Genomic DNA, 72089 nt, shown 5'->3' on the forward strand with positions numbered 1-72089 from the left:
AATGATATGTAAATAAAAAACAAAATATGTATATACCTTATAGAAATTTGTCGTTTATCTCGTTGTCCTTGCTTGTTAACAAGAGCTTTAAAACTTGACATATGAGAATAGAGTCTTCTAATACCTTGTCCTTTGATTGAAATCATCCAATAATCTCCAAGCTTTATCTCCTCTTACTCATATTGTGATTCTTCTCTCTTTCTAAGATCTATGGCAAAATAACCTTCTCTAACAGGACTACGGTCTACTATTCTTTCTCTACAAGAAAAGCTATGGAGTTTTGGTCTCTTCCTCCGAAAGACTATAGCAATCTAAGCTTCTTTTCTGAGATATTAGATAAGAATGAAGGGATATATACATCTCAAACTCTAGGATTACCTTGAGGCTACTTGCTGCCTTCTCACAGTTTTTTCTATGTAGAGACCCTGACAGAAACAGCAAACTGTTTCGGCCATAACTCTCTGATAAAAACTCAGAATATGGTCATATAACCAGTCAAAAGAACGGGAAGGCATCTGGTCTACAAGCCAAAGTGGGCAGAATAGACAAAAACGTCTGTATATAGCCGCAAACGCACCATCTTTAGAAACGCGTTGTTTTTCCACATTTTTAATATGCATGGACTCTAAATGTGTAAAAGTACTCTAAATATGACCTCTTATCACCTAAAATCGAAATTCTATTTTTGGGGACACTTATCTCTTAATAGAACTATTCTTATGTTCTTATTTCTTTTAGGATTTTTGGAGCTAATATTTTTATTCTAACACTTTTCTAATGTTTCTAGCCTTATTGTCTCACTCTTTCTAATTACACTCTCTTCCCTTATTGAATTCTATATTAAAAGAGACACATACATACATGGCTTGGGAGGGACGTTACAGAAGCTTTGGTGCAGAAATTAAAAATAAAGCATGCTATGTCAACTCCCTATTATCCCCAATGTAATGGTTTAGTAGGAAAATCTAATGAACTGCTTTGTGGATCTTTGTATAAGCTAGTGGTGGATACTATGAAGAGAAAGTGGGATGTGCATTTGCCAGAGATCCTATGGGCCTATAGGACAACTCACAAACTCTCTCTTGGTTTCATACCTTTTCAGTTAGTTTATGGAATGGAGGCTATTTTGCCAATAGAATTGGAAATCACAAGCCTTTGCACATCTTTTGCATGCTTGAATAATGAAGAAGAAACACATGTCCAAGGCTTAGTACAACTGGAGACCTTGGAGGAGGATGAGAGGCGACTTTAAGCACTTCAAAATTTGGAGGCTACACAACAACGACGCAAGGCAAGGCATGAAACTCTCACGAAGAAGAAGAAAAAGCCAGAACTCAAGCAAGGAAGCTTAGTCCATTAGGAATTTTTTGGACCCAAAGAGGGCCTCTTGGATTAACTTTTGATTACGAATGGACCAATAGGAAGAGGGTTGGGTGCACATTTTTGACTTCTTTGACCCTAGGGGGCCTAGGCTTTGGTTTGCTAATGGGGCCTAATTACTACTCTTGTCCCCCTACCTCTTGGGCCCAAACTTAGAGGTCCCCCCACCTAGAATCGTGCAGATGAAAAACCCTAAAAATTGAAAATTTACAGTTTTTTCCCAAAAGCGTGTTTTCCCTCTCAAACTTCCCCCCAACATACTCTAGGTTTGGAAAGCTCATTTTGAACCTCTTTCTTACTCTTCTAAGCTCTCCATTGCTGGAGAAACTCCATACCTCTCAAGCTCTCCCTCCTTGTCAAGCTCCCTCTCCCTCTTTCTTCCTTTTCTAAGCTCTCCATTGCTACAGAAACTCCATCCCTCTCAAGCTCTCCCTCCTTCTCAAGCTCCCTCCCTCCCTCTCAATCTCCCTCTCTCTCTCTCTCTCTCTCAAGCTCCCTCCCTCTCCATTGCTGTAGACACTCTATCCCTCTTTAGTCTACTCTAAGTTCAGGAAGCCTATTCTTAAACTCTAACCCTCTTTTAAGCTTTCCATTGCTGCACTGAAAACCCTGAACTTTCTCTCCTCTCCACACTCTTCTGTTGTAAAACAAGCTTTTCTTTTCCCTTCTTCTCTTTTCTTACCACCATGGCCTCTTCCAGTAATGTGAGAAGACCTAGGGAGAAGGTGGAAGAGCTTGTGCTGCATAACATAAGAGATGAAAATGGAGTTTGGGCTCCAACAAGATTCAGGGTTGGGGCTTGGGTCTACATGCAGCCAAGCTCTAAGGGACCGCATCGAGTGCATCAACTAGGAAATATGCTACATCATTGGAAGGGGCGGCTACAAGGCTTCAAGCATACTAAGAAGGAAGGACTGGTTGCCAGAGTGCAACATGTGTATACCCTTGGAGACCTGTACATTCAAGGCTAACGACCAAGGTTTCCTTCAAATTGTCAGTGTAACATAAACACCGCTTTAACAACATGCTAATATTGGATTTTTGTTTCAAATTTTTTGATAATTCTCCATTTTCTTATGTCTCTCTGCAGATATTTTCCCCTCTAATTATGTTGAGGAACAACCACTCCAAAGCCTCACTGGAGTTTTCTATGCTATGCATGCATCCATTGGAGAGGCAATGTTTGTATCTCAAAGCCCAAGTGATCTTGTACAGAACAATATCTTTTTCTTTTCTCACTCATATTTTGTAGATAAAAAACCAGGTTTATTTGGCAAGCTAGAAAAGATCCCCAACCCCCCTCTTATAACAATCCTCCCCGAATAGCCCAAACCTGATGCTTGGACCATCTTATACTTAAAGTTTAAGATGGTAAGTGATATCAAGACATCACTCAAGTTTTCAAAGGCATCTAGGTCACTAGGGCTAAATTGGTTTTGTCCTTTACATGTTTTTGTGCACATGTTCAATTCCATGCCAATTCCATGAGCGAGTGGCAGCAAGCAAGCATTGGAGCCTAGCAGACCTGCATCAACACTTTAGCATCATGGGCTATGACAATGTGAAAGAGTCAAGTTTCAAGTTGATGAGAAGAAGAAAGGTATATCTGATTCCACTACATGTCTAGAGTTAACCCTTACACTTTCTGGTTATTGTGCCACTTTCTATATTTTTACAGATTGGAAAAGTGTAAGGAGGAGACAACCATGGTCTCAGAATCATGGCAAATGGGGGACCTTGAATTTTCAGCAGTGCATAGCCCTACCAACACATAGTAGGCATGTGGAAGAGCTTGAAGATGAACTGAGTATATGGGAAAATAGCCTCTGTTTTGATGCACGTGAGGGGCAAGAGTTTCAGGATCAAGGTGGTGAAGGCAATGACAAGCTTTCAAGTCAACAAGGAGATGGACTCGATCAACATGAAGTAAATATCACAAGAGGGGCAAAAAATGAAGACATTATAACAATTTTAGATTAGATGACATGCTTGTAATTTTGTAGCGAGCTCTTTTTTAACCAATCTTTATTTAATTAAAATCTTAATATTTTTACAAACTGTAATTTTTTTATCTAGCGGTCTAGTGTGAAAAGGCCAAACTTTAAATTTTAACTATAAATAGCCAAAGGTGCCTTCTTTCTCATTTTCACGCAATAGAAACCAAGCACGAGCTCACACTATCTCTTTGCATTCACATGGCTACCCACTTTGACAACTTCTGTGAGTTCCTCTCCACCACCCCGTGGGGCGGGCAAGAGCGAGCTCTTTGTCATGTTCTCTTGTGAAGTTGACTTTGAAAAGTCGCTCGCCCTGAAGACATTGAGCAAGAGGTAATAATCGACCTTTTACAACCTAGAAACATTTGTAATTATGTATAGAAAAATATTTTGATTTTTCCTTTGATTGCAGAGGGTGGTTGAAATTGACGCATTTGCCGGTGGGGCAGCAGAGACCAGGCCACGGTCCATGGACATGATGATGCGTTGGCATACTATCTTGGTCAACTTCCTGTGGATGGCATCGCCATTATCCCACAAGGACTACACCCCTCAATAATCTGTCTTCACTCTCTTCTTTTTGAAAGCCCTCTCTAAGGTGCTCTGTGTAGCCTCTATGGCACAGAGCACCAAATGTATAGTTCTGATTAAAAAATCCCTTGCCTTCGATGTTTTTGGTTCTGGATTTAGGGGTAAGCTTCTTGCCCTCGTATAGGTATATCCAAAGCATAGGCATAGAGGATCCTTAAGAAATAGCCCAATCACTCCTTGAGCACACTCTGTCCAATAACAAGAGAAGGAAGCTCAATATTGTAAGAAAGCTTTTGTACAGATGATGTATCACTTCTTATTATGAATACAATATAATTTTTACAAACTTATTTTCATCAAGTATATCATTGTTTTTTCTAGTTTGTACCATCAATGTTTTTGTGAATGCATCAAAAATGACCCTAGGAGCGTGGGGGAGTAGTGCTAGAACAATGTGAATTCTGAGCCTGCACCGCTGCTGTAGAGCCCAAATTCGCACTGTTTTGGCATAGCTTCCCTAGCCTTTCACAAGAAATTTTGATGCATTGGATGACAAATAATATATTTTTATACATGATTAAAGGTATTTTTATCTTATAAATTACTATTTCTCATAATCAATGTACTCAACTTGATTATAAATGCATCAAAAATGATTCTGAGTGGCTAGGGGAGCAGTGCCAGAAGAATGCGAATTTTGAGCCTGCATCGCTGCTGTAGAGCCCAAATTTGCAGTGTTCTGGCATAGCTTCCCCATCCCTCTAGGACGATTCTGATGCATTAGATGACAAATAATGTATTTTTATACATGATTAAAGATATTTTTATTTTATAAATTACTATTTTTATAATTAATGTACTCAACTTCATTGCATCAAAAATGATCCTGAGTGGCTGGGAAAGCAGTGCCAGAACAGTGCGAATTTTGAGCCTGCACCGCCGCTGCATAGCCTAAATTCGCACTGTTCTAGCATAGCTTCCCCAGTTCAGGAGCAATTCTGATGCATTGGATGACAAACAATAGTTTTACACATGATTAAAGCTGTTTTTATCTTATAAACTATTGTTTCTCACAACAATTAGTGTACTCAACTTTATTATAAATGCATCAAAAATGAGTGGTCTTGAGTGGTTGGGGGAGCAGTGCCAGAACAGTGCGAATTTTGAACCTGCACCGCCACTGCAGAGCCTAAATTCGCACTATTCTGGCATAGCGTCCCCAGTCCTCCAGGAGCAATTCTGATGCATTGGATGACAAACAATGTAATTTTACACATGATTAAAGCTATTTTTATCTTATAAACTATTGTTTCTCACAATTAGTATACTCAACTTCATTATAAATGCATCAGAAATGATCTTGAGTGGCTGGGGAAGTAGTGCCAGAACAGTGCGAATTTTGTGCCTGCACCGTCGCTGTGTAGAGCCTAAATTCGCACTGTTTTGGCATAGCTTCCCCAATCCTCCAGGAGCAAATCTGATGCATTGGATGATAAACACTATATTTTTACACATGATTAAAGGTGTTTTTATCTTATAAACTACTATTTCTCACAATTAGTGTGCTCAACTTCATTATAAATGCATCAGAAATGATTGTGAGTGGCTGGGGGAGCAGTGCCAGAACAGTGCGAATTTTGAGCTTGCACCGCCACCACTGCAGAGGCTAAATTCACACTATTCTGGCATAGCTTCCCCAGTCCTCCAGGAGCAATTTTGATGCATTGGATGATAAATACTATATTTTTACACATGATTAAAGGTGTTTTTATCTTATAAACTACTATTTCTCACAATTAGTGTGCTCAACTTCATTAAATGCATCAGAAATGATCCTAAGTGGCTGGGGGAGCAGTGCGAATTCGGAGCCTGCACCGCCCGCTGTAGAGCCTAAATTCGCACTGTTCTGGCATAGCTTCCCTAGTCCTCCAAGAGCAATTCTAATGCATTGGATGATAAACACTATATTTTTATACATGATTAAAGGTGTTTTTATCTTATAAACTACTGTTTCTCACAATTAGTGTGCTCAACTTCATTATAAATGCATCAAAAATGATCTTGAGTGGCTGGGGGAGAAGTGCCAGAAGAGTGCGAATTTTGAGCCTACATCGCCGTTGTTGGCAGAGGCCAAATTCACACTGTTCTGGCACAGCTTCCTCAGTCCTCCATCCTCAGTCCTCCAGGAGCATTTCTGATGCCTTAGGTGTGACAAATTGGCACATGATAGACACTCCATGTTAAACAAACATGATGACACCAAGACATTATAAGAGAAACTTAAAATTTTAATTATCATAAGGTTACAAATGAAAGCCAGATAGGCTTGTTACAAAGGGGGGTTTGAAACAAAAGAGTTGATTCAAAAAAAAGGTTAGCATCTAAGATCTCTAGATCGTGTCTCGCTCGCCTCGAATGCGCAGAGCTTGTTGCATGTCCTTCGCAGATATGGTATCCTCTTTGCATGTATTGCAAGGAGGTTGCTGTCTTCAAAAAGCCCAACAAGGTAAGCCTCAGAGGCTTCTTGCAATGCTTCAAGGGCAATCCCCTGTACACGGAACTCTGTTCTATATCATTGGAGAATCTCCTTCACTGTGCAAGCGAAAGGGGCTCTTCTTATCCAGTAACTCAGTGTTCCTCTGATAAAACTTGATTTTTTGTAGAGCCCTATGCCCTTGGCGCATCCTTCTCCTTGGAGCTCTCTGTGTTGTGTTAGTGCTTTGGCGAGGTTGGGACTTCCTTGGCTTGAAGAGCTTGACCTTTCTACGCTTGCGTGCACTTGTAGGAACCTCCTCTTGGTCTCTCTCATAGTGTGAATCCTCCTCCTCCTGTTGTGGTACCTATGTATCAAGTTCCTCTCGGGTAGGTAGGGGACCGTGTCCTAGTAGTAGGGTCTTGCCACCTATGGTGCTGCGCAATGTAGGAATGTTTTCACCAACCCAGTCGAACTGCTCATCATCGGCCTCTCTGTCGACGATCTCTAGGGTGGCTACATTGTGGGGTCTTCTTCACACGCTTGCTCCCACTAGAAGGGCCTGTATGTGTGTGCACTGGTGTTGCTGTGGGAGGATGGTTGGACTCTGGTGATCCCATTGGGTGTGTCCTAGAATCCAAGGGGTCACTCTCTTCCGTGGTATCGCCAGTATGTGGTCGTTGGGTGCCTTGCACTGTGTTTTGTGAAGGTATGGTAACACGTGCGGTGTTCTTGGTGCGTGCCATATCCATGTACGACTATGCTAACGTGGTGATGTGCTGGTGTCCTTACGTGGGTGTCTACGTAGATCTTGAGTTCAAGCTCTCTAAAAAAGTGAAATGAAAATGAAGTGAGAGAAGGAACTATTAATAGTTTTTTTTAAGGGCAAAAAAAACCTGACTAAATTTATTTTCTTAGCCTTATTACATCTAGATTTATGCTGGTGCGTGCAGCACAACTCCACGCCTCCCTTGTCTCCTCATTCGTGCACGCCAAGCACCATGCCTATGGGGAGTAGCCGAGCATGACTTTTTGCGGCCTTGCGTGCCTCTTGCACAAGCTTAGATTGTTGGGCCCGCTCCCTAACCAATACCCTTCCAAAGGTTGTGCGATAAAACCAATTGAACATCTCTTGTAGATAGTTTGTACGTGTTCCTCCTGCAGAAGCTCCACCTCCATGTCTTGTATTTTTGAAATAAACCCCTCTTGCTTTATAATGTGATTTCTCCATCCCTTGGGTACTCCACATGGAGAATATGGGTTTGCCAAGCTCCACTTGTAGTCAATCTTGTGCAGTATCCTAACAAGCCAAGCTCTCCTTCACCAACAAATTGCATAAAAGATGATAAATTGCGAAAAGGAGGGTTTGCTCTTAATGGAGGGTCAACTGGATAGAGATGCCCATCAACCCAAAGATCTACATTTTTTTACTTAGCTATCCTATGAGCTTGGACAGATTGTGCATTAGTAGGATGGGTTTTTTTAGAGCTGCCATACTCTTCAGGAATACAAATGTGTAAATCAACCTTTCATTTTCTAGCTTTGCAAGGGGCTACACACACAGCTTGCAAAGGCTCCATAGCTAAGCAGAGGAAGAAGCCAAAGCAGAGAGATCCTCATAGGAAGAGAGAGAGAGAGAGAGAGAGAGAGAGGAGAGAGAGAGAGAGAGAGAGAGAGTGAGAGAGAGAGAGAGAGAGAGAGAGAGGACGAGAGAGAGTGTTAAAACTTTGCTGTTGCTCTGTAGGTTTAACACAAATCCATTTTTCTAAGTAGAAAATGATATTTTTGATATACAAATATACTAACATGGAGTTTTTCATCAATAAATTAAATTTATGAGAAAAATTAAAAAATAATAATTTTTGGGGTCCCCACAATTTCGGGATCTCATGGATGTAGTGGTTCATGAGACAGTTAGTTATGTTTATGGGATTGTGGGGACCTGATAGTTAGTTATGGATGTACTGGCTCTTGACAGGCTTTTGACGTGACCTTGAATTACAAGCTTTTTGGAGGGAAAAAATTATTTTCATCATACATATTGGTTGGGTGGTGTTTTTTCCACCTCAAAATGTGAAAAAAATAAAAATATTTTTTTTAGAACTTTTTGGGACCCACCTAAATATGAGAATGTTTTGCTGATGTGTGGAAGGGAGATATGGTGGGAGTTAATGAGAAAGAAGATTTCAAACTAACAAGAAAGATTCAATTTGTAGAGAGTGAAGATAAAAAATTCAAAAAGTAAGAGAGAAAGTATGAGAAAAGTCAAAAAGTAAGAGAGAGAGTATGAGAATATTCCCTTTAAAAAGTGAAACTAGGGGGGTATGGCTGATGTGGCAAGGTAAAAAATAGGGGTCATCATAGCCCTTGTCTCCCTTAAGCCTAGCTTTTTAAGCTCTAATCCCTTAAAATTAGGAATCCTTAGGAGGCCCTTTTTGGGTCCAAAAAATTCCTAATGCATGAGGTATGATGTGGTCGTGTAAAGAAACGCCTAGATAAGAAGCTTCTTCGACGCTGGGAAGGCCCCTTAGGATAAAGCAAAAGTTCAAAAATAGCACCTACTATCGTCTAGAGGATGCAAGTGGCCAGGAGGTTCCTGGACGTGCCAATGAGTACTGGCTAAAGATATTTTACCCTTGAGCACCATGGCCATTAGACCCCCAAGATAAGCATGGAGGACCTGTTGGGGGGGAAAGATATGACATGAAAAATTGATATCTTTCATTTTCAATTTTGTGCATATTTTGATGGTTTCTCAATGGAAATAAGGTGGAAGCTTGTCCAAGAAGATTATGGCGCAAACAATGGAATAACGGCGTGGTGATGCGGCTGCTTGGAGGCTACCCTGATAACAGCATTCTATCTTCAAATATAATGGTTTTACTTGATTTAGGGTGCACACATTGTAAATGCCACAAGTATGCTTGATAAATACTTTGGTACGGTAGATAGGTAGTGATGTGGAAAATAAAAGTGGGCCTTTATGCTCACATGGATTTTAATTTTATTATTAATATAGTATTCACCATAAGGCTACAAGTTGGGGAGTGTGGAAGGCATGTGGAGAAGTGTGTGTATAGGTGCATAATTGGGAAAGATTCTTTTAGAATGCCTACATGGAAGAGGAGAATTCTGCCATGTGTAAGTGGGATCTCCACCTTCATGCCACTTAGACTTGGCTATTATCTCATCACACTTTCAAAGTAAAAAAGTCTTCAATTTAATAATCAATAGAAGACTTAGCCTAAGAGGACAATTGATGGTGACATCTACCCTTATTTCACTGAAGGGTTGAAGATTTTTATGTTGTAATTTGTAACAATGGAAGAGAGGGTGATTCTCCACCTATAAAAGGAGCCCTCCTCTCCCTTTCAAATCAATGAATGAAGCCTCCTCAATTGAGCATTTTGTGTCATTGCCATTCTCTTATCTTCAAACCCTTATTCAAACACTCTCTTTACATGTGAATGTCTCATTTAGCATTAGCTCCTCATGCTTAACCCAATTTTGGACCTCTTTGATGATTCATGATAAGTGGGATAAGGAGTTATTATCTTGGCGGGCCTGTGACTTCTCAAGGTAGCCCTTGCCTTATTGCCGCCCTCCTTTGGAGGTACCAATGGTTTTAGCGATAATGAGCATGTGGAAAGACTTTGGGGACCATAGGTAAATCGTTACGATTGTCCCGCTGAACAATGTTAACCCTTACCCTCTAGCTTGAATCATGAAGGAGATGAGAGGCAAGAGGCTATGTGAAAATTGAGGTTTCATGCAAAGAGAGGGAAGTGCAGTTTTTGTGGTCCAATACCCAAATTTCAACCGGTAATTACTCATCACTCGGGTATTGGTTTCTAAAATTGATCATATGGCTAGGAAGCTCTTTATATTCTCTTTCCACTCATATAACTAATTTCTTAATCCTTTACTTCATTGATGATCAGAATTTCTCCCAAAATTACTAACTTTTAGGCAGTTTTATAGTCTTGTAGTAAAATGCTCATAAAACTTTTCGCTCGGTTGCCTGTTTTCAAAAGTTTTTATATAGGCGCGAAGCTCTCTTTAAGCTCTACATACCTAAATAATCCTCTTTTGCATAGTTTATATGGATTTAAAACTGCAATTCTCTGTGTATCTCTGTTTTTATAGACTTTTGGCCATAATTTATTTCTTCTTAATAATGATTAATTCCTCTTAATCTCTTATCAAAAGGCCAATCCCATGTGTCTTATCCTCTTGTAAGTGATTTCTATATTCTTTTACTTTAATATGTTTCATCCAAGTCGCCCAATTCAAACGGATGAACCTTACCAACATTCCCCGTATGTTTCCGTTCACATAATCCAGAGTCGAAAGATTTTCTTCCAAAATTGCTCTCTTGTTTGGAACTGCAAGACTGGCAGAAATTCTTGCTTCTCTTGAGCCTTTCATCTTTCCTTCCATGAATTATGATCTCACCTTTGATGTGTTTATCTTTATCTTAACCTAGAGAGAGAAAGGGAGGTGAGAAGGCTGTGACGTTTCATACAAGTGCGTTTTGATTCTAAGAAGTGACCGAAGTCCAAACCCCAACTTTGTGTCACAATACCACCACCTACCACTTGGATACTAGTCATTAAGTATTATGTGCTAGTCTACTCATTCAAGTACTCTGACTCTTCTAAAGAGGATGTCCCACAAAAGGTGACAATAAATACAAAAACACACCAAAAATAAAATAAAGAGTACTACTAGGGCCATACAAGCAAACAAACTCATAAGAGCCCATAAGACTACCTGGATACTTAATCGCTCTAGTACTCCACACTAACTTCTTTATATCTTACTAACTTCCCACCCCCTCTTATTTTCAGAGAGTCAGGAGAACCAAACAAGTGGGACACTTCCCAATGTGCCTTGACAACCTCTTACCAATCATGAGAACACACGATCGTGTTTAGGAAGGAGAGTATGTTATATATTGGTTAACACATTCCTATGACAACTATGTCTGCACACTTATGTAATGGGCACCCGAACTAAATCCCATAGTTTGATAAGGGAAACGCCCTAAAGATGCTCCCAAGTATTGAGCTTCAAAAAGGATAGACTCTTGATCAGTTGGCCAAACCATAGAGAAAAGCCTTGTAATTATGTTTTGGTCACCTTGAATCACTTACTCCTGGGGCGCGGCCTAGTGGGAAAAGGCTTGGAACTATAAAAGTTGATTTCTCTTGTTTGCAACTCATTCTCCCATTTGTGCAATAGAAGTGGAGTGTTCTCTCTCTCCCTCTCTCTTGCAACTCTAATCTAGCATGTGTGGTGTGCTTGGGGTTAGGGCTAGGGAGTGATTAGCGCTAATCACTTGTTCTCTCATGCTTCCATCTTGCTTCTTCTCTCCCTCTTCCTTGAGTGATTAGGCTATGATAGTGATCGTATTACGCGGTGGAGATCCCACACGATCTTCGCGAGAGAGGTTGCACCACTTGTTGGATTAGCAAACGGCCTCAATGTGACAATGAGTCCGGGAGGATGGCAGTGTGATGAGTGGCTACGGTGGAGCTCTTGAGCATTGCTCAAGCTTTATGGATGGGTAACTTTGCACGACACGTTAGGGTGAGCTTAACATCTTTGATCGTTGTTGGGAAATGAAATTTTTCTTTGAGCAGCAATGACAAAATGCCCCGACATCTCGAAGGCCTGAATGCTGCTCGAACGTTGCTAGAAAATGGTGCTATTCCCTTGACGTGTTGCAGTGATATGGCTTACTTTTATTTTATATTTTGATAGTATGGATATTTGCATCTTGGATTATATAAGAAACTTACTTTAATTTGTGAAAAAATGCTTGCTAAAGTTTTGGATTTTTTGGCAATCGATCATATTTTGAGTTCATACATGGTTTAAAATAGCTTTGGATTGTAGACTTACTATTTTTGGATGTATTGTGCATGCCTTATTATGTGAAAAAAAAGGCAAGTGTAATGAGTGGAGATGAGAGATATAAGAGACAAAGAATGAGAAATCCTGAGTGTGTAGTCAATCGTGATGAGGAATAGCAAGTAGTCAATGCTTTAATGCATTACCATGGATGTTTCATGATATTTGTGTCTAAGATAATCGAGGACTTACCTTTTTTTTTGGGAATTTGACACTATGGGATATTTGTGCCTTGGATTATCTAAGAAACAAACTTTTTATTTGGGTGGAAATTCTTGACAAAATTATAGTATATTTGGCTATTGATCATATCTCAAGTTCATGGGGTTAATATTTTTTCAAACATCTGCAAGAGTAATGAGTAGAATAAGAGATGTGAAGCGACATAGAATGAGAAGTCTTGAGTGTGTAATCAATTTGTTAACACGATGAGTGTCATAAGGACTAGCCTACAATTATTGCTTTGATGGATTCACATATGCTTCATCCATGCCAATATGGTACTACAATGAGTGAAAATTAAAAAGAATTAATTAGTTGGTGTGAGTTCGAGTGAAAACATTAGAACGAAAAGATATTTTAGACTTTGCCTAAATTTAGTAGTAATAAAAATTAAACATCATCTCATTATGCCTGCTTCTAGCGCCTGCACTTCCTTCATGGAGGCATCAAATTTTTTGCCTCTTTTGCACAAATGGCTCTCTCTTCCCCCTCCCCCACGGGATGTGGCAAAGGGTCTTGCGTGGCAATAAACAAAGGCATAGGAACTCAATACTAGAGAGGATAAACAAGTTATTATCTATTTTATATTGTGTGCCTAATTACAAGATTTCATTCTCTCCCTCCTCGAGTATAAAAATGAAAGAAAAAGGTCTTCTTGCTTTACACATGTTTTCATCTTCAACCTGGATTTGTCTCCTTGCTTTATGTTTTCATCTCTGACAGCCAGACACACTGTGATAGTTGGGGTAAATTTTATTCCATAGGAATTTTCCTTATAAATTTCTAATAATACCTATGGTTGTGTCTTCTCATTTTGAGTAGTAAATTGGAGGAAAACAAATTTACAAGGAAAAGCAATGATTAGTGTATAAATAAGTAATTTTAAAATTATGCATAAAATATGCTCGACTTATTCTCTTTTAGCCTTGCAAATTTCATTGAGTGAATGATTTTGAAAATATTTTAAGGTCACTTAAAAGACTTGTAATGAATATTGAAAATTGTTACATTAGGAAAAATAAGGAATAAAAAAGGGGCCTTGTAAGGGCTCTCTCTCTTCCATGAATCAAGGAAAAGTGCAAAAAGAAGTATACAATATTACCTCTCTCTCTCTCTCTCTTCTTTTAGGATCTAAAGATCATGTTTTGGCTATATTATAATAGATTCACCTATTTTTTTATTCTGACAATATCTTTGTCTAAGATTGGGACCAGAATTTGAAGATAACAAAAAGTATTTTTTAATTTGAACTCAAAACGTGTAGCTTGTTGATGTGACTCTCTTAATTAACCTCCTAGCTTCATCAAATTTGACGGATTTAAGCTCTTTTTACATTTGAATTAAAAAATTTCATATATCTACATGTAGACTTCAGATTTTTGAGTTATTTTTTATCCATGCCTAGATTAGGGCCTAAAAAGCGTGTTTGTACTTTTTCTTAATTTCTATTTAGTTTAAAAATCTTTTTTTCACTTCGAGACTTAGTTTGTATATATTTAGTTGACCATTATATTTTCAATATTCTTTTTATATAAGGGTTATGAAGATTTCCCAATTGTTTTCGAGTTTCCCTCCTTTGCAAAGGAGAAATTTGAATCTTTGTGTAAGGCTTTCAAACTGTGTAGCTTACCTCTATTTTTTTGAATGTCTCTTTCTTTCCCTCCATTTCCACATTCATACCATTGATCTTCTCAATTAGACAAGTTTTATCAAGATTGATGATGAAGGGTGTGTTGATTTTTTGGTGCAATTTGGTTAAAAACAAAAACTCAGCTTTCCCTTTATTAATCTTTATGTTTAGAGTTATCCATTGTGCTGCAACTTCAGAGGAGAAGAAAGCTATGGAGGTTTGGTCTTTTTATATTTTGATATCTTCTTATGGTTTTCTAATATAGTTTTCATTTCAATTAAATTTCTTAAAATGTGTTATATAGTTAAGCTTGATGTTTAAGAATTAATGTCATATTTTTTTATTAAGATTCTATGGTTAAATTTTTGTATTATAAGTTTTATGGTTAATTGTTTGTTTATTTTCAATATAGGATGCATAAAGGAACATGAAAAGAGATATACACTTCCAATTAGATGCTAAGTATGCACCGTTCCACAAGAGAACAGAAGTAAATACATTTCAACAAATAGTGATGCAACATCAGAGAGATGCAGGTAAAAGACATGTTGATCTTTGGGTTGAGGGATCAATATATCCACTTGATCCTCTTACTCAACAACCTCCTCAATTTTTAGGATTAACATCTTTCATTAAGTATGCATGGGAGGGTCATGCTGGTTTGTTAGGATACACAAAAAGACTGTATATAGTGTTTATACATGCACTCAACAACTACTAAAGAATAGGGAAGTAAGGATTATGCAGCTCTCAAATGCGTTAATTGAGAAGAAAACTGTGTGATAAATTGTAGGATGTAGTGCATGTTGTTCAAATAGAAAATTCTTAGTTGTCTATTAATGTGCAAAGTTTAGAGCAAAGGAATAGGAAGATGCAAACTACGTTAGAGAGAAGACTATATTTGGGCCAGCCACGTGAACATGTGAGACAACTAAAATCAATAGATAAATTCGTCATTGGAGGTGGTTAATGGAAGCGTCAAATCAGAGCATGCAAGAACATTGGACAAATGTTTACCAATCTAGATGATGAAGTAGATATGTCAATTTCAAAAGTACTCTCACAAAAGGCATGGTAAAGTCTGCACTCCAATCTTCCAAATTTAAATCAGTTTCTAAGGACATAGCAATAAATTGTTTGCAAGAGGTGAGAAAGTCTTTCACACCCAATGATTCTCAAGGTATTTATGATAAAGTGGAGATCAGCTCCTCACAATCATATGCTATGATTTACAAGAAATTGGATAAAGGGTTTAAGTCTGTGTTAAAGAGAAAAAGAGTTTTACCTCTTCCAAATCCCTATCATATACTACAGGCATGAAATTTGTTGAATGATAAAATCTTGGAGCTCTTTGGTGGAGTCTATACATCTCTGTTATATACATACTTGTAAATTAAGCTCAAAGGCATGCTCACAGAAAAGTGCAAGGATAAGCTCAAAGAAACCCTCAAAGGCAAGCTTATTAAAGGAAATTGAATCAACGGAGGTAGTCTCAAAGGAGGTAATATTCAAGCTACATGAAAAGAATAACTTTGTGTTGGATGCATACAAAGTACAATGTGCAATGGTTAGATTCTCTAATATGACAGTTGAAGAATGTGGTGGTGTGCTAAAATTTATTAAGCTTGATGAAAGTGAAATTGTAAAGGGTGAGAAGCTAGAACGAGTAAGCTTGACTCTCATGAACAGAGCTTTGAATCGTAATATCTTGTCTGATCATTCAGATTACTTTAGTATGAAGAGCAAAAATGAAATATGGTGTCTTGCTACATTTAAGGTACCCAAAGAATATCATGAGATGTTGAAGGTTTTCTTTAATTTAACAGCGATACTAGAGGTTGTCAGACATTAATGATGTTGATGAGTACTTAGTAGAATGGCATCTTTTAAAAACTTTGAAGTGCATGTATAAAAACTTTGAAGTGCATGTTTTGTGTGTCAAATGGTTCCACTGCAAAGTTTCCTTGTTTGTATTGTCTGCAATCAAGAAAAAAAGACAATAATGGAAATAAACATTGGAGTGAAGAGACATGCATAGATGACATCCCAAATTGTGACCAACTTGTTTGTTGTCGATGACGAAATAATGGTACCAATAGATCCAAAGTGGGATCCTATTCTTAACATTCCCTTAACTAGAGTCCATTTTTGCACTTTGCATGCCACAGTGAGAATTATTGAGAGATTGGTATTTCAGTATGTGTGTTTTGCTTACAAAATGCAACTTGCTTCAACTGCTCAAGCTACATGTAGTAAATTAGAAGAAGCTTTATTAGAGATTGGATTACATGGAGGCCAAGTAAAAATAAAGAAGGATGAGAAAAAGTTTGGCGCAAATGGAAATTTACCATGTAAACCATGTTTTGGTGGAGCAAAGGTAAGAAAATTTATTTTTGCACTAAAGAATGAAAGTGGCGAAGTGTTAGTGAGACAACGGGAACTAGAGAAGTATGATGGATGGAAGAAGTTGCATATGGTTTTTTAAATCAGAGTAATCGAGGAATGTCATGGTTAGCAAAGGTTAATGTGTGGATTGCACTCAACAAATTGGCACCTTTGATGCAAAAGATGACCTTTACATCAGATGATGTAGAAGAATTTACATCAACCATTACTACATTTTATGACTCAGTGATAGAAGCTTTAATGCAAAAGATGACCTTCACATCAGATGATGTAAAAGAATTTACATCAACCATTACTACATTTTATGACTCAGTGATAGAAGCTTGGACTTCAAGTAGCATCACTCTAAATCTAGTATTTTAAATGTATACATTTTATTTTTCAGTGTTTTGAGTATGCATATGTTGATTGGGAATGCATCATATCTTGAAGGCTCATGGTCCATACTTTGCTAATGAGGGAAGTTTGGCAATGTGGTCTACACAAAGCATGGAGCGATCACATTGGCAAGCTTGATTGCTGATTTCAAAAGGCAACGGCTCATGGAGGTGGAATACATGATGCTAATCCCATGTGACAATTGCTCGAATGGTGGTATAAGAGATACGGTATGAGGAGAAGATGTTAAAGTCCATACCTATTGAGCCAGAAGTGGTCTATAGATGTGTAATAAAAAAAGCATGCTATGACAACTCAACAACGAGAGAACATCATGCAAATTGGTTGAGGTCTCAGAAAAGGATTAGTAGTCAATGGAAATGTAGAGAACAGTCTAATGATGGTAGTCGTTTTAGTAAATGCAGAACTTTGTTGGTGCAACGATAGAATTAAAAATAATAATGCTAATGTCAGTAGTCCTACTAAATTGTGAGAATAATACTTTATTTTTGATATTTATGTGTGTGTGTGTGTGTGTATGCATACATATATGTATTTAGACACACACACACACACACACACACATAAATTGTGAGAATAATACTTTATTTTTGATATTTATGTGTGTGTGTATGCATACATATATGTGTTTAGAAACACACACACACACACACACACATACGTATATATATTGTCCTTAGTATCTCTTACCAAACTTGAGATTATAAAGTCTAAAAGATAAAGTCATCGCACCACCTTAACTCCACTTCACTCTCAAAAAGTAGTATGGCACGCATGAAGAAGTCTGCTCATCATAAAACCCTAGTTAAGGTATGACCACATCAACCGCCTCCTTATCATGAAACTGATAATGAGCGTACACTATCCATAATGCTGCTGCTATAATATATTTATGCAAAAATCACACTTCCATAGCCAAAACTTTGTTTGGCCTTGGTAACATGCATCAAAATATGCCGATAGACCAACTTTGTTAGAATGCTACAAAATCTGATGTGTGCATAGATCTGGTCTTGAGGGACACCTCAAACAAATTTGGGATTGATCTGAGGCCTGTAAGACCCTCAGCCGAAGGCTAACATCTAGGTGCTTGGATTTGCAAATCTAGGCCCCCGAACGCTAGCCTTCGGACTGGGGACTTTACAGGCCTTAGATAAGCCCCAAATTTGTTTGGGGTGCAAATCCAGGCTCCCAGATGTGACTTTTTTGGTTGGGGGCCTTATAGGCCTCAAATAAGCCCCAAATTTGTTTGGGATGTCCCTTCAGCCCATATCTATGCACACATCCAATTTCAAGGAATTCAAAAAGCTTTAAAACTTTCAGTAAATTCAAAAATTTGGTAAAATCACTTGATTTTCTAAAAATGACTATATTAACAAAAGTTTTCCTCATTTTTGTTCATTCCTTGTTTATCTTCTTTTTCATTTATGGCTCGCACAAAGCAAACCCTACGCAAGGTGTGGCCCGCAAAAGAGAGCAGGCCTATGCCACTGCTACAAGACTCCAGAATAGAAGCCACAACCTCCTCTCACCAGGCCCAACCTAATCCTTTGTACCTCACCCAAGCCCTACAATAGTCGGAGGATGAGGTGCAACCCTAGCCGCCCAAGCCTCCATCCCAACCCGCAGTCTCAGCCAGCCATAGCCGTAATTCGCAGTCTCAGCCAACCAACAGCAATTCATAGTCTCACAGCTCGCAACCTCGGCCCCAGTCCCAGCGCCAGCCTCAACCTCAACCCCAACCTTGACCACGACCAGGATGCCATAAACAGAGATGGAGGCCCTATACTATGGCCTTGCGAGAAATCAGGCACTATCAAAAGATAGTGCACAACTTAATTTCTAAGGCAATATTCACGAGAGTCATACGAGTTCAATTCATGATGACTTAAGATTGAGAGGAAACCATAGATTTTGGGCTTGGCAAGCACATTGCCAGCTACCATATCAATGGACATCACAAGCAATGGATGCTAGTGGATGCGGAGGCTTACCTAGTTGATTTGTATGGTGATACCTTGATAGCAGCTATACATAGAAAGACATAATCAACGAAAAGGACATGTGGCTAGTTTGTCGCTTGTGCAGATGGAGGGATACTCATGGAGATGATAGCTGTTTGTAAATATACTAGTCTTTTGTAATCATATACTTATGTAACCATCGATATGTAATTTGATGACTTTGATAAATATCAAAACCTTTTCTCTACTCCTTGTATTGTGCTTCCGTTCATTTTCTGTCTTATGGTAAATTTATTGAAATTTTTAATTGTGTGTATTTGATTTTTATTGTGTTAACCACAAACTATCTACCATATAAAGTTTAATTTTTAAACACTTAGATATAGAATCAAATAGTTAAAATTTGATGAAATCAAATGAGCAAATGATGAAAAGATAAAAAATAAACCCGACATTTATTACTGTAAAGGATACAAGAAATCCATGATCGTATTACAAAATAGAGGTTATGTTCTCTGCCTCTTGCTACTTGGCTCACCAGAAGATGAAGGAGGAGATTTGATAGCTAGGAGCAAAACTACCTCCCCCCAGCTCCCTTTGGATTGCTCAGGGATCATGTATATCCCTGAAATGTAGCCAACTTCCACAAGGACTTGTAGTGCACCCCTGCTGATTTGAGTACAAAAAAATTTACTTGGCGCGTCTCGCAGGAGCACGAATTTCTCTAAGCTAGACGTTGTAGGGATAGTTTTGAAAGCAACAACTTTAATTAATGCTTTCAACTTTAAAAAGTTGTTTGAGCCAGCTGGGGAGCATGTCTTGTGGAAGATAGTGATGTCATCCACCATACGGTCAATATATTATTTCAAGGCTGAGTCGTCTTGGACTCTTCCTTGCCTTTTGGATCTACCGGCTTGCCTTGATGAGAACTCATCAATGTACAAGACATACTGTAAACCAAAAGTGAAAAATTATGTCAGTGCATGCATATGCTAGAATAATGTTCACATTGCCAAACCAAGTATGCCAAACCAAGTAAAAAAAAAGTTTTCTTATTCACTCCAAAATTGACCTGAATGTGAAAAGATGCAGGGGAGAAGGGAGCTTGAGCTCTTGTAAGCACACACACACACACACACACACTCTCAAAAACCCTAGAAGAGAACACACAAGGTGAGAGGCTGAAAATTGATCTTCTACTTCTTCAATATAAAAGAGGTCTACAAAGAAGATTAAGTTACTAACACACATACTAGAGTATATACAAGCGGTCCATAATGTGAAGACGCTAAAGTGGAGTGGGTAGGTGGGTGGTTGCAAGATCAGGGTGCCTAGTTTTGTCCACTCAGGCACCCTGTAAACAGTAAAAAAACAGGCATTTGCCTTTAGTGGCTAATCTCTCCTAGTAAATGAAGGAATTTTGTTTCAAGTTCTTTTGTTGGAACATCATATTCAAAGTTGGAAATATAGTTGCATAATTTGATTAAGCATTAGATAGTCAAAAGTCCTCATTTTCTTAGGTACAAAGTCAATGTATACACCCTGTCCCAAATTTGAACTGATTCCATAAAATGCTAATATCTTTTACATATAAACTCATATGAGATTCCCACTTTGTACCTTAGATCTTCACATAATATGGAGATTAACTTGATTTTTCGAGAAAAGTTTAAGATATTTGTCTATTTTCTTTAAATATTTTAAGGTCTTTAAAGTGTTATAATATACGCCACTTTTTGTACCCACAATAGCTCTACCACTTAAAGTCCTCAATCTTGTAGATCAAAAGAGTGGGAAGATACTGAGACATTAGTAGAATGTGGTGGTTAGTAAAAATTACAAATCCAATGGTTGGATTTTTAATGATCTCTTTTTCTTCAAAATTCTTCCAGACTATTAGAAGGTCTGTAAATATTAATAATCTAATTAGTAAAATTATATTTTTGATGTGAATCATCTAAAACCTATAGGGTCTAGTGTACTTGTAATGGTGCATCTATGGAAAAATAAATTGGAACACTCTAAGTATGAAAAGATCATTTGTTTATCATTTCATCATATGTTTTTATTAATTTTGATTAATTAGACTAATTTATATTAATTTAAAATATATTGGGTTAATTTAAGGGCAAGCGTATTTTCTATTATTTGCTTGATCTCATTTTAAGTACCTTGCCCCCCAAAATTTGCTCTCCACCTAAGCAGTGTCCGAGTCCAGCATAAACTGGATAAAACTTAGAGACACCCTGATCTTGCAACAACCCAGGTATGGACTAGTCAATGTAGTCTAGCTGTAGAATCTCTGGCGAAGATATGTCGATACTAGCTACCAAACAACCCGCTAGTGATGTAAATGTCAAACGATGATGCAGGCGCATCGTGAGTGTTAGCTCATGTTGAGCTTGACATCTCAACACTCCCCCTCTCAAGCTCAACTCCAGCTTGTGAACTCCAAGCATATCTCGAAATCTGCGGAGCTTCTTAGTCTCAACGTCTTTGTGAAGATGTTAGCAACATGATCCTATGTGCTGACATACGCATCCTACCACTCCATAGTCTATCAATAGAAGCGCTGCATGAGGACTCTCCTGATCCACTCAATGACTGTGATTACTGACTTACACTTTGTGCAACCACATTTCCACTTACATCAATCCCAACATCATCTTTTTCAGCAGTATATACTAGCTACTCATCTCATCAAATACAACATCCATGCTTACCTTCGATTCAAGTGTAGCAGGATTATAACATCTATATCACTTTTGCTCAAGGGAATACCCAATAAACACACATTTTTCTGCCTTGGGATCCAGCTTAGTACGCAACTCCTTAGGCACATGCATACATCCAAAAAATTTCAAGTGAGACAAATCAAGTTTTTTGTCAGTAAACTTCTCCTCTCGCATTACATCATGTATGGTTGTAGTAGGAGTCATATTCATGATATTAAGTATTGTAGCTACGGCCTCATCCCAATAGCTATGCGGCATATTCTTCTCTACCATCCATGCTTGTGCTATCTCTGCAATGTGCCTGTTTTTTAGCTCAGCAGCTCCATTTTTTTGCGGAGTGTAGCTACATGTAAACTATCTCTAAATGCCATTCTTCCGCAAGAATTTAGAGAACTCATTGGAGAAGTATTCTCCCCCTCCATGTGACCTTAGATACTTCACATTCTTTCCTGTCAACTTTTCAGCCATCACTGGCAGGGTTAAACCGCACCTGCAAACCCTACTCAATCATCTAGCCAACAGAAACTAGATTCTTTGTAATGTTTGGAACATGAAGTACATATGCAAGGTACTTCACCTTAGGTCATCCTACATAAATAATGGTACATATCCAACATGGGCAATCGGATGAGTAGTGTCATCCCCTATTTCAACAAAACCTGGTCTTTCAAGACTCTTCATTTCCTTGAACCACTCAGCATGACTTATCATGTGGTTCAAAGCACTTGAATCAATATACCATACATCATACTTACAATGCTGATACATCATTTCAAGACACAGCATTAACTACATGTTGCATAACAAACAACCCCTCATTATCCTCATTATTTCTTCTAGAGGATGCATAATTATTGTGCTGCACTCTTCCATTTTGCATGTCATTCTGCTTCTTATAGCAATTTGCATGCACATGTCTAGGCTTACCACAGTAAAAACAACCTCATGTATCATTATGCTACCTTTGTCAATTACCATGACCTCTTTGACTCCCCCTACCTCTAAACTAGCCTCTTCCACTTGTGTGTTGTTGTTATGATTCATGGGACTGTTGTTGTGTTACCTGTTCGGCCACCACCTTGGCCACGTCCATGACCTCTACCTTGTCCTCTACTTGAACTTGTGTAGAAGGCATGCTGCTCTAAACTGTTTTTGTTTTGTGAAGATTGTTGATATTCACCCAAATTCTTCTCTTCAACGATCAGCCATTAACACCAAATCTATAAAGTTGGGAATGTTTTCCCGAGTCTGAATAGATGTCTTAAATGCCTTATATTGTGGCCCAAGACCACGTAGACATACTTCCACCTTATCATCATCATCAAATAGAAACACCAATAGATGCAAGGGATTCCACAATGCCATTGATCTTCAAGGCATAATCATTCATAGACATATTTTTCTTCTCCACAATATGAGGCTCATTCTTCAATTGGATCTTTTGTGCCTTGGTGTTAGTTTCATACAGCTTCACCAAGGTGTCCCACACCTCCTTGGGTGACTTAGCATCCAGTATATGACCAATCATAGTGTCTTGTGTGCTAATATAAAGATAATACATGAATTTTCTTGCTCCTTGATTCCAATCCTTATATTCTTTTACATTTGTAGCAGTTAGAGTAATATCCAGTATCTCTCGTGCCTCCTTATGTTCACCTTCAATGTAGTCCAATAGCCTTTTTCCAGAGCAAAAAATTTATCGATCTAAACCTCCAAGCATGGAAGTTTTTCTTATCAAGCTTCTCTGCAACAATTTGATTAATTTCATCATTTAACATCTTGTCTACAACAAAAACTCACCAAAAACAACACTCTTGTTTAACCTGAACAAACTACTGTATTCTTTGCAAACGGTACTATGCTACACCCAAACTGTCACAACCAGTGACCTCAACTTGCATACATACACCCAATAACAACTTAAGACCTCTTTGAAGTACACATAATGTCTGCACAACCAATCGCCCTTCTTGTAGTATCAAAAATAGAATTTTGTAGAGAACCAAAACTTACCTGTAGTGCCCCCATGAACGCATGGCTAACTGAAAAACTAAGGTCCAGACGTGCCCAAAATGAATTTTCCACCTGAAAATTGATGTTCAAAGGACAAAATAGTTTCTCTTACTCTCCGCTCCCATGAAAAAATCTCCTCAATCAGATTTCATTTGCTGGTGCCTCCCGAAGAGCTCCCGACACAAGGGTTTAGTATCCAACACAAAGGGGGAAGAGTAGAAGAAGCTCTTACGCTCGTACCGCACCTTGTGCTTCTCTTGCTTTCTACTCAGATCTTAGCATGAACCAGGCTCTGATGCCATGAAAAGATGCAAGGGAGAAGGGAACTTGAGCTCTTGCAAGCACACACTCTCACAAGAACACACAAGGTGAGAGGCTTAAAATCGATCTTTTTCTTCTTCAACAAAAGAGGTCTACAAGGGAGATAAAGTGACTAAACACACATACCAGAGTATTTACAAGCAATCCATAATGTGAACACACTAAAGTGGAGTAGGTAGGTGTGGACTAGTGTAGTCCAGTTGTAGAATCTCTGGCGAAGATATGTCGATGCCAGCTACCACAAACAACCCGTCAGTGATGTAAATGTTGAACAGTCATCACGCAGGCGCCTCGTGAGAGTGTCATCTCATGTTGAGCTTAGCTTGACATCTTAAGAGCATTCTCCTTGGAGCTTGTAGAGGCCCCATATAAAATTTTGGGCTAATCAGAACCCCAGAGGTGTTCCAGCTATCTCGGGACACCTCTGGGGCTCTAATCAGCCTAAAATTTCATTTGGGGCCTCTACAGGCCCTAGGGAGCATGTAGGTCAATTTTGGAGTGAAACAAAAAAATAATCTTAAATTTTTCCTTGAATTTACCTACTCAGCTTCATCTTATTCTTTCTCCAACGGTGCCTCGAGGTCATTGCGTGGAATAGGCCTCCCTTGTTCACTTCCACCTACTAGTATCTCGTGCTATTCTTGAGGTCCAAACATCTCCTCTTGCAGCCTTTCAAAATCTGCATCCGAAATATCATATTCAGGAGATCGGCAACTTCAATTGATTCTTGGACTTGGATGATGGCTGATAGATCATCCAAGCTACCACCATTGTAGCGATCGACTTCATTGACAATAGGTGGAGCATCTTGTATGCTGAAGTCAATAAAATCTTCTCCAGCATCTCGAACCAGTGTGCAATACAGCACATCTTTCCTTATGTCTAGGAGCTCCAAGACATCTTGCATTAGCAGGTACTCTTCACCCTCTATGATGATGGGTGTCATGGATTCAAGGGGTGGGCCTTTAAATACTATATTTTCAGGCTCTTGGATGCCTATGTGTGATATTTCTAAACTTTTATCAGCCTCTACTTGAGGATCAAGAGTCGTCTCTCTTGGCTCTTGATCAAGGTATGCCAAGCATGGGATGTCAATAACAAGGATAGCATTTTCAGGCTCTTGGATGCCTATGTGTGATATTTCTAAACTTTTATCAGCCTCTACTTGAGGATCAAGAGTCGTCTCTCTTGGCTCTTGATCAAGGTATGTCAAGCATGGGATGACAACAACAAGGATAGCATTTTCAGGCTCTACCTGAATATAGGCTGTTGAGAGAATGTAAATTGTAAAAGCAATATCCTATTCAATGAGACTGATTGGAATATGCTCTTCCAATCAATCTGGGAGGAGATAGGAATGGAGGTTGTGAGGAGGTCTAGGGAGACATGTGCTAAGGCTCTCTTAATTACTTTCTTGTGGCTATCTCCACTCTTCATGATGGAGGAGAAGAGGAATTCCACAGGGATCCACCTTTAAAAAAAAGTTGGGAATGCAAAAGGTAATTTCATTACATCCCAAGAAAAACTTTGCCAAGAGAGAGTTGTTAGGCCTCTAGGCTAGACACAACAAGCTCTCAAACTCTATGTGCTTACAAAATTTAGCATAAATTGAGTCTACAAGGTGAGTGTAGCGAGCGTGACTAATCCACTCATCAAAGGCTGCCTGAGGATCAGCCCATGATGATATCAAAATATGCAAGAAAAAGTGAGAAATTACACGTGAGGAAGACTACATAGTGAAAGCAAGTGAAAGTATAATGAAAGAAATGAACTTATACTTATACTCACTTATATTTATATTAAAAACTTACATCAATATTTAGATTAATAATTAAACTTACATTTATATTAATACCTATGTATAAAGTGATTCACATCAATCATAGATTTGCTTTTTACGTCAAGTGCAGATTTAATTTACACTCAAACAAAGCCAAATTATGACATTAATTTAACTTAAAAATTGCTCAAATGAAGAAAATTATGAAAAAAGCCAAAAAATTATGTCATTAATTTGAGATGGGGAATGCTACAACTACTCCACAATCTCAAGAATATGAAGGGCAATACATTACTTTTTATGTCTACTCCTAACCTTTCTACCATCTAGCTTGAAATAGAAGTTTATAGGAGGATCATTTAACATCAATGATATCTCTTGTCTTAGAAAGGCTAGAGGCCAATTACACTCCACGTTGGATGAAATTGTATCATGGCCTTCCCAAAGGACAACCACATTCACCGTAGTAGAGTGTGTGGGATCTCGTAAATCTTGATCTAAGCTTAGCCAATCACCTCTTAAGAGTCTCCATCTTCTATACTTGAAACACATACATAACGTTCGTCATGCAATGAAGTGCCTATTTATCAAAACAAACAACATTAATAAAACTATATTTTTAGCAATCACGTTCATTCCAGTTATATTCATTGCAATTCACCTGAAGGTGACATTTGACTTTGTGACTCTACACTCAAGTTTATCATCATGACAAGTTCTCTTTGTAGTCCATTGATCACCCAAGAAATGTGTCATCCATCAGTTGGACTTTTGCAAGCATAGGTGATTTTAGTTTTCTTCAGTTCTTCACAAGATGCAAAAAAATAGACAAAGCAATCTAAAGGAAAAAACTAGCTCAATGAACATATTTTGAGCCTGTGGATGGTTTCATTGGAGTGTGCACATCATTTGAGAGCTTTAGCCTGCAAGCTTGAATCTGGTCTAAGCTGGGATGTGGCCATTCAATCAGATTAGACAAGGAAGGAAGTGGTATATTCGGCAAAGAGCCAAAATTAGCTCCTCCCGTAGACAGAACGTACGAGTCATAAAAATAGATTTGTTTGGCAGCCAACCAACTTGCTTTCTTGTTTTCGTACATTAATGTGCCAATCTCAACATGGAGAACAATGATTTTTTCACTTAAACACTCCACAGACTGCTGCCACTCTTCCAAAGTGGAAGGATACAAAGCTGGAAAACATCATGTGCTTCAAAATCAAAAAATAAAAACAACTATATTGATTAAAAAAATACCTCATACTCCACTAATTGGTTTGTGAATTGGAATTTGGTTATCTGGATGCAAGTGGAGTTGTTTGTGCAAATATACGTGCTAAATAAGAACTTATGTTCTCATAGTTGCACCATCCATTCGTCTTCTAAACTCTAATATTCTACCTTTCCAATGTTTCGATAAATCACTTGTCTTAGCTTTACTTTAAAAGAGCCTCGAGTGCTAGGTTGCATTAAAACCTAAGTGAATTTACTGTATTGTTTAGGAATCCATTTTCCCTCCTTATCTTTGTGATTAAAAACCTCCACAATGCATATATTACTTATATTCTTTCTTCTTTGAGACATCTACAGTAAAGAAACAAATTTATAAAATAAACACCATATTGGAGAATTTGGAAAAATCCCAATTCCCATTTTGCAAGATTGTAAAAAAGGGACCATGGTGAACCTTTTTAAGCTTTTGTCAAAACCCCCTCATGTCACATATCATTTGAAAGAGCTTAAAGAGTAGATTGTAAATGCACATTCTCTGACAACTTTTGAGTTTGTATGCTTAAGACACACCAAATAATAGATTGAAAAGACAATTCCCAAAGTCTTTGGATTTTCCCAAATTCTCCAATATGGTAATAATAGAAAAATATTAATAAAATGATACCTCAATGTAAGCCATTGGATTAACCAACATGTCGAAACTAATATTTTTTCACTCATAAACTAAACTAGCAAGAGACTGAACTTGATTATTATCTTTTTGCCATAGTTCCAAAGCAGTCTCTAAACCAACAAAACTCAGAGGTTCAAAACCTTCACAGAGCAAAGAGACAAATTTCAGATATTATCAATATATTATACTATCAAGATTACTAATAAAATAGAAAATCAAAAAGTTTAAATAAAAAGAAAAAGAAAATTACTTATTACCTTTTCATTTCCCAAACTTAATAAACTGCAGACCAATACTGTAAGATTCCTCCCTCCGGCTTTTGAGGTGTGCAGGTGTAAAAACCTCCCCTTCTGATCTTATAATTATTTCCCTCTTTGAAATAAAAGAAAGATCTCGTTTTACCTTGTTTTGGCCTAGAGAGAGAAACTAGAGAGAGATAATTTAAAATTGAGATATTTTTGGATATAAAAATCCTCCTAGTGTCTAAAATGGTTTCCCCTGAAATAGATATTCAAAAAGAAATTTTCAATGTGCAATTGGAATAAATTGAAATCAGGTAAAAGGGACCTTAGCCTAAGGGTCCAGATTTTTTGAAATTTTTGAATTAAGGTTCCTATGGACCAATTAGATTAATCCAAATGTAGGGAGGAGATAAATTGAAGAATAAAAAGAAATCCCCCCAAAAATGAGTAAATACTCACATAAGATGAAGAGTTGACTAAGGACAAGGTTATTAGTTAAAAAAGAAGAGATATTTAGAAGAAATGATGCATTTTTGACACCTCAGTGTGGGGGAATCCCCCTCATGAAGGAGGCACCTATTTCACATGTGTGGTTGAGTTTTAAACTCACAAATAATGAGATATTTTCATCTCTCCTCTCTCTTGCTTCAACTAGATCCAAAAAGTAAGCTAAACTGACCTAAAAATGGTCAAAAATTGACCAAAATGATCTGGAAAATTCTAGAATGAGTTTGCTTGGTTAGAGGCTCACTTTTTCCTACAAATGAAGCCTCCCCTTTTGTAAATGGCTAATAGTGTTTTATGCACTGTTACTCTACTCCTCTCCCCAGAGCCAAAAACAGTCAATTTTTTGATAATTCATTAGTTTTTGACCATTTTCTCTTCAAAAGAATTGGTGGCCACTCTTGTTGCAAACAAGAGTAGATCCCTCAAACCATCAAGCCAAAGGAAAGCTCATAAAAATTCATGTAAGCTAGAAATCCTACTTTTTCTTTATTCCTTTTAATGGTTTTCTAATTTTTATTTTCTTTAAAATGAAAAATGATGATATGCCTTGTTGGAAAGGCTTTCCCCCTCTCTTCATTCTTGAATTCAGCCTTTCTTTATCCTAGATGTGTAATTAAATTGTTAGAATTAAACTTTTCATATTGTTTCTCTTTAAAAAGTGGAATGTGATTAGTTTAGAATGCTTTAAACCATTTGGGATAATTTCTAAGTAACTTGAGAATGAAAAAAATTGAAAAATGGTCAGCCATACAAAGGAGGTTATGGCAAAAGTATCTTAAATTTTGTGAAATGAGTTTTATTTTTTATTATTCAAAAAGAGTAATCCCCACCGCTTGTATTCTAAAAGTGTTATTTTTATTTTATGCATAGAAAAATGCATATTAGAAATATTTTTATAATAAAAGTGTTATTTTTATTAGAATTAATTTCTATGCATAGAAAGATGCATATTGGAAATATTTTGATTATAAAAGTGTTACTTTCATCAAAATTGATTTTTATGCATAAATAGATGCATAAAAGAATTTTTTTTATTATAAAAGTGTTACTTTCATCAAAATTTATTTTTATACGTCAATAAATACATAAAAATAATTTTTTATAATAAAAGTGTTACTTCCATCAAAATTGATTTTTATGCATAAAAGAATTTTTTTATTATAAACGTGTTACTTTCATTAAAATTGAATTTATGCATAAATAGATGCATAAAAGAATTTTTTTTATAAAAGCGTTACTTTCATCAAATTTTGATTTTATGCATAGAAAGATGCATAAAGAAATTTATTTTTATTTCAAAAGAGTTATTCTCATCAATTTTGATTTTATGTATAGAAAGATGCATAAAGAAATTTATTTTTATTTCAAAAGAGTTATTCTCATTAAAATTGAATTTATGCATGGAAAGATGCATAAAAGATTTATTTTTATTTTGAAAGTGTTATTCTCCTTAAAATTGAATTTATGCATAAATAGATGCATAAACGGATTTTTATAAAAGTGTTATTTCCCACACTCAAGTTGTTCTTATGCATAAATAGATACGTAAAGAATCTTTATATCAAAAATAAGAATTCTCTTACATTCTATAAATAGATGTGATGAGATAGGATGCGAATCAGATAGATGGGAATGAATGGATGGATGGATGTGATGAGAATGAGAGGTAAATAGATGTGATGAGATGGGACGCGAATTAGATAGATGGGAATGAATGGATGGATGGATGTGATGAGAATAGAAGTGATGAGAATGAGACGTAAATAGATGTGATGAGATGGGATGCGAATCAGATAGATGGGAATGAATGGATGGATGGATGTGATGAGAATAGAAGTGATGTGAATGAGAGGTAAATAGATGTGATGAGATAGGATGCGAATCAGATAGATGGGAATGAATGGATGGATGGATGTGATGAGAATAGAAGTGATGAGATAGGATGCGAATCAGATAGATGGGAATGAATGGATGGATGGATGTGATGAGATGGGATGCGAATCAGATAGATGGAAAAGAATGGATGGATAAATGTGATGAGAATGAAAGGTAAATAGATGTGATGATATGTGATGCGAATCAGATAAATGTGAATGAATAGATGAGATGTGATGTCATGTGAATCAGGATGTAAATGAATGATATAGGATGTGAATGAATGTGATATCATGTGAATCGGGATGTGAATGAACGATAAGGGACGTGAATACACCGATGAAGGAATGATTGGAAATAAGGATTCAACCAGAGATTTTGAGGATTGTGATCAGTGACACAATGGTTTCATTAAATGATTATTTTAAAGATAGCTGATGCTGAGAAAAAGGTAATTTTATATTAGGTGTGTAAGTGGTGTGACTAGTTTTAAATTTGCATGAATATCTAGCTAGGGGGCCTGGGAACTCTTTTCCCTGGTACCCGGGACAAAACCTAACCAAATTCTTATTTGGATCCCATCACTACAGTGGTTGGGCAGTTGGCTAACCCACGGGACTGGATGGGGTTAGGCTGGACTGATGGATCCTTAAATTGAGACTCAATTCTGTTATGGTACGATAAATGAAGTAAATCCTGGACAAAAATTGTTCTATGGAAAAGAATCAACGGCTGTTTCTCTCAATGAGGAAAAAAGCGTTGGTCTCTATGATCCAAGCGCAATCTTTTCCCTGATCTGATTTGGGACTTACGGGTTCAGTCAGATTAGTTCAGTTAGTTAAGGCTTTTGACTAAGTTAGAGAAAAGTTATCCTGGAGGAATCGCCCGTGCTTTCCGGGCAAGGGAAGTTTTTTCGAGATCGGTTTTGGAAGAACCGATGGATTAGTCTCTTGTCCGGATATCCGTGGGGGCGAGGCCCCGAGTGTGAGACCTTGCCCCGTGTAGGAAGTGCTACTTCTGCTGCTGCTAGAACTCCCTGAATTCGTTGTGCGGTGGGGATAGGGACCTTACAGCTGCTATCAGAGCGAATTGGCTAACGAGGATCAACCGAGAAGCCAAAAATGTCAAAATTTTATGAAGAAGCAATAAAAGGTTGTAATTGTGTGAAAAAATTCATACGAATTGATATTCAAACTAAAATTCGTAAATTGGTAATTGGGTCTTCAGATGGAAGTACCGCAATTGTATGGAATCCTTGACTTGCTTTAGGCCTAGACATGATGGTATTTACCTTATAGTTCCAAGGACCGTGACTACCCGTATATATCGAGATATTGAGGATATAACTGCAACTCTTTACTGGCAGTATATATGAGTAAATCTAAGACTTGAAATTATAAGCATTAATACTATCCGGATGATGAATTCGAATGTGTTTTAAATTCTGGTTGAGAATTGATGAGTTGATTTGGATTCTGATTGAAAAATGAAGATTCCTGAATTTTGGTTGAAATGTAATAAACTAAGCAAAACCACAATGAGGATGAAGGGGACGAGTCCCTCTGATGATGTTCGTAGCTGGAATGACGTTAATGACTTCAGCAAATCACTATGAGATTAGTGGATTGTGCTGGCAGATTGCTGCTGTTAACATTTGACCCAGTGAATCAAGTTAAGGGATGTCAAATTAAAAATCTGTATAATTGAAAATTTCCATGGACTCTTCAGATAGAAAATTCGATCTAATGGACCATTATTGTGATAAGAATTTGAATGACACGATCTGAGTGAATTTTTATCTGATGATGAGTTTTATATAAGGGATCTTTATCCCAGGATTCTAATGGGTTCACCAAACTATAAGAAACCCTAGAATCAGTTGGATCTTAAGGAAAAGAGTTCTCCTCTAATTTTGCGAGATGAGGACATCTCACGTTTTTTAAGTGGGATAGGATTTAAGATTCCTCGCTCCGGCTTTTGAGGTGTGCAGGTGTAAAAACCTCCCCTTCTGATCTTATAATTATTCCCCTCTCTGAAATAAAAGAAAGATCTTGTTTTACCCTATTTTGGCCTAGAGAGAGAAAATATCTAGAGGGAGGTAATTCAAAATTGAGATATTTTTTGATATAAAAATCCTCTAGTGTCTAAAATGCTTTTCCTTGAAACATATATTCAAAAAAAATTCCAATGTGCAATTGGAATAAATTGAAATCAGGTAAAAAGGACCTTAGCCTAAGGGTCCATATTTTCTAAAATTTTTGAGTTAAGGTTCCTATGGGGACCAATTAGATTAATCCAAATGTAGGGAGGAGATAAATTGAAGAATAAAAGAAAATCCCCCCTAAAATGAGTAAATACTCACATAAGATGAAGAGTTCACTAAGGACAAGGTTATTAATAAAAAAAGAAAGATATTTAGAAGAAATGATGCATTTTTTGACACCTCAATGTGGGGGAATTCCCCTCATGAAGGAGGCGCCTATTTCACATGTGTGGTTGAGTTTTAAAATCACAAATAATGAGATATTTTTATCTCTCCTCTCTCCTGCTTCAAGTAGATCCAAAAAGTAAGCTAAACTGACCTAAAAATGGTCAAAAATTGATCAAACTGATCTGGAAAATTTTAGAATCAGTTTGCTTGGTTAGAGGCTCACTTTTTCCTATAAATGAAGCCTCCCTCTTTGTAAATGGTTAAAAGTATTTTATGCACTGTTACTCTACTCCTCCCCACAGCCAAAAACAGTGAATTTATTGATAATTCATTAGTTTTTGACCACTTTCTCTTCAAAAGAATTGGTGGCCACTCTTGTTGCAAACAAGAGTAGATCCCTCAAACCATCAAGCCAAAGAAAAGCTCACAAAAATTCATGTAAGCTAGAAATCCTACTTTTTCTTTATTCCATTTAATGGTTTTCTAATTTTTGTTTTCTTTAAAATGCAAAATGATGCTATGCCTTGTTGGAAAGGCTTTCCCCCTCTCTTCATTCTTGAATTCAGCCTTTCTTTATCCTAAAATATTGTTTCTCTTTAAAAAAAGGAATTAGATTAGTTTAGAATGCTTTAAACCATTTGGGATAATTTCTAAGTAACTTGAGAATGAAATAAAATAAAAAATGGTTAGCCTTACAAAGGAGGTTATGGCAAAATTTTCTTAAATGGTCAGCCTTACAAAGGAGGTTATGGCAAAATTTTCTTAAATTTTCTGAATTAAGTTTTATCTTTTATTATTCAAAAAGAGTAATCCCCACCGCTTGTATTCTAAAAATGTTATTTTTATTCTATGCATAGAAAAATGCATACTAGAAATATTTTTATAATAAAAGTGTTATTTTTATTAGAATTAATTTCTATGCATAGAAAGATGCATATTGGAAATATTTTGATTATACAAGTGTTACTTTCATCAAAATTGATTTTTATGCATAAATAGATGCATGAAAGAATTTTTTTATTATAAAGTGTTACTTTCATCAAAATTGATTTTTATGCATAAATAGATGCATAAAAGAATATTTTTATTATTATAAAAGTGTTACTTTCATGAAAATTGAATTTATGCATAAACAGATGCATAAAAGATTTTTTTTATAAAAGCGTTACTTTCATCAAATTTTGATTTTATGCATAGAAAGATGCATAAAGAAATTTATTTTTATTTCAAAAGAGTTATTCTCATCAATTTTGATTTTATGCATAGAAAGATGCATAAAAGATTTATTTTTATTTTGAAAGTAATATTCTCCTTAAAATTGAATTTATGCATAAATAGATGCATAAACGGATTTTTATAAAAGTGTTATTTCCCATTGAACTTGTTCTTATGCATAAATAGATGCATAAAGAATCTTTATATCAAAAATAAGAATTCTCTTACATTCTATAAATAGATGTGATGAGATAGGATGCGAATCAGATAGATGGGAATGGATGGATGGATGGATGGATGGATGTGATAAGAATAGAAGTGATGAGAATGAGAGGTAAATAGATGTGATGAGATGGGATGCGAATCAGATAGATGGGAATGAATGGATGGATGGATGTGATGAGAATAGAAGTGAGAATGAGAGGTAAATAGATGTGATGAGATAGGATGCGAATTAGATAGATGGGAATGAATGGATGGATGGATGTGATGAGAATAGAAGTGATGAGAATGAGAAGAAAATAGATGTGATGAGATGGGATGCGAATCAGATAGATGGGAAAGAATGGATGGATGGATGTGATGAGAATAGAAGTGATGAGAATGAAGGTAAATAGATGTGATGATATGTGATGCGAATCAGATAAATGTGAATGAATAGATGAGATGTGATGTCATGTGAATCAGGATGTAAATGAATGATATATGATGTGAATGAATGTGATAACATGTGAATCGAGATGTGAATGAACGTTAAGGGACGTGAATGAATGTGTTAGCATGTGAATTGGGATGTGAATGAATGAGATGTGATATGAAATGGATGTGATAAGATGCGATGTAAACTGGATAGATGTTAATGTATGTGAAGTGATGACATGTATGGGTAGATGCAAGTAGATGTGATCTGATGAGGATAAATGAGGAAATAAGTGATGAGATAAAAAAAGATGTGATTAGATGAGAATGGGAATACTTATGAAATGAATGTGGATTGATGTGGATTGATGTGTGGGTAATGTGGATTGACGTATGGATTGATGAGGATGGATGTATGGAAGATGTGGATGGATGTGTGGATAATGTGGATTGATGTGGATGGATGAGTGGATAATGTGGATGTATGTATGGATGATATGGATTGATATGTGAGTAATGTGGATTGACGTGAATGCATGTATGGATGATATGGATGGATGTGTGGATAATGTGGATTGATGTGGATGGATGAGTGGATAATGTGGATTGATGTGGATGATGTGGATGGAAGTATGGATGATGTGGATTGATGTGTGGGTAATGTGGATTGACGTATGGATTGATGAGGATGGATGTATGAAAGATGTGGATGGATGTGTGGATAATGTGGATTGATGTGGATGGATGAGTGGATAATGTGGATGATGTGGATGGATGTATGGATGATATGGATTGATGTGTGAGTAATGTGGATTGACGTGAATGGATGTATGAATGATGTGAATGGATGTGTGGATAATGTGGATTGATGTGGATGGATGAGTGGATAATGTGGATTGATGTGGATGATGTGAATGGAAGTATGGATGATGTGAATGGAAGTATGGATGATGTGGATTGATGTGGATGATGTGAATGGAAGTATGGATGATGTGGATTGATGTGTGGGTAATGTGGATTGACGTATAGATTGATGAGGATGGATGTATGAAAGATGTGGATGGATGTGTGGATAATGTGGATTGATGTGGATGAATGAGTGGATAATGTGGATTGATGTGGATGATGTGGATGGATGTATGGATGATATGGATTGATGTGTGAGTAATGTGGATTGACGTGAATGGATGTATGGATGATGTGGATTGATGTGTGGATAATGTGGATAGATGTGGATGGATGTATGGATGATGTGGATTGATGTGTGGATTGATGTGGATGGATGTATGGAAGATGTGGATGGATGCGTGGAGAAGGTGGATTGATGTGGATGGATGTATGGATGATGTGGATGGATATATGGATGATGTGGATTGATATGTGGATGTGATTTGATGTGGGAATGATGTGATGTGATAGGGATCGATGAAGAAAAAAAATTGTGGGAAGATGAGAAAAGATGGGGACTAATGTGAAAGGATGTGGAGTGATGAGAAAAAATGGAAATATTATTGGAACTGTATTTGTATGTGAAATCTGTTTTTAAATGACTATTTTATGTCAAGAATGCTGGGGAAGCATTTTGACCGTCTTGTGAATGAGGTCGTGGAGACCTATCTGTTAAAGTTGTAACTGCTCTGACAGAGAGTCAACAGAGGACGTCTCGCGTAGGAAGGTAGGTCGAGGTCTTGACTAGCCTCGGTTTGATTTAAATGGTGAGCTTCCGGTACAGTGGATGAGGGACCAAGGAAGCAGCCTATGAGTGAAGCGCTAGGTGACCTGCGAAGGATCCTAGGGGGTGCTGACCATACGGTGCTTGAGCTCTGGGTCGCCGAAGATACCCACATGTACATCGGGGAAGATATTGGAACAAGGAGTAAGAGTTGTTTTCTGAATTCGGGCATGGATCTGGTTGGTTGACCTTGCTAGTCCTCAACGGATGAGTCCATGGCTCTTTTATATAGATCTATTGGTTGATCTTGCTGATCTTCAACGGAGATTCTATTTTGATATGTGAATATATTGTCGCTTACTATGAGCTAGGAACTATCGAAAAGGCCCCTGAGTGAACAGGTGGTGAGCGTTCTAGTTGCCAATGATGCCATAGGTACACCGATGAAGGAATGATTGGAAATAAGGATTCAACTGGAGATTTTGAGGACTGTGATTAGTGACACAATGGTTTCATTAAATGATTGTTTTAAAGATAGCTGATACTGAGAAAAAGGCAATTTCATATTGGGTGTGTAAGTGGTGTGATTAGTTTTAAGTTTTCATGAATATCCGGCTAGGGGGCCTGGGAACTCTTTTCCCTGGTACCTAGGACAAAACCTAACCAAATTCTTAATTGGATCCCATCCCTACAGTGGTTGGGCGCTAACCCACGGGGGCTGGATTGATGGATCTTTAAATTGAGACTGTTATGGTACGATAGATGAAGTAAATCCCAGATAAAAATTATTCTATGGAAAAGAATCAACGGTTGTGCCTCTCAATTAGGAAAAAAGCATTGGTCTCTATGATCCAAGTGCAATCTTTTCCCTGATCTGATTTGGGACTTACGGGTTCGGTCAGATCAGTTTAGTTAGTTAAGGCTTTTGACTACTTTAGAGAAAAGTTATCCTGGAGGAATCGCCCGTGCTTTCTGGGCAAGGGAAGTTTTTTCGAGATCGGTTTTGGAAGAACCGATGGATTAGTCTCTTGTCCGGATATCCGTGGGCGAGGCCCCGAGGAGTGTGAGACCCTGCCCCACGCAAGAAGTGCTACTTCCACTGCTAGAACCCCTTGAATTCGTTGCGCGGTGGGGATAGGGACCTTACAAATACCAAAGCTTCAAAAACTGCAAACCAACACCAAACATTTTGAATTAGTCTTCGTAGCACAAGAACAACATACGAGACATGATGCAAACTCTAAATTTTTGCCCAAAAAAAACAAGAGAAGAAGGACTAACTTTATGAATACCATCAGAAATTAGCCTTACCTCATTGAGCTTCTATTCAAAGGAGAAAACATTTTACCAGAATATGAACATACTAAAGAGAAGCCTATCTGTAAATTTTTTCCTAAAAGAACAGAGAAGAAAGACTACCTTCAAGAACACAATGGGAAATCAACAATATCTCAAAGAGATTATGTCCAAATGAGATAAAAGTTTACCATAAGATAGACATATTAGAGAGGTTTCTTACAATAAATTTTTATGAGAAACAAAGCAAGGAAGCGTGAAATATGATAAAATCAAATTCCACAGAAGAAAAGGAGGGAAAGTTAAACGGGGTAAAAATCAAAGTCTAAAAAGTGAAAGCGGGAAAGAAATTCGTGATTGAGAAGGAACATTCACTACTCTCACACTCTAATATTTTATTGTGAGGACCACAAGGTACATCCGACATTTCTTTAGTTTTTTAATATCTGGTCCCATTATTATATTCCACTAGCTTGATCTTGTAAGATTTAGTGGCAGAAGGTTTAAAAAGATCCATGTTACATGGATTTGGAATCCCAGCTCTCTCATTGGCTAGCCTATTCTTTTTTTTTAATATTTTCTTAGAGGGCCCTTTTGTGAGTCCATATTTTTCCTAATATATATTCAATGGGTGTTGCTTGATTTTCTAGCCTCACATAGCTCAATTTATTGATTGCCAAGAATGGGAAAGGCTATGCTTCCATTTAGTGGAAAAAAAAGGAGCACTGTAGATGAAGGAAAAGAAGGGGAAAGAAAAAAGCTACAAGACTTCATAAGATTTCCTCGGAGCTTTCCAACTTCAAAGTTTTTGAAATATGCTCTTTGAATATTCTAAAAAAAGTGAGGGACAAAGAGTGCAAATTAAAGAATAACCTCAAATCTTTACGGTGGCTATTTTTTTTGGGATCAAAAGAAACAAACTTTTGATCCCCCAAAAAAATAGCCACCGTAAAGATTTGAGGTTATTAGGAACTTTAATGTGGACGCTTTGGCAATCTAATATTTTTCTTTTTAAGAGAAAAAAAAATCATTGAAAAACTGAAAGCACCTAGAAACGGGAAGCAACAAAGCAAAAGCCGCGTGATACTAAATCAGGTCAAACGTAATTGATATCGAGGCGCATGGATGATGTCGAGGCGCTGGCTGAAGAAACTTTTGCTCCGCTGCGCCGGACAAAAGAAGGCGTGCTCGGATCCAATATGGACGTCGCTGCCGGAGGACGTTCTCCTACGTATCTTGGCGCTGCTGCCGTTGCAGAAGCTTCATCAGCTGCATGTGGTATGCAAAGCATGGAGAAGCGCTCTCCGATCCCCAGCCTTTCTCAACAGAAATATCAGTTGGCCCGGCCATGATGAAAGCTGCCTGGTGATGGCCGAAATAGGGCCACTTCCGAAACACGGCGCCGCTGCACGGTGGCTAGCCTACATGCCCTCAGTGGGCAAGTGGTTTCCACTGGCGAAAACAGCAGACACTTACACGGAACATATATCGATTGAATTTCCGCTCGCGAGTTATCAACAGCAGCAACAATATTTGCGCGTGAAGCAGCCGCGCCGGCCCGCCTATATAATGTCAGCAGCGTGCGCAGGAGGCTTTCTGTGCTGGGTGATCCTTCGCAGGGTGTACGTGCTAAACCCTCTCACAGGTGATATCAGGAGTTTACCTGCGACGCCTCCATCGATACATGGTCCCAGCTTGTGTGCCGGCCGTTACACTTACTACTACCCACTCATGTTTGCCAACGACGATTCCACTGCGTATCACGTGGTGCTGCAGCCTCTGTACGTAAATGCCTACCACGACGATCAAAACATCTACGACTACACTCAGAACCTCGCCGTCTACGAATCCACAAGCAACGCGTGGAAGTTTGCGGCGGACCCTATGCAAGAGGCAAGAGAGTTCCACGGAAACGTTGGAGATATACGCGGGGATTTCTTCAGTATAAATCGTCAGAATAACACACTCTTTGCGTACAACCTCGAATCCGATGAATGGATGAAAACCCAACTAGCGCCTCCTGCAGACGATGTCTCCTTGAGCATCTCCAAGTTCCACATCCTACGCTTCAAAGGACGTTTGCTCATCGTAGCAACGCTCTTATCAGGTTTTGGAGTGTGGGAATTGTTAAGGAAGTCATCATCACCACCACAATGGGTGTTGCTATCGCGAATTGCTGTCGGGCACACGACATTCCCTGGAAACTATGTGGTTGGTAGTAGTGGTCGTCTTATTTGGATCATGAGCATGTATTTCGTTTGGCAACCTTGTTTTGCAGCAATCCACTGCAACTCCAAAGACAAGAGGAGTGCAGCTGCATCTCGTGACAGGCGCCCACTCGTCCTCTACGACGTCGACCTTGGTTCTTGGCTTCAACTTCCACGCCCTCACAATTGCTCAGAGATGGTGGTCGGTTCATTCGCTCCTAATTACAGTGCTAGGGTTTGACTGTGCTAGGAAATTTTGGAAAGAGATGTTGGGTAAATTCCTGAACGTGCTTTAATTTCTTCGTACCAAATACCACCTTGAATTTCTTCGTACCAGATATAATTACTTTTTTTAATTAAAAATGGGAAACCCTTCCCTCCGAGGGATGCATCATGTCAGCATCCACATCATGCACATCTTCCTCTATGCTACATGCCTTTTGCCACACTCGCCCACCTCGTGCCCACTTCATCACACAAACTCCAAAACCTACAACACCTCTCTTTGATCTTATTGGCTTGCCAAAAATTTTATGATGATTTTAACTTAGGTTATGTGAACATGTGCTTTGAAGATTCACACTGTACACACCATAAGTGTAAGTACATTCTCAAATATGTGTGTGTGTGAGAGAGAGAGAGACATAAAGTTATATTAACGTCTTCAAACGTCCTAAAGGGTCTATGAGACCAAAATGATGTGACGTACATAGTGTCTATGAAATCTCGTCAATAATGAAATAAGAAAATACAAGAGTAAACTAAAATTGAAAACTGAAACCGAACATCTCAAGCTCTGAGATTATACAAGATAAAAAAATATAGATCCTACTATGCTAGGTATAGGGTACAATAAGTAGGAGAGCTTAATAATAAAAAACAATAATCAACCCTGTATGATGACGGGGCAAGGGCCCATCCAGAATGTCCATCATGGGTGATACAAGAAGGCTAGAGACGTTAATAGTCTGCTGCTATGAGGATGGATACTTGATGGCTCATGAGGCTCTCCTGAATTCGGGGTTGATGAGTTGGGGGAGGACGTCTAGCTGTCTTGAGTGTGCGTGCCCAATCTGATCTGACTCCCATGGGCCTCCTCTATAAGGGGGCACTATGGTATATGCTTCCATATCCTTTCCCTCCGCAATTTGAGAAGGATGTTTTTTAAAGGGATGCATCATGCCATCATCAACATCATGCTCTATGCTACATGCCTTTTTGCCACACTCGCCAACCTTGTGCCCACTTCATCACACAAACTCCAAAACCTACAACACCTCTCTTCTATATGCTTGAATCAATTAATCTTATTTGCACCATGTGGCTTACCAAAAATTTTATGATAATTTTAGCATGTATAACTTGGGTTATGTGAACATGTGCTTTGTAGATTCACACTCTACACACCATAAGTGTAAGTACATTCTCAGATATGTGTGTGTGTGCGAGAGAGAGAGAGAGAGAGAGAGAGAGAGAGAGAGAGAGAGAGAGAGAGAGAGAGAGAGAGAGTAAGTTATATCAACATCTTTAAAATTCCTAAAGGGTCTATGAGACCAAAATGATGTATACACTATGAAATCTCATCCTGGATGAAATAAGAAAAAGCAACAGTAAACTAAAATTGAAAGCTAAGATCTCAAGCTCTGAGATTATACAAGATGAAAATCTAGATTCTACTATGCCAAGTATAGGGTACAATAAGTGGGAGAGTTGAATAAAAACAATTAATCAACCTTGTATGATGCCAGGGAAGGGCCCATCCAGAATGTCCATCATGGCTTAATATACAAGATGCTAGAGATATCGATAGTCTGCTACTACGAGGATAGTTGCTTGATAGTGGCAGGCTAGGATCTCTTGAACTCGGGGCTAATAAGTTGGGGGTGGTTGGGGTGCGATAGGACGAGGGCGTCTAGCTCCCTAGAGTATGCATGCCCAATCTGATGTGAATCACATGGGCCTGCTCTATAAGGAGGCACAAGGAGGCACTACGGTATAGGCTCCCATATCCACTATGGTGCCTCCCTATCCCATTAGGAAATTTTTGGACCCAAAAAGGGCCTCCTAAGGATTCCTAATTTTAAGGGATTAGAGATTAAAAAGCTGGGCTTAAGGGAGACAAAGGCTATGATGATCCCTATTTTTTGCCTTGCCACATCAGCCATACCCCCCTAGTTTCACTTTTTAAAAGGAATATTCTCATACTCTCTCTCTAACTTTTTGACTTTTCTCATACTCTCTCTTACTTTTTGATTTTTTTATCTTCACTCTCTACAAATTGAATCTTTCTTGTCAGTTTGAAATCTCCTTTCTCATTAACTCCCACCACATCGCCCTTCCACATCAGCAAAACATTCTCGTATTTAGGTGGGCCCCAAAAAGTGAAAATTTTAATTTTTTATTTTTTTACATTTTGAGGTGGAAAAAACACCACCCAACCAATATGTATGAATTTTTTATCTTCACTCTCTACAAATTAAATCTTTCTTGTCAGTTTGAAATCTCCTTTCTCATTAACTCCCACCATATCTCCCTTCCACATTAGCAAGACATTCTCGTATATAGGTGGGCTCCAAAAATTGAATATTTTTTATTTTTTATTTTTTTACATTTTGAGGTGAAAAAACACCACCCAGCCAATATGTATGATGAAAATAATTTTTTTCCTCCAAAAAGCTTGTAATTCAAGGGTCATGTCAAGCCTGTCAGGAGCCAGTACATCCATAACTAACTGTCAGGTCCCCACAACCCCATAAACATAACTAACTGTCAGGAACCACTACATCCATGAGATCCCGAAATTGTGGGATCCCAAAAATTAATATTTTTTAACTTTTCTCATAAATGTAATTTATTGATGAAAAACTCCATGTTAATATATTTGTATATCAAAAATATCATTTTCTACTTAGAAAATTAGATTTGTGTTAAACTTCCAACAGCAAAGTTTTAACAGTCTCTCTCACTTACTCTCACTCTCTCTCTCTCTCTCTCTCTCTCTCTCTCTCCCCCTCCCCCTCTAAGGATCTATCTGCTTTAGCTTCTTCCTCTGCTTAGCTATGGAGCCTTTGCAAGCTATGTGTGTAGCCCCTTGTGAATCTAGAAAACGAAAGGTTGATTTACACATTCGTATTCCTGAAGAGTATGGCAGCTCTAAAAAAACCCATCCTACTGATGCACAATCTGTCCAAGCTCGTAGGATAGCTAAGCAAAAAAATGTAGATATTTGGGTTGATGGGCATCTCTATCCAATTGAACCTCCATTAAGAGCAAACCCTCCTTTTCGCAATTTATCATCTTTTATGCAATTTGTTGGTGAAGGAGAGCTTGGCTTGTTAGGATACTGCAGAAGATTGACTACAAGTGGAGCTTGGCAAACCCATATTCTCCAATCTCAATTGTTGCAAGCATCACAGTAAATCAAGAAATCAAGTTTTATCAGAGGAACACTGAGTTGCTACAAGAAGATCCCCCTTCGCTCGCACAGTGAAGGAGATTCTCCAACGATATAGAACAGAGTTCTATGTGCAAGGGATTGCCCTTGAAGCATTGCAAGAAGCCTCCGAGGCTTACCTTGTTGGGCTTTTTGAAGACACCAACCTCCTTGCAATATATGCAAAAAAGAGGATTACCATATCTGCCACCCAAGGACATGCAACTAGCTTGGTGCATTCGAGGCGAGCGAGACATGATCTTAAGAATTTTAGATGTTAACCTTCTTTTTGAAGTAACTCTTTTGTTTCAAACCCCCCTTTGTAACAAGCCTATCTGGCTTTCATTTGTAACCTTCTGATAATTAAAATTTTAAGTTTCTCTTACAATGTCTAGGTGTCATCATGTTTGTTTAACATGGAGTGTCTATCATGTTTGTTTAACATGGAGTGTTTATCATGTGCTAGTTTGTCACCCAAGGTATCAGAAATGCTCCTGGAGGACTGAGGAAGTTGTGCCAGAACAGTGCAAATTTGGCCTCTGCAATGGTGATGTAGGCTCAAAATTTACACTGTTCTGGCACTTCTCTCCTAGCCACTCAGGATTATTTTTGATGCATTTATAATGAAGTTGAGCACACTAATTGTGAGAAACAGTAGTTTATAAGATAAAACACCTTTAATCATGTGTAAAAATACAGTGTTTATCATCCAATGCATCAAAATTGCTCCTGGAGAACTAGGGAAGCTATGCCAGAACAAAGCGAATTTAGGCTCTGCAGGCTCAAAATTCGCACTGTTCTGGCACTGCTCCCCTAGCCACTCAACGATCCTTTCTGATGCATTTATAATGAAGTTGAGTACACTAATTGTGAGAAACAATAGTTTATAAGATAAAAATAGCTTTAATCATGTGTAAAATTACATTGTTTGTTATCCAATGCATCAGAATTGCTCTTGGAGGACTGGGAAAGCTATGCCAAAACAGTGCGAACTTAGACTCTGCAGTGGCGGTCTAGACTCAAAATTTGCACTGTTCTAGCACTGCTCCCCCCAGCCACTCAGGATCATTTCTAATGCATTTATAATGAGGTTGAGTATATTAATTATAAAAAATAGTAATTTACAAGATAAAAATACCTATAATCATGTGTAAAAATACATTATTTGTCATTCAATGCATCAGAATTGCTCCTGGAGGACTGGGGAAGCTATGCCAGAACAGTGCGAATTCGGCTTTACAGCAGCGATGCAGGCTCAAAATTTACAGTACTGTTCTAACACTGCTCCCCCAGCCACTCAGAATCATTTCTGATGCATTTATAATGAAGTTGAGTACATTGATTATGATAAACAGTAATTTACAAGATAAAAATACCTTTAATCATGTGTAAAAATATATTATTTGTCATCCAATGCATCAGAATTGCTTCTCAAGGGCTGAGGAAGCTGTGCCAAAACAGTGCGAATTTGGGCTCTATAGTAGCGGTGCAGGCTCAAAATTTGCACTGTTCTGGCACTGCTCCCCCAGGCTCCCAGGGTCATTTCTAATGCATTCACAAAAACATTGATGGTACAAACTAGAAAAAACAATGATATACTTGATGAAAATAAGTTTGCAAAAACTGTATTGTATTCATAATAAGAAGTGATACATCATCTTTACAAAAGCTTTCTTACAATATTGAGCTTCCTTCTCTTGTTATTGGGTAGAGTGTGCTCAAGGAGTGATTGGTTTTTTCTTGAGGATCCTCTATGCCTATGCTTTTGGCTATACCTATACAAGCAAGAAGCTTACCCCTAAATTCAGAACCAAAGACATCGAAGGCAAGGGATTTTTTAATCAGAACTATACATTTGGTGCTCTATGCCCCGCCATAGAGGCTACACATAGCACCTTAGAGAGGGCTTTCAAAAAGAAGAGAGTGAAGGAAGATTGAGGGCTGTAGTCCCTATGGATAATTTGGCGATGCCATCCACAGGAAGCTGACCAAGATAGTGTGCCAACGCAGCATCATGTCCATGGACCTTGGCCTGGTCTCTGCTGCTACCGTCGCCTCTCCCAGCAAATGCGTCAATTTCAACCACCCTCTGTAATCAAAGGAAAAATAAAAATATTTTCCTATACATAATTCCCATGGTTGTTCCCTCCTTACGCTTCCCAATCTATCACTACTACAAGACACTGCTGCCATACACGCGATAAGTTACGGGCGCGTGTATGGTCGCGCATGTATTTGAATAGTATCGCGCGCGTGTATATTAGCATCTAAATTCGCGTGTATTAAACTTTATGTAATATGTCTACCAGCGCATGTATAAGCGTGTGTATATACACGCAATTATACATGCATCAATACACGCATGAATACACGCTTTATTTAAAAAAAGTAAATTCCTTTACAAAATTAAAAACTATTTTCTTTAAACCATCTCATAGTACATTACAGTATATATCATTACACAATCCGACAACAATGAAATATATTCAAAAATAAATCATGAGATAATTAAAAGACAACATATATAATAGAAATGTCATCAATTTAGAACGATACAGTGATGGATTGGTTAGGGTTTGATCTCATCTTCAATAAGATCCATCCTTGCCAAACGATCAACATCAATATCCATTTGATCAATTTGTAAGGCTACAATTAAATTTATTCCACTATCGATATTCTGTCCATTGATAATGGTATCGATGTCCTAATCATCCTCATCAACATCACCATCATCCTCAATGGTAGGGTCATTCTCAAGATCATGAGAAATGGCATGCTCATCCTCATTATCATGATCATCTCTTATTTCTTGATCATCGATCACAACATCTTCATTGGCATGTTCGACATCATCTTCATTGCGGCTTGTTACATCCTCCATATCAGTGAATGTATTATACATCACTTTGGAACGTGGTGCAATAGGGATGACGTACCACCATTTAATGTCATGCACCATTGGCAGATAGCTAACCTACTCAAATACACATACAACTAATGCAAAACATTAGTTCTATGTACCTTTAATATGCATCCTCGTGCATACTCCCATTCTTCCGCTGTGATATGCAGCCCCTCGTCGCTCTCTGCTCTCTCCATATCCTCATGCAACCAATCAACATGGATATCATTCAGAAGTGTTGCTAGATGCTTAGGATACGCCTTACGAGAGCCATGTTGCCGCCGAAAGAGAGCTCTTTCTGCTTGCCTTTTTGTCTTTGCATCCTCATATCTTGTAACCCATCTGCTCATCACATCACTATTAAGGATGCAAGTGAAATTGAGATCATCAATCAATGTTCTGTCAATTACTTTACTTTGTCCTTTTCCTTGAGGCACAATAGAGGTCATCCTCAAGTCCTCTTCATTGCTCCATAGTCGTGGCAAAGAGCTGTCCACCTGACCAAGAAATTCTGAAATATATACAAGAGACTCTTGTATCAACCAACCCTCGGCCATGCTTCCTTTGGGCCTTGCACTTTGCCTCACAAAGTCTTTTAAGGTCTTCATGAAGCGCTCTAGGAAGAACATCCAACGTGCATGCACAGTGCCACATAAAGCAATTTCGTCCACTAAATGCACAATGAGATGTAGTTGACTTGTGAGAATGGTTCGCGGAAAAGTCTCCTCTACCAAACAAACCACCTCCACTGCCATAACACGCGCATCATCCAACGTGGCTAGATCAATTGCTTTGGAACTAACATATCTGCTATTGTCATCCCTTTCCCACTCATCTCTGACAATAGATCTCGAAGCTCTAGCATCATCTCGTTGACGCTTTGTGTGCTCTCACCGCGCTTAGGGCACCATGTTAGGGTGTGGTACTGCATCCTGCTTCAATTAGAGTAAATATATTACAACTCCATTAATTTAATTTGGATACCATGAGTCATTTGAATACTATCAATTTATATCTACTCACCTCTAAACCTGTTTGATTCCATTCTCCATACATGGAGATGTGATTTAAGGTAATTCGACGCGCTCGTGCAATGCATCCTTGACATCGATTACACATACACTTGATCCTTTGTCCCAACCACACATCGCGATTATGATGACGCATTGTCTCATCCTCACCAGAACTGCTTGAGGAGGTTGATGACATCCTATGTACAAAAGAGTAAACACAAAATCATAATCAGTTTTCAGTTAAACTATAAAAAATGCGTGTAATAACGCGGCTACATCCTAGAAATTGCGTGTATAAACGCGGCTATATCCTCTTCTTCGCGTGTATAAACACGGCTATATCCTGAAAATCGCGTGTATAAATGCGGCTACATCATAAAAATTGCGTGTATAAATGCGGCTGAGTTATTCTAAACGCAAAAATACACGCGCTTTTACACGCGACGACCTGTCCATATCTAAAAATAACCCGCCTTCTCCAATTTAACATTTTCAAACTCAAGATTTGCTCTCCCTTGTCGCCACCTCTTCCAACAGAGCACTAAACCTAAGTGCAAGGAGCAGACAAGGAGCACACACGAGTGAAGGAAACTAGCCCAAAAGAAGACTCACTTTTTCAGAGGTGAGTCAGTTTGTCCTTTGTCCTGTCTCTTTCCTTCCATTTGTTTATGCTATTGTCTCTTTCCTTTATACGTTTGTTTCCGTCCTTCTCCTTCTCTGGTTGTTGCCATCTGGTGAACGATTGTGAGAGTGGGCGACAATCTTTCACGGGCATATACACGCATTTTTTGACGGGTGTATACACGCGTTTTTGACGGATTTATACACGCGACTGTGTTTTTCACCCATGCTTGCTATCCAGGTTCTTCAGAGAGATGATCCCATCTGCATATGGCTTGCCTTCACAAAATCATATGTGCTAGCTTGCATTTGTGCGTTGATGCAATCATGTATATACTTTTATTTTTGCAGATTCTTTATGGATCCAGGTTCTTCATCCGATCCATTTGCGTACAGCAATTGGCTGATGGAGATGCTAAATCATTTTGGGCACCATCCTGGCCCAGTTGAGCTTACAGAGTACATGTATGCCCATCCCCCTCCTTCCATGCCTGGTATCTATACCCCGCCCGTGAGTATCCAGGTCACTCCACTGCCGTCTATGCCTACGAGTCCAACGAGACGGCATGCAGCTTCTCCTCTTCCATGCTTGGTATCTAAACCCCGTCGCCCGTGAGTATCCAGGTCACTCCACTGCCGTCTATGCCTACGAGTCCAACGAGACGGCATGCAGCTTCTCCTCTTCCATGCCCACCGAGGAGACATACCCCATCCCAGACACAGTCACGCACACCCTCCCAGCAGGCACCGTCACGTCAGGGCTCACAGCCACCATCACGTACTCCCTCAGAGCCACCGTCACGAAGACACCGTCACGTCAAGGCTCACAGCCACCATCACGTAGACAATCCCCCAGTCATGACTCCACCCGCAGTAGTAGGAAGAGTGGGAGTGGAGGATGTGGCGGGTGCTTTGGTGGGGGAGGTAGTAGGGCACGCGGTGAGAGAGGAGATAGAGGGAGAAGAGTTAGAGGAGACAATGAGGATGAGGAGGAGGTGAGAGAGGTGGAGGGAGTGATCTGCTATGATGTGACGGATAGGGACGGGGTAGTGATGGATGCGAGAGGGAAAGAGGTAATGGAGTACATGCGTGGGGTAGTTTCAAACTTGTATAGAAATTGTTTTATTAGATTTAAAGATCAAAATAGCCGATTGGTTGGGGAGGTGATAGATGCTGTACATAGTCGGTACCCCAATCCCCCACATTTCTCGGATGTATGGGGAAGGACGCGAATAAGGGAGATCTTAAGTAATAAAAGATCTCACCTTAAGAAACTCGCGTACGATGATGGGCTAAATGTAGCTGCGGGTGGCTATCCTGCCGAGAAACCTACCCCACTGCGCACAAACGCGAGTGGAAGGAGGCAAAGAAACGAGCAGAGGGTGGCGTGAAGAGCAGGTAGCATGTGGAGGCACGACGGATCCAGATGGAGACCATTGGATCTTCGCATTTTGGATCTGGCGGCGTCGAGTCATGGGAGGTAGAGTTCGTAAGTATCTTGTCAGTTTATTTGATTGTTTACTTAATTCATTGATTCTATGATTGTTTTAATCTTACAAATTGTGTTGATTATGATACAGCGACGGGTTACGGGGAGGAAGCCCACAGCTCACGATACTGGGTATGCTCACCGGCATAGCAGACGTGACACGTGGGCCATCTTCAGAGCCGAGGGACGTATTACGGACGCGCAGTTTGAGATGGCCATGAGACCATATGGTCGAAAGATACTTGAAAACTCTAAACGAATGATTTTGGTTTATTGAATTACATATATATATACTTATATACTATATATTACTTGAACAGGCACAAGCTGCTGATGATCCACCCGCCGCCACTGCTGAGGGTGGACGTGAGCACTACTCATCGGACATTCCGACCGATGTGAGCTCATCTGATCATGGAGGGAGCACCGAGTCATCATCTGGGTCTGAGTAGTACTCAGACTTATAGTATCACATTCCATATTGAGGATGTGTTTGTATATATATTTTTGTAACTGAAGCCATGGGCTACTTCGACATATGGACTCCCTTGTATATATGTGTACACATAAAATTTTGATAGTAATATTGAATCGTGAATCGATAGTATTGCATTCATGTCTATCTTGAATCGTGTATTGACAATGTATGCATTCATGTTGTTCTTGTCTTAAATCTTCCTCGTGGATGGTCCAATGCACCAAAAAAAAAAATCCAGAGAGTGTTATTGGGTGCTGGAATGCTGGAACAGCATTCAAGTACCAAATAGCACTTTCTGGATTTTTTTTTTGCTCTCTGTTCGCGTGTATAGACGTGTCAACTCTGTATAAAGTCGCGTGTATATATGCGGATACTCTGTAAAATGCGTGTGTATAGACACGTCAACTCTGGAAAAGTCGCGTGTATATACGCAGATAATCTGTGAAATACGCGTGTATAAGCGCAGCTAAAATGACAAAACGCATGTATACACCCTCCTATCAGTGCGTCTAAGTGCAGCTAAACTGACAGAACGCGTGTATACGCCCATGTATGAGCGCGTCTAACGATTCCTATACACGCGCTTTTACACGCATGTCTCTGGCCGCAATGATACACGAGCTGATACACGGGCCCGTCACTTTTTTTCCACAAGTCACTTTTAGCGGCTAGGAGTGCGGGTATGAGCCCGATCCCTTGTAGTGTTTAAAAATATAGAAAGTGGCACAATAACCAGAAAGTGTAAGGGTTAATTCTAGACATGTAGTGGAATCAGATATACCTTTCTTCTCATCAACTTGAAACTTGACTCTTCCACATTGTCAAAGCCCATTATGCTAAAGTGTTAACACAGGTCTGCTAGGCTCCAATGCTTGCTTGCTGCCACTCGCTCAATCCATCCATTTTGCATCATCACAGCTACCTCAATAGGCATAATTTCTTCTTCTGAGGCTTGAAGTGGGATCCATGTCCCGTGCTTTTGCATCTATCTTTGGTAATGCAGACGCATGTACAAAATAGAGTGTGCATTCAAGAACCTGAAAGACACTGTAGAATCTACTACATTGCACTTGTACACATCACCTTGATGTGACCCCTCATTAACCACCCAACCCTCTTCTAGTAATCCTTGAATGAGGTTAGACCGTACCTCCTAACAAATATACATTGTTTTTTTTGGTGCATTGGCATGGAATTGAACATGTGCACAAAAACATGTAAAGGACAAAACCAATTTAGCCCTACTAACCTAGACGCCTTTGAAAACTTGAGTGATGTCTTGATATCACTTACCATCTTAAACTTTAAGCATAAGATATTCAAGCATCTGGTTTGGGCCATTCGGGATTATTAAGAGGGGGGTTGGGGATCTCTTCTAGCTTGCCAAATAAACCTGGTTTTTTATCTACAAAATATGAGTGAGAAAACAAAAAGATATTGTTCTGTACAAGATCACTTGGGCTTTGAGATACAAAGATTGCCTCTCCAATGGATGCATGCATAGCATAGAAAACTCCAATGAGGCTTTGGAGTGGTTGTTCCTCAACATAATTAGAGGGGAAAATAATTGCAGAGAGACATAAGAAAATGGAGGATCATAAGAAAATTTGAAATAAAAAATCTAATATTAGCATGTTGTTAAAGCTGTGTTTATGTTACACTGACAATTTGAAGAAAACCTTGGTCGTTGGCCTTGAATGTATAGGTCTCCAAGGGTATACCCATGTTGCACTATGGAAACCAGTCCTTCCTTCTTAGTATGCTTGAAGCCTTGAATGTACAGGTCTCCAAGGTTATACACATGGAAACCAGTCCTTCCTGCTTAGTATTTTTGAAGCCTTTAGCCGCCCCTTCCAATGATGTAGCATATTCCCCAGTTGACGCACTCGATGTGGTCCCTTAGAGCTTGGCTGCATGTAGACCCAAGCCCCAACCCTGAATCTTGTTGGAGCCCAAACTCCATTCTCATCTCTTGTGTCCTGTAGCACAAGCTCTTCCACCTTCTCCCTAGGTCTTCTCACATTACTGGAAGAGGCCAAGTAGTAATTAGGCCCCATTAGCAAACCAAAGCCTAGGCCCCCTAGGGTCAAAGAAGTCAAAAATGTGCACCCAACCCTCTTCCTATTGGTCCATTCCTAATCAAAAGAGTTAATCCAAAAGGCCCTCTTTGGGTCCAAAAAATTCCTAATGCACCCCTCTAAATTGGAAAAAGTTGGTGATGATAAGCCGAGAGGAGTGTTGTTAGGGGCAAGGATCTATGAGTAGTGACTCTTTGTGTCGTGGTGGCTGAGCTCCAATATGAAGAGTCTAAGGCCCCTTTGATTTAGGTTCTCCATAATCTGAGGTAAGTTCCAAAGTTCTCTCTGAAATAGATAGTGAAATCTCCTTTTGATCTCATAGTACACTAGAAGGCACATAGTGATGCTCCAACTCAACCCATGATAGAGTCTACATGTCTTGTTCTCTCTAGGTATCCTATGAGCTTTTCTAGTCCTCTCTGAATAGATAGTGAAATCTCCTTCTCATCTCATAGTACATTGGGCACATAGTGTTTCTTCAACTCAGCTCGTGTCTGATAGAGTCTACATGTCTTGTCCTCTCTGGACCTATCCTCTCAGCTTTTCTAGTCACTTTGCTAGAAAAAAGGGGGCCATGGTTAACCTTATGTATCTTATGTAAAAACCACCACACGTGACGTATCATTGGAAACCCTTAAAAATAGATTCTAAATCTACCACCTTCAACAAATTTGGAGTTGATAAGCTCAAGTTATGTCTTCTCCATTAAGAGGTAGATTCCAATGATTGTGACAATCTACGTCTTAGTGGGGAAGACATAACTTGAGCATATTGTAACATGGATGTCACAATCATTGGAATCTACCTCTTAGTGTGGAAGACATAACCTAAGGTAACATGAATGCCACAATCGTTGGAATCTACTTCTTAGTGGGGAAGACATAACGTCAGCATATCAACTCCAAATTTATCATAGGTGGTAGATTTAGAATGGGTGTTAGCATGATAAGATGGCTACTTTAGGGCAATTTGGACAAAAGTGGTACATTTTCAAGCTTCTCGAATTCATTCCTGATGTATCTCAGGTGAGTCATACAAAGTAAATCACACATTGCCACACACTGCCACACCCACATAATATCTGGCTCGAGATATGTGGCAACTATGTAGGTTGATCAAGAATTGCCATGCCATATCTTGGGTGAGATACATGGCACCATGACTGGACAATCTAGTCAGCATCTCAGGGTATCTCAGGTGAGATATGTAGAGTTGCTGACTAGCACTACTACTCGATGCCTATGTTTCAATGGCTGTCTCGCGGCATTAGAATAAGCGTCTATAATCCTGTTTGTATTAGTGTTGGTAAAAACGTCCATATAGTCAGAAATACCGTCGCTAAAAACATTGCAAAGAAAGTCAAAATTTTATTTTTTTTATTTTTTACCCTGTTTGTATCAAATTACCAATATATATATTTCTTTTTCACTTTCAGTATATTAAAATACTTGCAAAAGTAAATGAAACCAATAAATACATTACCATCAAATCATCACATGTGAGAATATTTACATGTTTACAAAATCAAAGTTGATCATTATCAACTCTCTCATCTTCAAAAAGATCATTAGCTCCAAAAATATCTATTTCAAGGAAATCCCTCCATCTTCAAATTGTGTGGGAATAGACAATGCATCTATGTCGACCTATAAATCTTCTAGCTCTGCTCTGGTTCCTCATTTGTTGCTCGCTATTCATAAAGATCACCGTCTATTGTGTCTGAAACATTTCTTGTGTCTGATTTTTTGATCTCTATACCTTCGTCTAGCCCTTTCTCTTGCTGTACTTTGACATGTAGTGCAACTTGATCTTGATGGCCCACACCAATCTCTAATTCATCACTCTCTATTTCCATGTTTCCATATATTTGTTTACTACATGGTGCCACTTGGATTACAAACCACCATCTTAGATCTCTTAGTTCCTCCTTAAATATTATTTTCTCACAATGTTCTAGTAGTACAAATGTGTCTTTTTGGTGTGTCCATATCTTTGTGGAGTCCACTTGAACTGATCCGGATTTGTCTCTTTGTACGGTTGCATCCTGTTGTGACTACCTTGAACCACTTAACATCAAAGATAAACATAAGAAACTTTCTAAAGCCAACCTTGATGATATCTTGGATAGTTCCAAAGTAATCAAGCATGCTCACATCCGTATTTGAATCACTTGCACTAGTCCTGCTTTCCTGCATGAAATCTACTTTAACACTACAATCGAATGTTGTTCTCTTCTTATCAATCTGCTCCACTCAAAAAATGGCGTCCATGTGACCACAATGCTGCAAATGTTTGATACTAAAAGAAAATAACACATCGTTAGATTATGGAGAAGTTATAGACAATATTTGGAAAACATGTGAACATATCAAGGCTTAGAATGAATGAAATCACATACATGGTAGTCACAACCATATGCAAACTCCTCTTCCTCATCCGTAATAACTTCATCATGAAGTTTTGCTTCTTGTAAGGTTTTTTGGAGCCATCTACTTGATGGAAAGTCTGGAAGTATAGGAAGCGATGAAGGGTACAGTTGGCGACTAACTCCTTCGAAAAGCTTGACGATCTTAATTTCTTTCATTCTTGGCCTCTCCATACCGCTCGATCCACTTTTGCATACTCTTTGAAATTTGTTGATCTTATCTCGTAAGGCCACATCCATGCTTCTCTCAATCCCTTGTCCTTTTGGCTGTTCTCCAACTAACCTGTCATCCTCTTCCGTTGACCATAGTGTTAGGCATTTCAGGGTTTACGGTACTAAGAAACTCTGTGATGTACATGAGGGATTCTTTCACAAGCCATCCCATTGCCATAATTCCCTCTGGGTGAGATCTTTGACGAACAAACCCTTTTAGCGTCTTCATGAACCTCTCCAAAAAGAACATCCAACGTGAATGGATGACCCCTGCCATAGCCACCTCATCCAAAACATGAACTAGGAGATGCATTTGTATGGTTAACTTATCCACTAATGTAATTTTTGTTGAGATATCGAGCTCTAGTGAGGCGGTGGACACTGATGACCCGCCTGGGGGATAGGCCCCTCACTTACACCACTGGCATGGTTGGTGAGATCTTGGTTGATATGCGGCCAGTAGGATGACAGGCTGTGTGACAGCCATTCTAGAGACTGGCATAGTTATAGCGCCAGCTCATTTAGTCGGGTTCACACTATAGAGAACCCGTGTATGTATTGGTTGAGTACCTTTCATATTGTGTGTACTCTTATTCTTGTATATGGTGTGTTGAGTGTTGAGTAGAGAAGAAGAAGATTTTCAGCCTCTCACCTTGTGTGTTCTCTATTAGGGTTTTGTGAGTGTGTGTGTGTGCTTGCAAGAGCTCAAGCTCTCTTCCCCCCTGCATCTTTTCATGGTATCAGAGCCTGGTTCGTGCTAAGGGCTGAGCTGCAAGCAAGAGAACCACAGGAAGCGGTACGAGGGTAACAGCTTCAACTTCTCTTCCCTATTGTGTTGGTGACTACACCCTTGTCGGGAGCTCTACGGGAGGCACCGGCAAACGATCTCCGATTGAGGAGCTTTCTTCGTGGGAGTGAAGCTATAGGGCAACTATATAGTCCTTTGGACTGAATTTTTCGGGCCGAAAAAGCATTTCGGGCGTGTCTGGACCTCCGTTTTTCAGAAAGCAGGCGATTTCGAGCACTTCGGGTAAGTCATCGATTCTCTGCAGAACTCTGTTTTAAGTACTGCAGGAAGACAGATTGACTGTGCAGGCACTGTGGGTGCTGCAAAGAGGTCTACAGTTGCCATTGGGTGTATGTATGTGCATTGAGGTCACTGGTTGTGACATTTGAGTGGGCTACAGTACTGCTGTGCAGAAAATACAGCATTTGTGCAGAAAAACCAGAGTGCAGTTTCTGGTAAAATTGTGTGTTTGGCAAGATGTCTAATGATGGCATAACACAGATTGTGGCTGAGAAGCTGGATAAGAATAACTTCCATGCTTGGAGGTTCAGGTTGACTAATTTCCTGATAGGAAAAGGCTATTGGGACTACATAGAAGGTGAGCATGAAGAGGCACCGGAGATACCGGATATAAATCCGACTGCTGCAGATGTGAAAGAGTTTAAAGACTGGAACCAAGGAGAAGGAGCCAGGAAGGTTATGTATTGGCTTTCCATTAGTATATAGGACACCATGATTGGGCACATTCAGGATGCCAAGTCCCCCAAGGAGGCGTGGGACACCTTGGTAAAGCTTTATGAAACAAATACCAAGGCACGCAAGATACAGTTGAAGAATGAACTTCATACTGTGGAGAAAAAGAGCATGTCTGTGAATGACTATGCGCTGAAGATAAAGGGTATTGTGGAATCCCTTGCATCTATTGGTGTGTCAGTAGATGATGATGACAAGGTGGAAGTCTGTCTACGTGGTCTCGGGCCACAATACAAGGCGTTTAAGACGTCTATTCAGACTCGGGAAAACATTCCCAACTTTACAGATTTGGTGTCTATGCTGATTATCGAAGAGAAGAACTTGGGTGAAGACCAACAGTCTTCACAAAGCAAAAACAGTTCAGAGCAACAGGCTTTCTACACGAGTTCAGGAAGAGGACGAGGTAGAGGAGGCCGTGGACGCGGTCAAGGAGGTGGCCGAACAGGTAATCAAAATTATGGCCAGCAGCAGCAACAACAACAGTCCCAGAATCAACAACAACAACAACATGTAGGTGGAAGAGGCAAATTCAGAGGCAGGGGGAGTCAAAGAGGCCGTGGAAATTGGCAAAGGCAATATAATGATGCACGTGAATGCTATTATTGTGGTAAGCCTGGACATGTGCAGTCAGAATGTTATAAGAAGCAGGCTGACATGCAAAATGGGAAAGTGCAGCAAAACAACTATGCATTCTTAAGCAGAAATAATGAGGATAATGAAAGGTTGTTTGTTATGCAGCATGTCGTGAATGCCATGTCTGAAAATGTTGATGCAGCACAAAAAGATAATGTATGGTATGTGGATTCAGGCGCTTCGAACCACATGACGAGTCATGGGGAGTGGTTCAAGGAGATGAAAAACCCGGAAAGACCAGGTTTTGTGGAAACAGGGGATGACACTGCTCATCCAATTGCCCACGTTGGAGATGTGCCATTGTCTATGCAGGATGGCAAAGTGAAGTACCTTGCAGATGTACTTCATGTACCAAACATAACAAAGAATCTGGTTTCAGTTGGCCAGATGATTGAGCAGGGTTTGCAGGTTCGGTTTAACCCTGATGGGTGTTATGTTGAAGATTTTAAAGACAAGTGCAGGTTGGTTGCAAAAGGCAACAGAGTGGGCAGAATGTTTACGTTGAATGTAGACATGCCTGAAATGAGTGCTGCGATGTTTGCAAATGGTTCAGGAGTTGTTGCAGACACAGACATATGGCATAAAAGAATTGGACATGTAAATGTTCAGAGATTGAAGTCTATGCAGACAAAAGGAATCGTGACAGGGCTGCCAAAATTTAAGGTGGAAGGTATGCAGAAAATATGTGAAGCATGCCAATTTGGGAAGCAAACAAAGCATGTGTTTCCACGTAACAGATATGTGAGCAGAAATGCACTAGATGTTGTGCATTCAGATGTATGGGGTCCTACGAAGACCGTGTCTATGGGAGGCTGCAGGTACTATGTCACTTTCATTGATGACCACACAAGAAAAGTGTGGGTATATTTCATGAAGGAGAAGAGTGAGGTGTTCACTCACTTTCAGAATTTCAGAGTTTTGGTTGAAAAGCAAACAGGGAAATATGTAAAGTGCCTAAGGTCAGATGGAGGGGGAGAGTACTTCTCCAATGAGTTCTCTGAATTCTTGAAGAAGAATGGTATTCAGAGACAGTTCACATGCAGATATACTCCGCAGCAAAATGGAGTTGCTGAGCGGAAAAACAGGCACATTGCTGAGATTGCGCGAGCATTGATGGAAGAGAAGAATATGCCGCATTGCTATTGGGCTGAGGCTGTTTCTACAGCAGTATACATCATGAACAGGACTCCAACTGCAGCCATACATGATGTAACTCCAGAGGAGAGGTTTACTGGCAGAAAACCAGATTTGTCTCATCTGAAAGTTTTTGGATGCATTGCATATGTGCATGTGCCAGATGAGTTGAGAACTAAGCTGGATCCGAAAGCTGAAAAATGTGTGTTTATTGGATATTCCCTTGAGCAAAAGGGATACAGGTGTTATAACCCTGCTACACGTGAGTTGAGGGTAAGCAGGGATGTTATCTTTGATGAGATGAGCAGCTGGTATGCTGCTGAAAAAGAAGCTGTTGGGGCTGATGTGAATGGAAGTGTGGTTGCACAGAATACAGGTCAGCAATCACAGTCTTTGAGTGGACCAGGAGAGTCCTCATCTAGTGGGTCTATTGATAGACCATGGAGTGGCAGGCTGCGTCATAATACCAGCCTTGCAAATGTGATTACTACATCACGTAAAGGAAAAGAGAAAGTGGTTGAGCCCCTTGGTATGCCTGACATTTCTGCAGGGCATTCTCATGTTGATGGAGAGTCTAGTGGCTCAGATATGAGCCTTGATGAGGAGCTTGGGATCCCAGCTATGAGAACACCTGGTGTAAAGAAGGCTATGGAAGCCATGAATGAGAAGCTGCGAAGATCTGGGAGAGTGAGAAATCCTGTGCAGAGATTTACCTATGATGGTTATGTGGCACATCACTATGCATATATGGCAAAGGTTGTGCAGGTTGTTGAGCCCACATGCATTGATGAGGCTATTGGAAATGTGTGTTGGGAGAAAGCTATGGATGAGGAGATGGATGCACTATATGGAAATGAAACTTGGGATTTAGTGCAATTGCCAGAAGGCAAGAAAGCCATTGGATGCAAGTGGGTGTACAAAGTTAAACATAACAGTGATGGAAGCATAAACAGGTACAAGGCTAGATTGGTAGCCAAAGGATATGCGCAGACATATGGGATTGATTATGAGGAAACTTTCAGCCCAGTTGCCAAGATGGCAACGGTGAGAGTTGTGATAGCAGTGGCTGCGTCAAAGCAATGGTCTTTACATCAGATGGATGTAAAGAATGCATTCTTGCATGGGGATTTGCAAGAAGAGGTGTATATGTTGCAGCCACCTGGATATGAGGATGTGGGTCACCCCGAACATGTTTGCAGGTTGAAGAAAGCCTTGTATGGCTTAAAGCAAGCACCAAGAGCATGGTCTGACAAGATTTCTGAATATCTTGTCACTATTGGCTTTCATGTAGCCAATGCAGATTTCTCATTGTATGTGAGACATGGTGATAGAGGGGTTGTGCTTGTTGTCATCTATGTAGATGACTTGATCATTACGGGGGACCATGATGCAGAGATCTTTGATGTAAAGATCCTGCTTAGACAGAAGTTCGAGATGAAGGATCTGGGGGAGCTCAGATATTTCTTGGGCATTGAGGTGATTAGGTCACCACATGGTATTGGATTACTACAGAGACAGTATGGCTTGGACATGTTGTCCAAGTATGGTATGACAGGCTGTAAGCCTATTTCTGTGCCATTGGATCAGAATGGCAAGTTGAGTGCAGATTCAGGAGAGATTTTGGAGGATCCTACTATGTACAGGAGCATAGTAGGAAGTCTGATCTACATGACGATCACCAGACCAGATTTGAGCTATGCTGTTGGGTTGGTGAGTCAGTTTATGCAGGTTCCACGGAAACCGCATTTGGATGCAGTGAGACGCATACTGAGGTATGTGAAGTCTACTTTGCATTGTGGACTATTCTATGAGACTGGGACAGAGATATGTGTACATGGGTACACAGATGCTGATTGGGCTGGTAGTATCTCAGATAGACGATCTACCAGTGGATTCATGTTTTCTTTGGGGAGTGCTGCTGTGACTTGGAGCAGCAAGAAGCAGCCTACGGTTGCTCTATCCAGTACAGAGGCCGAGTACAGAGGAGCGGCTATGGCAGCATGTGAGGTAGCTTGGTTGAAAAAGCTACTTGCAGATTTGGGTCTATCAGTGGATAGACAAGTTGTCATTTTCTGTGACAACATTAGCAGTATACAGTTGGCCAGGAACCCAGTCTTTCATGCTCGTACGAAGCACATAGAGGTTCACTACCACTTCGTCAGAGAGAAGGTCTTGGCAGGAGACCTTGACCTTGTTTATGTCAGCACAGAGGATCAGGTAGCTGACATCTTCACCAAAGCATTGGGTACAGAGAAGCTCCGCAGATTCAGGGCTTCGCTTGGTGTACATGAGATGGAGTTGAGCTCGAGGGGGAGTGTTGAGATATCGAGCTCTAGTGAGGCGGTGGACACTGATGACCCGCCTGGGGGATAGGCCCCTCACTTACACCACTGGCATGGTTGGTGAGATCTTGGTTGATATGCGGTCAGTGGGATGACAGGCTGTGTGACAGCCATTCTAGAGACTGGCATAGTTATAGCGCCAGCTCATTTAGTCGGGTTCACACTATAGAGAACCCGTGTATGTATTGGTTGAGTACCTTTCATATTGTGTGTACTCTTATTCTTGTATATGGTGTGTTGAGTGTTGAGTAGAGAAGAAGAAGATTTTCAGCCTCTCACCTTGTGTGTTCTCTATTAGGGTTTTGTGAGTGTGTGTGTGTGCTTGCAAGAGCTCAAGCTCTCTTCCCCCCTGCATCTTTTCAATTTTATCTATGGCATTTAAGCGGGCTACTTCCAAAGTGTCTTTTCTTATCTCCTTCAATGAAATCCAACGGACCACAGTACCAATCTTGTATATTGTATCCCTTATGTTGTTGATGAGGCAACCTTTTATGGCCACAAGCAAGACAAATTGAAAGAACTTGTGCCAATCATGTGATTTTAAGCCAAAGAGCTTGTTATCCTTTGTAAACGCCCCCTTTAGGTAGTGCATACATCCAGTTGGAGTACAAAACTCCAAAATGCACTTCTTAACTTGAGCTTTATCTTCTTTTGTCAATACCCAAGAAGCTTTAGGTAATAGCAACTTACCATCACCTCTGGTCTGTCTCAAGTCTCTTGAATGACAAGAATCTAGTCTAGGTCTACACAAAGGACATGCATTGTATCCAGAGATTGATAGTCCTGTTATTAAAACAAATAAACCATCCTCATATATATCAATAGTTATTTACATAATAACAAAATAGCTTACCCCGCTGCATTCTCCCTAGAGCCTGGCCAATCATACATAGTCCACATTAGTATTCCTCGTAATGAGAACTCCCTTTGTCCAAACCTCTTTGACATGTCATGAACATTAATTCCTTCCCACAAACTTTGTAGCTCCTCTATTAACATAGCTAAGTACACATCCATGTTGGCCACCTTGTACTTCCCAGGGACTATTAATGATACAAAAAGACATCCCTTCTTTATTGCTAACCATGGTGGAAGATTGTAGTTTACAAGACAAACTCGCCATGTGCTCCATGTTGAACTTTTAAGACCAAACAAGTTCACACCATCCATAGCTAGCCCGAAGTGAATATTACGAGGTTCCTCATTAAAGTCTGGCCACTTCTCTTCAATGTGTCTCCATGCAGGGCAATCCGTGGGCACATGCATAACATCGTCGCATGGATCTAGTGGTTTGATGCCAAGACATCATAGATGCCATGGATTTAGTTGTTTGATGCCAAGACATTATAGACACCATGGATTTACACTTAAACATGGTTTGAATTCGTGGAAGGATAGAGAAATGCCTGAGTACTTTTGTAGGAAACGTTTCTCCTTGGACATCTTTTCTATATCTAGATTCTCCATAGTGTGGACATTGTGCAATGCCTGCATGCTCATGCTGATAAAGAACACAATCATTTGGACAAGCGTGGTAGGAGTTGTAGTCCATATACCAATGGATTGTAATATGGAGTTTGCATGCATACAGTCCGCAGCAGGCATCTTGTTACCTTCTAGCAATATTTGATCTCTTAATGACTTGTCATATTGACAATCATGATTTAAAAAAGGTAAAAGAAAGAGATTAAAAATGGAAAGGGTCATAAGTACTTATGCAAAAAGTTTTGATATGCTAGTATCAGAACATCCAAATATTGATTGCAAGTTTAGCATTGCAAGGCATGTACGCAAAATAGATATACGTGCACCATGATACAAAGGAGTACGAGCCAGTCTATGCAACTCTTGCTCTTCTCTCTTGAGGCGTGCTCCATACGTCAATGGACACTGCCCATCTCTTGTGTTATTTCTCACTAGATATCCCCTGTGTCATTTAGGGCGTCTATTATGTCATCCATGTGTCTTACTCCAAAAATGTCAAAGAGTCCACCTTAGTTTCTTCTTCAACATGAGGCTGATTAGTACTTGCTTGTGTCATTATCCATCTAGAACTCCGCTCGGGTTGAAGGTCCAAGTAATCGATATGTTGCTCATTTTGAAGACACACATTCACAACACCAAGTAATGCATTTAGATGCTAAACTGGAAATATACTGTTTTTCTTTACATGGTCGCAAATTCTTAGTCGTTGAGAGATTTGGTACTTGCACACTGATTGCAAGGGCACAAGCATTTCTCCTCTATGTTCGGGTGTCTCCCGTTTTGTAGTGTTCACACCATCCATGACTGTAAATTTGTGTTTTTTGGGGGAGAGGAGGAATGGCCCTTTATATATTAGGCCAAAGTTTAAATTCTAATGGGAAATGTGTTAGGGTGGGAAATTTCAAAGCTTGTATAACGATATAATATCTTTCGTCACTCATTGGAAAATACGTCAACACTAATAACGTAGATAATAATCTAGTCATGTATTCCAACCAATATACCGACGTTTTCAAAAGCGTTTATATCGACGTTATTTTCGACCGTATTTCTAACGCATATTCCAACACTGGAAAAAATAACAGAGCTGAAACACGGACTTTGTTTTTCTCATTTTTGGGTTCTCTTCTTTTATGCCCGGTGAGTTAATCTCCCATCCCCCCCTATTTGCATGTCCTCTCTCTCTCTCTCTCTCTCTCTCTCTCTCTCTCTCTCTCTCTCTCTCCTACATCCCTACACTCTCCTACTCTAGCATCTTGCTTCCTTCTTATTTTTTTATAGATTAAATGTTCTAATCTCTTTTTTTGGGGTTTTTTTGCAAGTTTCATATCTTCAACCCCCTTCCCTCAGTGAGCTTTTGGTTTTCCTCTCTCTCTCTCTCTCTCTCTCTTCTCTCTCTCTCTCTCTCTCTCTCTCTCTCTCTCTCTCTCTCTGCTGCATCTCTGCACTCTCCTATGTTTCCATCTTTCTTGCTTTCATGTTTTCTTACACCTACAGGTTCTTTTATGTGTTCTATTTTTTTTTGGGGTTTTTTGTTTGTAGGTTGTATATCTCTACTATTTATCCCTAATCTCTCAGAGGTAAGCCCCTTTTTTCTCTCCTTAATCTCTCTATATTATTTTGATTTTGTGCTTTTAAAATGTAGTTGATTAGTGTGCTGGTTAGTCGTAATCATAACTTGCATATCCACCATATCCATGCACATATGCAGATGAAGGACCATACATATGCATATGGAGGACCATACATATAGCCCAAAAATCAACCCCGGCATTACTCCCAACCAATTGTCCCACCTACTTTACATTTCATGAGCCATGACCAATTTTTTACTTTCATTGCACAAGCCACCCCCATGGCTAGAGCATATTTTACCCATGGCGAGCCGAGTGGAGACCCATTGTCAACCACCACAACGGTCACACCTACACCCATACCATCCCCTACTCAAACCCCCCCACCCTCGGGTTGTTCCTCCAACTGCAATTGCGGTACGCATCGTAAGGGTTGTGGTGGGTGTTGTTGTGGTGGTAGTAGTGCCACGGATGCATTTACCCCTGCTACACGAGAGCGTCCACCCATACAGAGTGTGGCCGACACCCCCATCTCATCATGTCGATCTAGTCAACATTTTGGTAGTAGCCCTCTCCCTAATGCAAATCAGCATCTCTACATGGTGTGGGAAGGGAAGGTCGTTCTTGATGATGTTGGTTAGGAGGTGCGCAGTCGTGTGAGGGAACTATGTGTAAAAAAGTATTTGCCATGACACTTTAACCAAATTTCTCCACCTTTCATCTGAAAAGAAAATAAGGATTTGCAATCAACTCAAAAGCGAGTTCAAGCCTTCCCGGTAGCAAGGAAGTACCTAACAAGTGGATCTATGATCTCATGAGAGATTACATGAAACACAAGAGGTCCAATATCACCCAAGCGGTGAAAACAGGGGGAGAAAAGCCTTGGTACATTGACCAAAAGAGATGGGATGAGGAGGTGAGGAAGCATGCTAAAAATCCTTAATGATACTCGCAGCAAGAGGGAGCAGCGCGGCAAAGCGACTAGAGAGTGTGGGGAGCTCGCACCTCTCGAGCAGCAGATGGGACTCAATTTATGAGTATTTTGTAAGTATCCATGCTTTTTGTAGCCTCTCTTTTGTATGTCAACTAGTGTATAGTTGTATGTTTTTATTTTCATGTATGCAGGAGAGGGTGGTTGGACACTAGGCTACTCAGTTGGAGAAGAGTTATGCGTTCAAGCATGGCACTTATGCCTTGCTTGAGCGCATTGGGAAGGATGATGAAAATATAGATTGGACAGCTGTGGTTTCAGTAAGTATGTCGTACCATATGCCAATTTGAGATTTTTGGTAAGTTTGTATATACTAATTCGTTGGGTATTACATTGTTTTTTGCAGTGATGTAGGTGTGTGTGTGTGTGTGTGTGAAAGATAGCCATGTCTCCTAAAAAGGCTAAGTGGTAGAGAAGAAGAATGATGAGAGGGAAAGTTTATTTTGTGTGCTAAATGTTCTAGCAAAGAAGAAAACTTGAAAGAAAGTATGATGAATTTTAGTACTCTTTTGTATCACACACACACACATATATGCACGTGTATTTGTGTGTCTGCCTTGAGCACATCAATGACATATTACTTTAAGAGATCATCTTGTGCTTTAAACTTTTTGAAGGACTTCTTCAACTCCAGGCTAGCAAGTACATGCATGCGGTTCATGACTTTCTTTGTACAATCATCACAAGGGCACCATTCACATGTATGGTAGGGTGCATGGATCAAATGGTGAAATTGGTCTCCTAGGGGTTGGCTCATAATGAGCGAATGAAGAGCCCCTTGTTGGGGAGACGACTCGAAGACCTAGTGCTACTTTTGCCAAATCAAAAGCAGCTTGCTCCCCCCCGCTAGAACATGTACTAGCCCCCCCAAAATCCCTACTACATTGTCGTGGTGGTGGTGAAGATGAAGGTGAGGGAGCAGGCATGGGTCTAGTCAACATAGGTGGTGTAGGCTCATCACAGCCATACCATGATGGGCCTGCACCACTTGCACACTCAGACATGTGCCTATCAAAGGAGTGGACTAGCCATATGGAGACGACTCATTAGGGGAATTTTGGACTCAACTTTGGGTCTTTTCCCTCTAGAGAGAGAAAGGCTTTGGAGACCAATAGTAGGAAGAGAGCCACCATACGAAACTTTTGATAACTAGACGTTTTTCACATATTCTTTATATGAATATATTGTTATTAAAGAAATACAAAATGCATTTGACCACACTTTATAATGTCATTTCTTTAATATATATGAAAATTAGAGTGTTGTCAGCTCATTTAATGAACGGTTTTCACGCTAATATGTCATTGATGTGCTCAAGACGGAGTTCATTGTTTCAGATGCAGGCCTTTTCTTGAAAAGGGCTTTTCCCTCATTCAGCTCATTTAATAAAAGTGCTTTTTTCCTCTAAAAATTTGAAATGTTCTCTTCGAAGTTCCTAGGTCATTTAATGAATGGATATTCCTCTAAAAATTTCACACGTTTTGGAGGTTATCTCTTCTTCCATCTTCTTACATCTGCTTTTATTTTCTATTTGCTTCAATGGAGACCACACGTCATCCTTAGGCATCCGTGCTCCTCTACTAGAGCTATTATTATATACAACAGTCTTTCTCTCTCTCTAACCCTCCCTCTCTCTCCTTGCCCTACCCTTCCTATGCATAATAAATCTATGCAAGCCCTTTCCAGGGTTTCCTTTAGAGTATAGCTAGGGGGCATTAGAAAGAAGCCATTAGAGATGAACAAAGGTTAGTTGATGGTGGTGAGGGTTGTAAGAAAGATAATGATAATGACAGAGAGCAATATAATGAGAGGGAGAGGGATGTAACAAGAGGGAGAAGGAGGCAACAAGATTTGGAAGTGAGGATTAGATTAAGAGGCAGCAAGGGTCAAATTTTTAGATACACAAAGTAAAAAGCATAAACATACTTTTCATGGTTATCCACTAAATTTAGAAAAGCCATTGACATCATATAACCATTTTAATTGTCCTGCTAAAACATTAAAAAAATAAAAAAATAAATACTCTTGCTAGAGAATTGAGAAAAAAGACATTTTATTATTGTAAGTGAAGAATCTTTCCAAAACTACAGTACAATGTCATCAACATTACTAGGTCCTTTTCACATTGTTCTCCCTGCTGCTGCTGAACATTCTCACTGGGTCCTCCATTTTTTAGAGTGGGTTGATGTATAAACATATTATGGTTTGCATCTAGCCCAAAGATATGCAAATATACAAAATAAAGGTGCTTGCATGCACAATATGGTCATCCAGCACCTACCCTGATTTGAAAATTAAGACATGTGCATGATGGTTTCTTACCCATAGTCACCTAGCATTGTTCATTGCGTACTAGTGATTCTTTAGTCTCACTTACAAAAACACTTCCATGTGTCCAACCTTAATGACCAAATGCTCAAAGACCGTAGCTATACTTGAAATTACCGAATCTATTCTCTTGGCTGCCATATCTGATATGCCACTTATGTACCTTGTTGATCATTCGCCTATACATCATTTTCTTCCTGACATTGTCTCTTTTGAAACACAATCCCACTAGACTCCAATTCTCAGATCTCATCCACAGTTAGGTTTGTACTCGTCCCAGTGGCCAAACAATTAGGGGTCTATAGTAGCAGGTGATTGACAGATGGTGGTGCTACATAATCTCCAAGTATGATCCATGTTGTTGTTACAAAACCACATGAACTGGCATCTTTTCCCCCAAGAGCATTCTCTCATACCATAGAAAGAAGGAACTGGAACACCTTGCCCGTAGTTCTTGATGCTCTTTTTGCACTTGCCATCTTGGCCACGTAACCATCCTTTGCAAGTTACCTTGTTGTGTAGAGATGTTTGACGCATAGCCCACATTGAATCATGTATGTCACTCTCCATAATTTCTTACACCTTTGCTTAATTTGTATTTCCCTCTACATTGCGTTGACCACCTGTAGCTAAAGGAATAGTGGGTGGAAAGCTTAATCTCCTACCTTATTTCTGTGTGGCTGGTTTTTTGTGACATACTCTAGACAATGTGATGAGTTATGTCCCTCAAGTTTTGTAACTGTGGGTTTTCAATGTCGACTAACAGTAATGCTATCACCAAAAAAGTTTGGTTGTGCGTGCATTAGTGTGCCACTCACTACTTCCCCCACCAATCTGCTAGTGCTTGACAGACTTGGAGATTTTGATGGTTTGGCCTTCTCCATCAACTTTGTTATTGTAGGGCCTGCTTTGTGATATTTACCTTACATGAATGTATGCTTCTTTGTGGATTTCAAGAAGGCATTAGCAAGGTCTAAAACAACTACATCATATAAAGAGATGGTTCCCCTGCAACCCTCTCCTACTAGCCAACTTGCATGTTTCGTTTTTGCTAGATTGGTAGTCAGCATGTGCGGCACACAAGCATCGTTAACATCTTACAAAACAAGAGATTAAGTTAATTTTGCAAGCTTCAACCACATTCTATAACCAGATAGTTAAGTTGACAATTTAGATTCAAAATACCCCTACAAGATGTTTCCTCCAATGGAGATATCTAGTATGCCACCAACTAAGCCAACAATCCATGGCTGGTAAGTTTGCATCAGCGATTTTACCTTTCATCACTCATGACCTTCCAATATATTCCTTGGTCCATTAATATAGATTGTCCTAATTGCCCTCTAGTTGACTCCAACCTCATCAACCATGAAGCCAAAACAATCTAGCTTGGAAAAGCCTTTTTGGACCACAACATTATTAATCATCTCCCAGAAAAGCACTTGTACCACTATGTTGTCCTCTTTCATTTCGTAAGTTATAATTGTATTGAGATCTTGTAGGCTACATGCCATCATGTGATAATTGGAAAAGTACTAAAAAAAATATCAAATTTTCTAAGAACTTTATAAGACCAAGTTGTACCTTGGATCATATACATTTGTAGCCATTGTTTTCCATTCTTGCACATGCCTAACGTGATCAAAACAAACCCAAGACTTCCTCAAATCCATGTCTCTTGTTGGGAAAACCTAATGCAGATCTTGTGGTTGGACATTTTAAACACATAACACTGGTTTGACCCTTCCAAAGCTTGCCCAGGAAAACGAGTACCATGGAAGAACTCAAAAGTGCATTGTCTCTTCAATTCTAGGATACTTGACTCTTCTCCTTGCAATAAACCATTGATCCTAGAAGCAAACACCATCCTCCTAAATCTACAAGAGAATTGGACAATATAGTAAACTATGTAAATGTTCATTCATAAGAATTACCAAACAATTTAAATCAATATGGAAAGAACATTACCTTTGACATTGAATTAGGGGATGTATGTGTTCCAAGATAGTGACAACTCCATGTTGCTAATATTTGATTCATTCTTTGTATGCTTCCTGATAACTGCATCCAATATGAGTTGTTTGGTGATATCCATTTGTACCTTTCTTGGACCACTTGTAGCTAAAGAGAATGTGGGGGAGAGGGAGAGCATCAAACCCTAGCAAGCAAACACACACAAGAGAGAGAAAGACACAAGAGATAGATGAATAGATGAATTTTCTTCTATCTTCTTCTTCTCTACTCAACAAACATAACATAAAGATAAGAGTACACACTATATGGGTTAGTACTCGACTACTATAACATACAAGGGTCGGTCCATAATATGAACTCGATTAAATGAGTTGGTGCTATAACTATGCCAGTCTCTAGTAATCCAAAATGGCTATCACATAGGCTTTCATCCCACTAGCCGCATATCACTCATAATCTCACTAACCATGCCAATGGTGTAGATGCAGAAACTATCACTTAGGCAGGTCATCAATGTCCTCCGTAGTAGCACTAGTTGAGCTCGATATCTTCCCCCTTGAGCTCAACTCCACACACTGCATTCCAAGTAAGCTCCTAAACCTATGGAGCTTCTATGTGCCCAATGCCTTCGTGAAGATGTCAGGCAGCCAACCTGATCCAAAATCTACATCTCCTACTAGAACCTTCTCCCTCACAAAAAGGGATAATGCACCTCAATGTGCTTCATTCTAGCATGATATACTAGGTTACTAGCCAACTATATGCTGCTCATATTGTCACAATATATGACAACTACCCTATCGATGGGCTCTCCCATGTCTACTCTGCCTCTGTACTCAACAAGGTAACTGTTGGCTACTTCTTACTGCTCCAACTCATAGCAGCACTCCCAAATGAGAACATAAAACCACTAGTAGATCTCCTGTCTGCAAAACTACCAGCCCAATCACAGCCTCATAGAAAAGTCCATAATCAACTATGGACTTTATGTACTTGAGGATCCGTCTACCCGCATATCCAAGTGTGGCTTCCTAGGGGCCTGCATAAACTGACTCACAAGTCCAACAGCATAGCTCAAGTCTGACCTTGTAATGGTCATGTAGATCAAACTACCCACTATGCACTGAAATAGGCTTATAGCTTATCATACCATACTTGGACCCATACTTGGACAACATGTCCAAGCCATACTGCCTCTGCAATAGCAAAATGCCATGAGGTGATCTCACCACCTCTATGCCCAAGAAAGATTGCAGCTTACCCAAATCCTTCATCTCAAACTTCTTCTTTAAAAGCATCCTGACATCATGTATGTCTGCATCACTATCACTGTGATAATCAAGTCATCCACATAGATGACTAATAGCATGATCCCTCTATCTGTCTTTTTCACATATAGTGAAAAATCTACATTGGATATCTGAAATCCAATGGTAACAAGATACTCCCCGATCTTGTTTGACCATGCTCTGGGTGCCTACTTCAAGCCATACAAGGCTTTGCATAACCTGCACACAAAATCTGGATGTGCATCACTCTCCTAACCTGGTGGCTGCATCATGTACACTTCTTCTTGCAAATCACCATTTAATAAAGCATTTTTTACATCCATTTGATGTAAAGACCAACCCTTCACTGTAGCCATAGCAATGATAGCTCTCACAATTGCCAGTCTTGCAACAACTGGGCTGAATGTCTCCTCATAGCGTATGCCATAAGTCTACGCATAGCCCTTGTCAACCAATCTTGCCTTGTACCTGCTCATCACTGAACCATCAGCATTGTGCTTGACTTTTTACATCCAATTACCTTCTTTTCCTTAGGCAAAGGCACTAACTCCCATGTTGCGTTTGCATCCAATGTTGTCATCTCCTCGTCCATGTCATCTTCCCATTTCTTATTTCTAATTGCCTGCTCCAAGCAAGTGGGCTCAACCTCCTACTCATCTCATCGAACATAACATCTCTACTTATTTGCATCTCATGAGTGGTAGGGTTATAGCATCTATAACCTTTTTTCTCCATAGCATAACCAATGAAGATGCATTTCTCTACCTTTGGATCTAACTTTGTTCTCACTTCATCAGGAACATGTACATATGCAATACACCTAAACACTTTCAAGTGAGACACATCCGGTCTTATGCCTGTAAACTTGTGTTCAAGAGTCATACCATGAACACTTGCAGCAGTGAGTATCATGTTCATAATGTACACATGAGTTGATACTGCTTCTGCCCACCAAAAGTAATGTGGCATATTCTTTTCAGCCATCAAGGCACATGCCACTTCTACAATGTGCTTGTTTTTCCTTTTTGCAACACCATTCTGTTTGCGAAGTGTACGTGCACATAAACTACCTCTTGATTCCCTGCTTTCTTAGTAAATCGTTGAACTCATTGGAGAAATATTTTCCCCCACCATCTGATCTTAGGCATTTTATTTGCATGCCTTTTTCCTTCTCTACCAAGGCTTGAAATCTCTGAAAGTGAGCAAACACCACACTTTTCTCCTTCATGAAATAAACCCACACTTTCCTAGTGTGGTCATCAATGAATGTAACATAGTACCTGCAACTTGCAATTGTTGCAGTCCTAGTCCTCCGTCCCCATACATATGAATGTATGACATCCAATGGCCTTGCACTGACATGCTTTTCATGTGGGAAAGCATGTTTGGCCTGCTTACCAAGTTGGCATGCTTCACATACCTTATGCATATTGTTAACCTTAAACTTTGGCAAACCTGCAACAATATTTTAGGCTTGCATAGACTTCAATCATTGTACATTCACATGACTAATGTGCTTGTGCCATATGTCAATATCTGCAATGAGTGGTTGCAAGATGAGGTTATCTAGTTTCATGTAGTGGGCACCCTTGGCTTTAGCGAGAAAACAGGCATTTTTTCAAGAAGAATAGCCAATCTCTCCTAGTTAGCCAAGGAGTTTCACTTCAAGTCTTCTAATGAAACATCATATGCAAATTTGGACACCTAAAACTATAATTTGATCGAATATCCAATAATTTCAAGTCCCCTTTTCTTTGGGAACCAAAATCGTATACAGGCCATGCAGAAGGTTTAGACAAGTACAGTGAATATGAGTAAATTGCCTATAACTTTTACATTATTACTCATATGATGTTCCCACTTTGCATATCACAAATACAAATAACATAGAGCTTAACTTGATTTATTGAGTAATTTTTGATGTGTTCTACTATTTTTTATATTATTTAAAAGATATTAGAATTGTTAAAAAAATATACTATTTTATCCTCCCACCACATCTACCATTTAAAATGCTCAAATTGTATGGATCTAGTGATGATTAGATTGGGAAAGCTTAGTATAATGTGGGTATAAGGTAAAATTACAAATCTAACGGTTGGATTTTTGTAGATTTACTTTGGAAAATTTGTTATGACTGTTAGAGGCCCATTAAATCAATTGTAATTTAATTCTAGAAAATTAAATATTGAATCTTTTAATCTAAAAAATCTAGGGAGGGATCAATACGCTTGTTGCCATGAATTTATTAAAAAAAATTTAGCTTAATTTGAGTATGGGAAGGTCTATTTTCAATCCTCCCAAGTGAAAATTCCCATATTGTGTCCACTCTCCCCTTTTCAAGTCTAAAACCAATCCTAGTTAGGTTTGAAAATCTAGGCTTGGTAAAC

The sequence above is a fragment of the Cibotium barometz genome, chromosome 14 (genome assembly GCF_041138505.1).
Source record: "Cibotium barometz isolate CiBa-2024 chromosome 14, ASM4113850v1, whole genome shotgun sequence".
NCBI lineage: Eukaryota > Viridiplantae > Streptophyta > Polypodiopsida > Cyatheales > Cibotiaceae > Cibotium > Cibotium barometz.